The 71,700-nt window shown below is 51.9% G+C and overlaps 1 protein-coding gene across 1 annotated transcript; it reads right to left on the bottom strand.

The window, feature by feature from the left end:
* Positions 1-25,148: 25,148 nt before the first annotated feature.
* Positions 25,149-70,840, bottom strand: LOC142486218 (solute carrier family 52, riboflavin transporter, member 3-B-like). Its single transcript, XM_075584855.1, has 4 exons — positions 70,774-70,840; positions 42,364-44,099; positions 33,779-33,902; positions 25,149-25,885 (listed from the first exon to the last, which is right to left on the bottom strand). Exons 2-4 carry the CDS (start codon positions 43,347-43,349, stop codon positions 25,673-25,675), a joined length of 1,323 nt encoding a protein of 440 aa, XP_075440970.1. The 5' UTR covers positions 43,350-44,099; positions 70,774-70,840; the 3' UTR covers positions 25,149-25,672.
* Positions 70,841-71,700: the final 860 nt, after the last annotated feature.

Genomic DNA, 71,700 nt, shown 5'->3' with positions numbered 1-71,700 from the left:
GGGGCGGTGGGACAGCTCTATTCCTGAGGGAGGGGGCGGTGGGACAGCTCTATTCCTGAGGGAGGGTGCGGTGGGACAGCTCTATTCCTGAGGGAGGGGGCGGTGGGACAGCTCTATTCCTGAGGGAGGGTGCGGTGGGACAGCTCTATTCCTGAGGGAGGGGGTGATGGGACAGCTCTATTCCTGAGGGAGGGTGCGGTGGGACAGCTCTATTCCTGAGCGAGGGTGGGACAGCTCTATTCCTGAGGGAGGGGGCGGTGGGACGGCTCTATTCCTGAGGGAGGGTGCGGTGGGACAGCTCTATTCCTGAGGGAGGGGGCGGTGGGACAGCTCTATTCCTGAGGGAGGATGCGGTGGGACAGCTCTATTCCTGAGGGAGGGGGCGGTGGGACAGCCCTATTCCTGAGGGAGGGGGCGGTGGGACAGCGCTATTCCTGAGGGAGGGTGCGGTGGGACAGCTCTATTCCTGAGGGAGGGGGCGGTGGGACAGCTCTATTCCTGAGGGAGGGTGCGGTGGGACAGCACTATTCCTGAGGGAGGGTGCGGTGGGACAGCTCTATTCCTGAGTGAGGGTGCGGTGGGACAGCTCTATTCCTGAGGGAGGGGGTGGTTGGACAGCTCTATTCCTGAGGGAGGGTGCGGTGGGACAGCTCTATTCCTGAGGGAGGGGGCGGTGGGACAGCTCTATTCCTGAGGGAAGGTGCGGTGGGACAGCTCTTTTCCTGAGGGAGGGTGGGACAGCTCTATTCCTGGGGGAGGGGGCGGTGGGACGGCTCTATTCCTGAGGGAGGGTGCGGTGGGACAGCTCTATTCCTGAGGGAGGGGGCGGTGGGACAGCTCTATTCCTGAGGGAGGGTGCGGTGGGACAGCACTATTCCTGAGGGAGGGTGCGGTGGGACAGCTCTATTCCTGAGTGAGGGTGCGGTGGGACAGCTCTATTCCTGAGGGAGGGGGCGGTTGGACAGCTCTATTCCTGAGGGAAGGTGCGGTGGGACAGCTCTTTTCCTGAGGGAGGGTGGGACAGCTCTATTCCTGGGGGAGGGGGCGGTGGGACGGCTCTATTCCTGAGGGAGGGTGCGGTGGGACAGCTCTATTCCTGAGGGAGGGGGCGGTGGGACAGCTCTATTCATGAGGGAGGGTGCGGTGGGACAGCTCTATTCCTGAGGAAGGGGGCGGTGGGACAGCTCTATTCCTGAGGGAGGGTGCGGTGGGACAGCTCTAATCCTGAGGGAGGGGGTGGTGGGACAGCACTATTCCTGAGGGAGGGTGCGGTGGGACAGCTCTATTCCTGAGTGAGGGTGCGGTGGGACGGCTCTATTCCTGAGGGAGGATGCGGTGGGACAGCTCTATTCCTGAGGGAGGGGGCGGTGGGACAGCTCTATTCCTGAGGGAGGGGCGGTGGGACAGCTCTATTCCTGAGGGAGGGTGGGACAGCTCTATTCCTGAGGGAGGGGGCGGTGGGACAGCTCTATTCCTGAGGGAGGGGGCGGTGGGACAGCTCTATTCCTGAGGGAGGGTGCGGTGGGACAGCTCTATTCCTGAGGGAGGGTGGGACAGCCCTATTCCTGAGGGAGGGGGCGGTGGGACAGCTCTATTCCTGAGGGAGGGGGCGGTGGGACAGCTCTATTCCTGAGGAAGGGGGCGGTGGGACAGCTCTATTCCTGAGGGAGGGGGCGGTGGGACAGCTCTATTCCTGATGGAGGGGGCGGTGGGACAGCTCTATTCCTGAGGGAGGGTGCGGTGGGACAGCTCTATTCCTGAGGGAGGGTGCGGTGGGACGGCTCTATTCCTGAGGGAGGGGGCGGTGGGACAGCTCTATTCCTGAGGGAGGGGCGGTGGGACAGCTCTATTCCTGAGGGAGGGTGGGACAGCTCTATTCCTGAGGGAGGGGGCGGTGGGACAGCTCTATTCCTGAGGGAGGGGGCGGTGGGACAGCTCTATTCCTGAGGGAGGGTGCGGTGGGACAGCTCTATTCCTGAGGGAGGGTGGGACAGCCCTATTCCTGAGGGAGGGGGCGGTGGGACAGCTCTATTCCTGAGGGAGGGTGGGACAGCCCTATTCCTGAGGGAGGGGGCGGTGGGACAGCGCTATTCCTGAGGGAGGGTGCGTTGGGACAGCTCTATTCCTGAGGGAGGGGGCGGTGGGACAGCTCTATTCCTGAGGGAGGGTGCAGTGGGACAGCTCTATTCCTGATGGAGGGTGGGACAGCTCTATTCCTGAGGGAGGGGGAGGTGGGACAGCTTTATTCCTGAGGGAGGGTGGGACAGCCCTATTCCTGAGGGAGGGGGCGGTGGGACAGCGCTATTCCTGAGGGAGGGTGCGTTGGGACAGCTCTATTCCTGAGGGAGGGGGTGGTGGGACAGCTCTATTCCTGAGGGAGGGGGCGGTGGGACAGCTCTATTCCTGAGGGAGTGTGCGGTGGGACAGCACTATTCCTGAGGGAGGGTGCGGTGGGACAGCTCTATTCCTGAGGGAGGGGGCGGTGGGACAGCTCTATTCCTGAGAGAGGGGGCAGTGGGACAGCTCTATTCCTGAGGGAGGGGGCGGTGGGACAGCTCTATTCCTGAGGGAGGGGGCGGTGGGACAGCTCTATTCCTGAGGGAGGGGGCGGTGGGACAGCTCTATTCCTGAGGGAGGGGGCGGTGGGACAGCTCTATTCCTGAGGGAGGGGGTGGTGGGACAGCTCTATTCCTGAGGGAAGGGGCGGTGGGACAGCTCTATTCCTGAGGGAGGGTGCGGTGGGACAGCACTATTCCTGATGGAGGGTGCGGTGGGACAGCTCTATTCCTGAGGGAGGGGGCGGTGGGACAGCTCTATTCCTGAGAGAGGGGGCGGTGGGACAGCTCTATTCCTGAGGGAGGGGGCGGTGGGACAGCTCTATTCCTGAGGGAGGGGGCGGTGGGACAGCTCTATTCCTGAGGGAGGGTGCGGTGGGACAGCTCTATTCCTGAGGGAGGGTGCGGTGGGACAGCTCTATTCCTTAGAGAGGGTGCGGTGGGACAGCTCTATACCTGAGGGAGGGGGCGGTGGGACAGCTCTATTCCTGTGGGAGGGGGCAGTGGGACAGCTCTATTCTGAGAGAGGGTGCGGTGGGACAGCTCTATCCCTGAGGGAGGGTGCGGTGGGACAGCTCTATTCCTGAGGGAGGGTGGGACAGCTGTTTTCCTGAGGGAGGGTGCAGTGGGACAGCTCTATTCCTGAGGGAGGGGGCGGTGGGACAGCTCTATTCCTGAGGGAGGGGGCGGTGGGACAGCTCTATTCCTGAGGGAGGGTGCGTGGGACAGCGCTATTCCTGAGGGAGGGTGCGGTGGGACAGCTGTATTCCTGAGGGAGTGGGCGGTGGGACAGCTCTATTCCTGAGGGAGGGTGCGGTGGGACAGCTCTATTCCTGAGGGAGGGTGCGGTGGGACAGCTCTATTCCTGAGGGAGGGGGCAGTGGGACAGCTCTATTCTGAGAGAGGGTGCGGTGGGACAGCTCTATCCCTGAGGGAGGGTGCGGTGGGACAGCTCTATTCCTGAGGGAGGGTGGGACAGCTGTTTTCCTGAGGGAGGGTGCAGTGGGACAGCTCTATTCCTGAGGGAGGGGGCGGTGGGACAGCTCTATTCCTGAGGGAGGGGGCGGTGGGACAGCTCTATTCCTGAGGGAGGGTGCGTGGGACAGCGCTATTCCTGAGGGAGGGTGCGGTGGGACAGCTGTATTCCTGAGGGAGTGGGCGGTGGGACAGCTCTATTCCTGAGGGAGGGTGCGGTGGGACAGCTCTATTCCTGAGGGAGGGTGCGGTGGGACAGCTCTATTCCTGAGGGACGATGGGACAGCTCTATTCCTGAGGGAGGGTGCAGTGGGACAGCTCTATTCCTGAGGGAGGGTGCAGTGGGACAGCTCTATTCCTGAGGGAGGGGGCGGTGGGACAGCTCTATTCCTGAGGGAGGGTGCGTGGGACAGCGCTATTCCTGAGGGAGGGTGCGGTGGGACAGCTGTATTCCTGAGGGAGTGGGCGGTGGGACAGCTCTATTCCTGAGGGAGGGTGCGGTGGGACAGCTCTATTCCTGAGGGAGGGTGTGGTGGGACAGCTCTATTCCTGAGGGAGGGGGCAGTGGGACAGCTCTATTTCTGAGGGAGGGTGCGTGGGACAGCGCTATTCCTGAGGGAGGGTGAGGTGGGACAGCTGTATTCCTGAGGGAGTGGGCGGTGGGACAGCTCTATTCCTGAGGGAGGGTGGGACAGCTCTATTCCTGAGGGAGGGTGCGGTGGGACAGCTCTATTCCTGAGGGAGGGTGGGGTGGGACAGCGCTATTCCTGAGGGAGGGTGGGACTGCTCTATTCCTGAGGGAGGGTGCGGTGGGACAGCTCTATTCCTGAGGGAGGGTGGGGCAGCGCTATTCCTGAGGGAGGGGGCAGTGGGACAGCTCTATTCCTGAGGGAGGGTGGGGTGGGACAGCGCTATTCCTGAGGGAGGGTGGGACTGCTCTATTCCTGAGGGAGGGGGCGGTGGGACAGCTCTATTCCTGAGGGAGGGTTGGACAGCTCTATTCCTGAGGGAGGGGTTGGTGGGGCAGCTCTATTCCTGAGGGAGGGTGCGGTGTGACAGCTCTATTCCTGATGGAGGGTGGGGCAGCTCTATTCCTGAGGGAGGGTGGGGCAGCTCTATTCCTGAGGGAGGGTGGGACAGCTCTATTCCTGAGGGAGGGTGCGGTGGGACAGCTCTATTCCTGAGGGAGGGTGGGACAGCTCTATTCCTGAGGGAGGGTGCGGTGGGACAGCTCTATTCCTGAGAGAGGGTGAGACAGCTCTATTCCTGTGGGAGGGTGGGACAGCGCTATTTCTGAGGGAGGGTGCGGTGGGACAGCTCTATTCCTGAGGGAGGGTGGGACAGCTCTATTCCTGAGGGAGGGTGGGACAGCTCTATTCCTGAGGGAGGGTGCGGTGGGACAGCTCTATTCCTGAGAGAGGGTGAGACAGCTCTATTCCTGAGGGAGGGTGGGACAGCGCTATTTCTGAGGGAGGGTGCGGTGGGACAGCTCTATTCCTGAGGGAGGGTGGGACAGCTCTATTCCTGAGGGAGGGTGCGGTGGGACAGCTCTATTCCTGAGGGAGGGTGGGGTGGGACAGCGCTATTCCCGAGGGAGGGTGGGACTGCTCTATTCCTGAGGGAGGGTGCGGTGGGACAGCTCTATTCCTGAGCGAGGGTGGGACAGCTCTATTCCTGAGGGAGGGGGCGGTGGGACGGCTCTATTCCTGAGGGAGGGTGCGGTGGGACAGCTCTATTCCTGAGGGAGGGGGCGGTGGGACAGCTCTATTCCTGAGGGAGGGTGGGACAGCTCTATTCCTGAGGGAGGGGGCGGTGGGACAGCCCTATTCCTGAGGGAGGGGGCGGTGGGACAGCGCTATTCCTGAGGGAGGGTGCGGTGGGACAGCTCTATTCCTGAGGGAGGGGGCGGTGGGACAGCTCTATTCCTGAGGGAGGGTGCGGTGGGACAGCACTATTCCTGAGGGAGGGTGCGGTGGGACAGCTCTATTCCTGAGTGAGGGTGCGGTGGGACAGCTCTTTTCCTGAGGGAGGGGGCGGTTGGACAGCTCTATTCCTGAGGGAGGGTGCGGTGGGACAGCTCTATTCCTGAGGGAGGGGGCGGTGGGACAGCTGTATTCCTGAGGGAAGGTGCGGTGGGACAGCTCTTTTCCTGAGGGAGGGTGGGACAGCTCTATTCCTGGGGGAGGGGGCGGTGGGACGGCTCTATTCCTGAGGGAGGGTGCGGTGGGACAGCTCTATTCCTGAGGGAGGGGGCGGTGGGACAGCTCTATTCATGAGGGAGGGTGCGGTGGGACAGCTCTATTCCTGAGGAAGGGGGCGGTGGGACAGCTCTATTCCTGAGGGAGGGTGCGGTGGGACAGCTCTAATCCTGAGGGAGGGGGTGGTGGGACAGCACTATTCCTGAGGGAGGGTGCGGTGGGACAGCTCTATTCCTGAGGGAGGGTGCAGTGGGACAGCTCTATTCCTGAGGGAGGGGGCGGTGGGACAGCTCTATTCCTGAGGGAGGGTGCGTGGGACAGCGCTATTCCTGAGGGAGGGTGCGGTGGGACAGCTGTATTCCTGAGGGAGTGGGCGGTGGGACAGCTCTATTCCTGAGGGAGGGTGCGGTGGGACAGCTCTATTCCTGAGGGAGGGTGTGGTGGGACAGCTCTATTCCTGAGGGAGGGGGCAGTGGGACAGCTCTATTTCTGAGGGAGGGTGCGTGGGACAGCGCTATTCCTGAGGGAGGGTGAGGTGGGACAGCTGTATTCCTGAGGGAGTGGGCGGTGGGACAGCTCTATTCCTGAGGGAGGGGTTGGTGGGGCAGCTCTATTCCTGAGGGAGTGGGCGGTGGGACAGCTCTATTCCTGAGGGAGGGTGGGACAGCTCTATTCCTGAGGGAGGGTGCGGTGGGACAGCTCTATTCCTGAGAGAGGGTGAGACAGCTCTATTCCTGTGGGAGGGTGGGACAGCGCTATTTCTGAGGGAGGGTGCGGTGGGACAGCTCTATTCCTGAGGGAGGGTGGGACAGCTCTATTCCTGAGGGAGGGTGGGACAGCTCTATTCCTGAGGGAGGGTGCGGTGGGACAGCTCTATTCCTGAGAGAGGGTGAGACAGCTCTATTCCTGAGGGAGGGTGGGACAGCGCTATTTCTGAGGGAGGGTGCGGTGGGACAGCTCTATTCCTGAGGGAGGGTGGGACAGCTCTATTCCTGAGGGAGGGTGCGGTGGGACAGCTCTATTCCTGAGGGAGGGTGGGGTGGGACAGCGCTATTCCCGAGGGAGGGTGGGACTGCTCTATTCCTGAGGGAGGGTGCGGTGGGACAGCTCTATTCCTGAGCGAGGGTGGGACAGCTCTATTCCTGAGGGAGGGGGCGGTGGGACGGCTCTATTCCTGAGGGAGGGTGCGGTGGGACAGCTCTATTCCTGAGGGAGGGGGCGGTGGGACAGCTCTATTCCTGAGGGAGGGTGGGACAGCTCTATTCCTGAGGGAGGGGGCGGTGGGACAGCCCTATTCCTGAGGGAGGGGGCGGTGGGACAGCGCTATTCCTGAGGGAGGGTGCGGTGGGACAGCTCTATTCCTGAGGGAGGGGGCGGTGGGACAGCTCTATTCCTGAGGGAGGGTGCGGTGGGACAGCACTATTCCTGAGGGAGGGTGCGGTGGGACAGCTCTATTCCTGAGTGAGGGTGCGGTGGGACAGCTCTTTTCCTGAGGGAGGGGGCGGTTGGACAGCTCTATTCCTGAGGGAGGGTGCGGTGGGACAGCTCTATTCCTGAGGGAGGGGGCGGTGGGACAGCTCTATTCCTGAGGGAAGGTGCGGTGGGACAGCTCTTTTCCTGAGGGAGGGTGGGACAGCTCTATTCCTGGGGGAGGGGGCGGTGGGACGGCTCTATTCCTGAGGGAGGGTGCGGTGGGACAGCTCTATTCCTGAGGGAGGGGGCGGTGGGACAGCTCTATTCATGAGGGAGGGTGCGGTGGGACAGCTCTATTCCTGAGGAAGGGGGCGATGGGACAGCTCTATTCCTGAGGGAGGGTGCGGTGGGACAGCTCTAATCCTGAGGGAGGGGGTGGTGGGACAGCACTATTCCTGAGGGAGGGTGCGGTGGGACAGCTCTATTCCTGAGTGAGGGTGCGGTGGGACAGCTCTATTCCTGAGGGAGGGTGCGGTGGGACGGCTCTATTCCTGAGGGAGGGGCGGTGGGACAGGTCTATTCCTGAGGGAGGGTGGGACAGCTCTATTCCTGAGGGAGGGGGCGGTGGGACAGCTCTATTCCTGAGGGAGGGGGCGGTGGGACAGCTCTATTCCTGAGGGAGGGTGCGGTGGGACAGCTCTATTCCTGAGGGAGGGTGGGACAGCCCTATTCCTGAGGGAGGGGGCGGTGGGACAGCTCTATTCCTGAGGGAGGGGGCGGTGGGACAGCTCTATTCCTGAGGAAGGGGGCGGTGGGACAGCTCTATTCCTGAGGGAGGGGGCGGTGGGACAGCTCTATTCCTGATGGAGGGGGCGGTGGGACAGCTCTATTCCTGAGGGAGGGTGCGGTGGGACAGCTCTATTCCTGAGGGAGGGTGCGGTGGGACGGCTCTATTCCTGAGGGAGGGGGCGGTGGGACAGCTCTATTCCTGAGGGAGGGGCGGTGGGACAGCTCTATTCCTGAGGGAGGGTGGGACAGCTCTATTCCTGAGGGAGGGGGCGGTGGGACAGCTCTATTCCTGAGGGAGGGGGCGGTGGGACAGCTCTATTCCTGAGGGAGGGTGCGGTGGGACAGCTCTATTCCTGAGGGAGGGTGGGACAGCCCTATTCCTGAGGGAGGGGGCGGTGGGACAGCTCTATTCCTGAGGGAGGGTGGGACAGCCCTATTCCTGAGGGAGGGGGCGGTGGGACAGCGCTATTCCTGAGGGAGGGTGCGTTGGGACAGCTCTATTCCTGAGGGAGGGGGCGGTGGGACAGCTCTATTCCTGAGGGAGGGTGCAGTGGGACAGCTCTATTCCTGATGGAGGGTGGGACAGCTCTATTCCTGAGGGAGGGGGAGGTGGGACAGCTTTATTCCTGAGGGAGGGTGGGACAGCCCTATTCCTGAGGGAGGGGGCGGTGGGACAGCGCTATTCCTGAGGGAGGGTGCGTTGGGACAGCTCTATTCCTGAGGGAGGGGGTGGTGGGACAGCTCTATTCCTGAGGGAGGGGGCGGTGGGACAGCTCTATTCCTGAGGGAGTGTGCGGTGGGACAGCACTATTCCTGAGGGAGGGTGCGGTGGGACAGCTCTATTCCTGAGGGAGGGGGCGGTGGGACAGCTCTATTCCTGAGAGAGGGGGCGGTGGGACAGCTCTATTCCTGAGGGAGGGGGCGGTGGGACAGCTCTATTCCTGAGGGAGGGGGCGGTGGGACAGCTCTATTCCTGAGGGAGGGGGCGGTGGGACAGCTCTATTCCTGAGGGAGGGGGCGGTGGGACAGCTCTATTCCTGAGGGAGGGGGTGGTGGGACAGCTCTATTCCTGAGGGAAGGGGCGGTGGGACAGCTCTATTCCTGAGGGAGGGTGCGGTGGGACAGCACTATTCCTGATGGAGGGTGCGGTGGGACAGCTCTATTCCTGAGGGAGGGGGCGGTGGGACAGCTCTATTCCTGAGAGAGGGGGCGGTGGGACAGCTCTATTCCTGAGGGAGGGGGCGGTGGGACAGCTCTATTCCTGAGGGAGGGGGCGGTGGGACAGCTCTATTCCTGAGGGAGGGTGCGGTGGGACAGCTCTATTCCTGAGGGAGGGTGCGGTGGGACAGCTCTATTCCTTAGAGAGGGTGCGGTGGGACAGCTCTATTCCTGAGGGAGGGGGCGGTGGGACAGCTCTATTCCTGAGGGAGGGGGCAGTGGGACAGCTCTATTCTGAGAGAGGGTGCGGTGGGACAGCTCTATCCCTGAGGGAGGGTGCGGTGGGACAGCTCTATTCCTGAGGGAGGGTGGGACAGCTGTTTTCCTGAGGGAGGGTGCAGTGGGACAGCTCTATTCCTGAGGGAGGGGGCGGTGGGACAGCTCTATTCCTGAGGGAGGGGGCGGTGGGACAGCTCTATTCCTGAGGGAGGGTGCGTGGGACAGCGCTATTCCTGAGGGAGGGTGCGGTGGGACAGCTGTATTCCTGAGGGAGTGGGCGGTGGGACAGCTCTATTCCTGAGGGAGGGTGCGGTGGGACAGCTCTATTCCTGAGGGAGGGTGCGGTGGGACAGCTCTATTCCTGAGGGAGGGGGCAGTGGGACAGCTCTATTCTGAGAGAGGGTGCGGTGGGACAGCTCTATCCCTGAGGGAGGGTGCGGTGGGACAGCTCTATTCCTGAGGGAGGGTGGGACAGCTGTTTTCCTGAGGGAGGGTGCAGTGGGACAGCTCTATTCCTGAGGGAGGGGGCGGTGGGACAGCTCTATTCCTGAGGGAGGGGGCGGTGGGACAGCTCTATTCCTGAGGGAGGGTGCGTGGGACAGCGCTATTCCTGAGGGAGGGTGCGGTGGGACAGCTGTATTCCTGAGGGAGTGGGCGGTGGGACAGCTCTATTCCTGAGGGAGGGTGCGGTGGGACAGCTCTATTCCTGAGGGAGGGTGCGGTGGGACAGCTCTATTCCTGAGGGACGATGGGACAGCTCTATTCCTGAGGGAGGGTGCAGTGGGACAGCTCTATTCCTGAGGGAGGGTGCAGTGGGACAGCTCTATTCCTGAGGGAGGGGGCGGTGGGACAGCTCTATTCCTGAGGGAGGGTGCGTGGGACAGCGCTATTCCTGAGGGAGGGTGCGGTGGGACAGCTGTATTCCTGAGGGAGTGGGCGGTGGGACAGCTCTATTCCTGAGGGAGGGTGCGGTGGGACAGCTCTATTCCTGAGGGAGGGTGTGGTGGGACAGCTCTATTCCTGAGGGAGGGGGCAGTGGGACAGCTCTATTTCTGAGGGAGGGTGCGTGGGACAGCGCTATTCCTGAGGGAGGGTGAGGTGGGACAGCTGTATTCCTGAGGGAGTGGGCGGTGGGACAGCTCTATTCCTGAGGGAGGGTGGGACAGCTCTATTCCTGAGGGAGGGTGCGGTGGGACAGCTCTATTCCTGAGGGAGGGTGGGGTGGGACAGCGCTATTCCTGAGGGAGGGTGGGACTGCTCTATTCCTGAGGGAGGGTGCGGTGGGACAGCTCTATTCCTGAGGGAGGGTGGGGCAGCGCTATTCCTGAGGGAGGGGGCAGTGGGACAGCTCTATTCCTGAGGGAGGGTGCGGTGGGACAGCTCTATTCCTGAGGGAGGGGGCGGTGGGACAGCTCTATTCCTGAGGGAGGGTGGGACAGCTCTATTCCTGAGGGAGGGTGCGGTGGGACAGCTCTATTCCTGAGGGAGGGTGGGGTGGGACAGCGCTATTCCTGAGGGAGGGTGGGACTGCTCTATTCCTGAGGGAGGGGGCGGTGGGACAGCTCTATTCCTGAGGGAGGGTGGGACAGCTCTATTCCTGAGGGAGGGGTTGGTGGGGCAGCTCTATTCCTGAGGGAGGGTGCGGTGTGACAGCTCTATTCCTGATGGAGGGTGGGGCAGCTCTATTCCTGAGGGAGGGTGGGGCAGCTCTATTCCTGAGGGAGGGGTTGGTGGGGCAGCTCTATTCCTGAGGGAGTGGGCGGTGGGACAGCTCTATTCCTGAGGGAGGGTGGGACAGCTCTATTCCTGAGGGAGGGTGCGGTGGGACAGCTCTATTCCTGAGAGAGGGTGAGACAGCTCTATTCCTGTGGGAGGGTGGGACAGCGCTATTTCTGAGGGAGGGTGCGGTGGGACAGCTCTATTCCTGAGGGAGGGTGGGACAGCTCTATTCCTGAGGGAGGGTGGGACAGCTCTATTCCTGAGGGAGGGTGCGGTGGGACAGCTCTATTCCTGAGAGAGGGTGAGACAGCTCTATTCCTGAGGGAGGGTGGGACAGCGCTATTTCTGAGGGAGGGTGCGGTGGGACAGCTCTATTCCTGAGGGAGGGTGGGACAGCTCTATTCCTGAGGGAGGGTGCGGTGGGACAGCTCTATTCCTGAGGGAGGGTGGGGTGGGACAGCGCTATTCCCGAGGGAGGGTGGGACTGCTCTATTCCTGAGGGAGGGTGCGGTGGGACAGCTCTATTCCTGAGGGAGGGTGGGACAGCGCTATTCCTGAGGGAGGGGGCAGTGGGACAGCTCTATTCCTGAGGGAGGGTGCGGTGGGACAGCTCTATTCCTGAGGGAGGGGGCGGTGGGACAGCTTTATTCCTGAGGGAGGGTGAGGCAGCTCTATTCCTGAGGGAGGGGTTGGTGGGGCAGCTCTATTCCTGAGGGAGGGTGCGGTGTGACAGCTCTATTCCTGAGGGAGGGTGGGGCAGCTCTATTCCTGAGGGAGGGTGGGGCAGCTCTATTCCTGAGGGAGGGTGGGACAGCGCTATTCCTGAGGGAGGGGGCAGTGGGACAGCTCTATTCCTGAGGGAGGGTGCGGTGGGACAGCTCTATTCCTGAGGGAGGGGGCGGTGGGACAGCTTTATTCCTGAGGGAGGGTGAGGCAGCTCTATTCCTGAGGGAGGGGTTGGTGGGGCAGCTCTATTCCTGAGGGAGGGTGCGGTGTGACAGCTCTATTCCTGAGGGAGGGTGGGGCAGCTCTATTCCTGAGGGAGGGTGGGGCAGCTCTATTCCTGAGGTTGGGTGGGGCAGCTCTATTCCTGAGGGAGGGGTTGGTGGGGCAGCTCTATTCCTGAGGGAGTGGGCGGTGGGACAGCTCTATTCCTGAGGGAGGGTGGGACAGCTCTATTCCTGAGGGAGGGTGCGGTGGGACAGCTCTATTCCTGAGAGAGGGTGAGACAGCTCTATTCCTGAGGGAGGGTGGGACAGCGCTATTTCTGAGGGAGGGTGCGGTGGGACAGCTCTATTCCTGAGGGAGGGTGGGACAGCGCTATTTCTGAGGGAGGGTGCGGTGGGACAGCTCTATTCCTGAGGGAGGGTGAGACAGCTCTATTCCTGAGGGAGGGTGCGGTGGGACAGCTCTATTCCTGAGGGAGTGTGGGGTGGGACAGCGCTATTCCTGAGGGAGGGTGGGACAGCTCTATTCTTGAGGGAGGGTGCAGTGGGACAGCTCTATTCCTGAGGGAGGGTGGGACAGCGCTATTCCTGAGGGAGGGGGCAATGGGACAGCTCTATTCCTGAGGGAGGGTGCGGTGGGACAGCTCTATTCCTGAGGGAGGGGGCGGTTGGACAGCTCTATTCCTGAGGGAGGGTGAGGCAGCTCTATTCCTGAGGGAGGGGTTGGTGGGGCAGCTCTACTCCTTATGGAGGGTGCGGTGTGACAGCTCTATTCCTGAGGGAGGGTGGGGCAGCTCTATTCCTGAGGGAGGGGTTGGTGGGGCACATTGTTTAATTACTCCCATGGTTATTTGCATTTAACTCTGAGCATTGGTGTGTCACTCTCCAGGATTTTGCATCCAGCTACTTGTATCTTTTTGAGTCTGTAATGTGTGTTTCCACTTGGTTACTATTATGTAGCATTTTAGGAGTTCAATTCACTGCCAGCTGCTCCTCTCTCCACTCCCAGCTTATCTGTGGCTACATTAGGGTGTATATCAAGGTAGATCCCAAGAGAGGATCAAAAAGGTTCCCTCATAGTAGAGCGCTCATTGTATGGAGTGTAGTAAACAGACTAACATTGGTCTATCAAAATGATATGTGTAGATAGATCCAATTGTCCCATCTAAACCAAACTGGCCAGGAAGAAAAAATAATAAAGTTTTATTCAAATATATATATTAAAAACATACAAATCACATTCAAACATTGAAATAACCCTGTAGTTCAAGTGGCGGGATCAGCAAAATCTATGGAAATTGATTCAAATATCAATATATTTACTGTCACTCTAAGCGTCTGATTATATAGACAAAGTGTCTTACAGTAGGTAGGAAACAGGTAGAATATCATATAATATGTCTCTCTGACATTCCAATATGCAGAGATATCCTTCACACATACAGTACAGTATGAAAGTGCATAGAGGATTATGGGTGAATCCATAAGTATCCTCCGCTAGCTAAATCCTTGATCTATCACACTGAGATGTGGATGTGATAATGAAAAAACGGCTTAGATACATATATCCGTTAGTATAGCTGGACTAAAATTCTAGAGTATACTTTCTTAAAGCCAGGTGCAGCTATAATGTCCCACAGAGTGTATATACATCTATAGGAGATATTTGTTAATACAATCACTCCGTTGGGGATGCACAGTAACGGTATATCAAACTATCAGTTAGCAATGATCAGATAGATACTGGATGTAATATCCAAATGAGGCAGAGATAAACCGCAATAATATCAACAAACGCTGCTGATGATACAAGCCTGGCGGTGAAGTTTCCTGCTTCTCCTACGTCTCGACGCTGCCACTTGTGATCACGTCACCTATAGATGTATATACACTCTGTGGGACATTATAGCTGCACCTGGCTTTAAGAAAGTATACTCTAGAATTTTAGTCCAGCTATACTAACGGATATATGTATCTAAGCCGTTTTTTCATTATCACCTCCACATCTCAGTGTGATAGATCAAGGATTTAGCTAGCGGAGGATACTTATGGATTCACCCATAATTCTCTATGCACTTTCATACTGTATGTGTGAAGGATATCTCTGCATATTGGAATGTCAGAGAGACATATTATATGATATTCTACCTGTTTCCTACCTACTGTAAGACACTTTGTCTATATAATCAGACGCTTAGAGTGACAGTAAATATATTGATATTTGAATCAATTTCCATAGATTTTGCTGATCCTGCCACTTGAGCTACGGGGTTATTTTAATGTTTGAATGTGATTTGTATGTTTTTAATATATATATTTGAATAAAACTTTATTATTTTTTCTTCCTGGCCAGTTTGGTTTAGATGGGACAATTGGATCTATCTACACATATCATTTTGATAGACCAATGTTAGTCTGTTTACTACACTCCATACAATGAGCGCTCTACTATGAGGGAACCTTTTTGATCCTCTCTTGGGATCTACCTTGATATACAAGATATATATCCTTCTGAGCACCTTGGGTTCATTACAAATTTGTTTCCTATGTATTTGGATGAGCAGTTGTTTCTCCTTTATACATTAGGGTGTAACCTGACAGCACAGTTACTTGCTTGGGGTGCAGAGCTGAGATTCTGTGCAGGGCAGAGGTGTTATTATAGGTCTCCTGCATGTGTTTGGCTTCTCATTGTGTCACCATTATGTGGGCATGTGTTTGCTGGTATACAGCTCTACGCTCACGCCACCCTCCCCGTGTTTCAGCGTCCTGCTGCCCTTTACTCTCAGTACTCGCTGTGCTGCAGCGGGCGGCTCTGATATCTGTGTAACTGTGCGGCCTGTCCCTGCTGGCTCTCAGTCCAGCCATATTGTGGGCAGATATCACTCACACATTTACATGTCACTATTCTACATACCCACATTTATTTTGCTTGTACCCCTCAGGTCTGGATTGTGCCAGAGACGGTCCACGAAATGTTTTTTTTACTGTTTTTATACTTGTTTGTCAGTATTTTTCCTCGTCCGTTGTTTATCTAATAAATGAATGATTTTGCACCCCCTTACAGGGTGCCCAGATTGGGGTTTCCGTATCTCTTGTCTTCCGGGACCTTCCAGCTTTTCTCGTGTGTGTATAGTGTCTCCTCTTACTGCGGGGAGCAGCGCCCAGTATTTTGCGGGTGCATGTTTTTGTGGTTGCATTATAGAGAGGTAGCAGTGCTTTTTCAGACCCTTTATCTCTTGTGTTAGCGGCCGCTTGTCCACCTTCAATGAAACCAACTGGATCCGGGTGAATCCGCCTGGGCAGAATAGCACTCGATGTATTGGCCAGCAATTTGGAGTAAATTTTCACATCAGAGTTAATTAATGAGATCGGCCAGTAACGTGGGCAATTAGTGGGGTCTTTACCCTGCTTATGAATCACTGAGGTGGACGCCTGGAGCATCTGGTCCGAGAATGACCCCCCCCTTCCCTCCCCCCACCAATATAGCATTGTACATCCTTAGCGGGTTTAAGTTTTACAACTACTTCCTGTAGTTCTTCCGCTGTAAACTCTTTCTCTAGAGACTCCCGCTCCAACCCACTCAACCTCGACAAATCCGAGTCTGCTAGAACAGTCTCTGGTGCCTCACTCGTGCCTGCGTCATACCTTCTCCCCGTCATACAACTCCTCATAATATGCCCCCAACTCCTCAACTACGGGCTTGGGGATGGATGTGATCTCCCCTTTCTTAGTCCTAATCGAGTGTATGTTGTAATTTTGCTGTCTGTTGCGGATTTTGTTTGCTAGCATGATATCCGGGATAACAAAAGAGGGAACCCCCGCAACGGTCTAGATGTAAATGTGTCGGTGCTCCCTAGGTAAGTGCATATAACAACAGGCCGGAGAGAAAGAACCTAGTAAGGGCACTCTAAACACATAGGTGGTATGGTGAACGCTTTAAAACATACACTTTATTCAAATAATTTTAAAATAATGGGTGATAAAATAAGAATTAGACGTTTAGATCCTTCATATGAACACTGAATGTGGTGTTCTGGATCAATGAATGCTGACTGCAAATATCCCCTATTAATGTATGTTGCAGTTTGGACCAGTGAGTATGGTGAGTCACTGTCCAAATGAACCAAAGCACCCTACTTGCATGGTATCCGGCTTGTTCACTTTGTCAAAAAACGTTCCTCTTTGTCCAGCTCAGCTTCCCCCCCGCCTGGGAGGCGAGGAGCAGGTTAAGTTCTATTCTTACACCCTTTAACTCCTGTAACGTCTCCTCTCTACCTGTTCTGTTATGTAGAGTAGAGAGTTCCTGAAGCTTCTCTCTCAGCTGATTTAATTTCGCTTCCTTTGCTTTTTCCCTGCCCGCCGCGTTATACTTATCAGGGTCCCTCTAAGCGTAGCCTTGTGAGCCTCCCACAGCGTTATGTGGGACTCCACACTGCCTTTGTTGGTCTTAAAAAAACCTGTATTATCTCCTCCTTCATTTTCTGTGCTATCTCTGGTATCTTAATTAGTGATTCGTTTAGTTTCCAGTTTGCTCCCGGGCTGGCCAGTCTAATCTGGGAGCACCTCAGCTCTATGGGTGCATGATCCGACCATGAAATATCATGTCTCCCTGAGTAGGGGATCTGCGGGACCAGTGTATGTGACACAAAGAAGTAATCGATCCTGCTGTAGCTGTCATGTGGGTGCGAGTAAAATGTGAATCCTCTGTCCCCAGGGTGCTGCTCCCTCCATACACCCACCAGCTGCCTATCCCTAATAGAAGAAATCCTGGGTGCTACCCAGTTGATAGGTGAAGAAAGTGGGTGCTTGACCTAACAGATGAAAAAATGAATACATATATTCCAAGAAGATATTACCTTCTTAGGGGTACAGTATATGGAAAACCCCTAAAAGTTGAGCCTCGTCCTAATTTTAAGACCTGCTAAGGAACAAAGGTTGTTATTATGTCCTGATATGTAAAACCATGGAATTCAAAGAGGGTGTCCTTTCTTTTTCACATGACTGTGTATATATATATTACTCACACGGCCCTGTGTGAGCACTCGTGGTGTAAAGGTTTCTTGTCTTTGACTTCTCAGTAGCGAGTCTTGGGACTAGTCACGGGTTCTCCCTTGGTATCCACGTCTAAGGGTAATTCTCATCTCGGTATTTATAAGTGTAGAGAAAGACCCATTCAGTAAAAGGTCATACATTTATTACAAATAAATAGCAACTCCACACTTACATAACAGAAAACTCCCATCAGCGCTGACCGGGGTCGTTTACAGCGTCTCAGATACACGATCACTCCTCACTTCTGTCTCTCTGCACTTTTTCCACTCAATGGAGTTGCCAGTTCAGCTTCTTTGGATTGAGTTGCGATTCCACCTCCACTTCCAGAGAATGTCCCATCTTTTCAGCTTCATCAGCTAAGGATTCTTCTGGCTTTGATTCTGCACATATACCTTCTTTTGCTGCCTGTTCGGTGGCTGAAGGTTTAGCTAGTGCTTGCTTAGGTGGTTCAGACTTTGCAACCTTGTTTTTCAGATGAGCGGTGTTCCCAGCTCTCACTGTACCCTTGTCTTCATGGGTTTTAGTTGCTGTGGGATACTGACGCTTGGGCAGGGTCAATACCTTTTCTTGTAGTACTGTAATCTCATCTGCGAGAGTGTCACGATGGACGCACTTATTAACAAATTTATATTTTGTGGATCCCAATTGAACAAGTTGAGCAAAATATACTGAGATGTAGTCCCTTAATAGGCAAACACACGACAACTGCAGAATACACTTAATAATTACACTTACTGGTATAGGAACAGGGGATAATGTCCAGAAAGGTGCAAAGCACCAGAAGATTGTCTTTTAAAATGTAGTCCTTTTGCAAGGGCATAAATTGCCAGCCCAATCCTTCTGTGAATGTGCAAAGTCTTTTCTGCTCCGTTGGGGTTAATCAGATAACCCTCAGCAATCACAGTGTCCTAACGCAGAGTTTTGTCCTTGGTTCCGATGTAATAAGACTCTTTGCGTTCCAGGAATGTGCTGCTGCTCTTCTCCGCTATTAGAAGCGTGTTGGAAATCCGCTCACATGGTATAATGAAAAACAAAAGACAATGGGGATAGCCTGGGTGGGATGTATATAGGGTTTGAAAGCCTATCTCCAACATACCCACCCAATACCCTAGTGGGAATTTTCTCATTCCCCAATCCCCTACTTGCCCACAGTTTGGAGAGTGGGCACTCTTGGTATTTCCTGTTCACACAGAGTCTGTGCGACAATGCCACCTTGGCTACTTGGCATAGGTGCACTCCCCTCTTTACCTGGCCTCTCTCAGGCTGGAAGGGAAACTCAGGGGGTGAGCTAGCCCAGATGGGTCAATAGGATTTCCTATTTAGCATCCATCTGGCCAGTTCACACCCACCTGACTCTGGGGCTTTCATATGCAACACTTTTAGAGACTAACAGGCGTGGGCCCAGCATGTTACCTTTGAAGCTTGCATAGGAAAGTGACCCAGCTCATAGGTGTCAAAACATTTGGTTCTTGTGTGCATTTTAATGACAGGAGAAAAAACAACTTCATCCTGCAAAATGGGGACAAAAATGGACAGAGGGAAAAATAAGACATGTACAGTGTTTGAAAAATTAACCCCTTCATCCCCAGTATGAAATAGGGGTAACCAGCAGAGCACACTGCCTTTATTAATGCGCTGATTACGCCCATTTTCGCCACAGGGAGATCCCTGTTTCTTGAGTGCATCTTGCAATTCTCCTCTCAGGGTATTTATCGCCTCACTGTGCTTTCTCTGAGCTTGCTTCCACGTCTTCTTCATTATATTGTGAAGCACTGTGAATTTCTTTGCTCGGGCCGCAGCTACTTGTCTCAGTTTCTGGACCTTCTTGTGCTCCCTCTTGTACCGAGTCACCTGGCCTCTAAGCTTGGCCTCTAGCAATGCTTTGGTGATGGTCAGGGTAGCCTTCAGTTTCTCGTGCTGCTTTGCGGGGACACACTGGGTAATCAGACGTTCCTGCAGCACTTTTATTTCTTTAACAGCCTGCAGATTCTCTTCCTGCAGAGTTCGCTGCTTCTCCTCTGCATTCTCGAGGTGCGTACGCAGACCTTGCAGTTGGTTCTGCAGTCGGTGCTCTCCTTCAAACTTTTCATCTTCCAAAAGTTTATTTATTTTTTCAAGCTCGTGCAGCTTTTCATTCTTTTCATTGACCTGGTCTGTCAAATCAGAATTTTCTTTTTTTAGTCTTAAATTTTCTCTTTTTGCAGTCTCTGTAATATTCAGGGCTTCCTTGTAGTCCTCCTTCCATTTACACACTTCTGAGTTGAGACTCCCGGTCTCCTGGCGTGAGACTTCCGTCTCTAGGTTGAGGGTCTGAAGCTCCTTCTGAGAGACTTTGAGATCCATATTAAGACTGAGGATAGTTTTTTGAGAGATGTCCAGCTCCTCAGCGAGACTGTGAAGTTTCTTTCTAGAGACTTCCAGTTCTGTGCGGCAACAGCTGATCTCTTGGTGTGAGGCACCCAGTGCTATGCGGAGAGTATGAACCTCCTTCTGGGATATGTCCACCTCTGTCCGGACACTGTTGACCTCCTGGTGTGAGGCATTGAGTTCTATGCGGAGAGTGTGAACTTCATTCTGAGAGACTTCCACCTCTCTATGGCACTTGCGAACCTCTTGCTGAAAGACTGTAATCTCCTTCAGTGCCTCATCATACTTCTGCTTCAGATTAGCAATCATTCTATCAGATTTGCTCTGCTTTTCCACCATAGTGGCATTTGTAGTGTTTGCAGTAGCTAGCTCAGTTTTGAGATCCTCCAATTTGGTCTTGGCTGCAGAGTAAATTGTGAGCACAGTCTTCTGTAGCTCAGCATTATTTTCTCTCTCCATTTCCAATTCTTCACAGAGCAGATCACAGTCACGCCTGTCAGCTTTCAGGGCATCTTCAGGGCTGGTCAAGGGATCGACACTCACTTGTTCTGGCTCCGCTTCCCTGGGATGGTTGGTTGAGGGTTCCTCACTGTTGGCACCAGACAGACACTTCTTTGGGGTACACGACTTCTGCCTTGGGCCCTTTGGAGATTCTGTAATCCGTGTGACAAATCCTCCATTTTCTCTAGGCTGCAGGGCATCTCGGTCCCCCTTTTCCTCCACAGGATCTGCGGACGTGTCGGTTCCTTCCACGGCAAGTGAAGAACCGCTTTTCTTTTTCTGCCTTTTTGTTTTGGATGACTCCGTCCCGTCAGGGATTCTGGGGTCTCCGTCTCTATTTCAAACTTCCGCATCCTACTATGTTGGATAACCCCGTTACAGAACCCCATGCAATAATACACACACTCATAATAATAGCAGTTTACTGCATGCATAAGAATAACAATATACAGTCCCACCAACTAGGCCATGCATGGCCGAACCCTCACACTGTCCTCCAACACAAAGTCCACCCTGGATGGAATATTCCCCAAATTACTGAGGGGCCCTTGGGCACCCAACCACCCTGGTGCCCACAAGTAGCAACCCACCCAAGTGTGTGAGACAGCGCTGCCCACAACAAGCGTGTGTAAGTTGGTGCCCTTGGTGATACCTCCTGGCTACTCCAGCACCCGGTAGCGCCGACTGTAGACAAGGGGCCATCCGGTCCCACGCCGTCGTCAGCGACGAGTCCGCCTCCGCGTTGGGTGGTGTCCGGCAGGAGGGTCCCACCTTAATACAGGCATACCCCGGTTTAAGGACACTCACTTTAAGGACACTCACTTTAAGGACACTCACTTTAAGGACACTCACTTTAAGTACACTCGCGAGTAAGGACATATTTTCAATAGCCCCATACCCCTGTGTCCGTGCGCTCGCTTCGCGAGTACGGATACTTATTCTGCCCTACAGACCGCCGTAGTAGTGACGCGCTGATTCCCCTCGCCCAATAGGCAAACGGCTGCTCATACATGCGCCTGTCAGCACGTCCCGAACGGCAGTACCGGCTCCCTACCTGCACCGGAGCATCGATAAGTGGGAAAAAGTGAGTGCTTCACTTTAAGTACATTTTCACTTTACATACACGCTCTGGGCCCATGGCGTACGTTAATGTGGGGTATGCCTGTGTTACATAGTTACATACACGCTCTGGGCCCATGGCGTACGTTAATGCGGGGTATGCCTGTGTTACATAGTTACATACACGCTCCGGTCCCATGGCGTACGTTAATGCGGAGTGTGCCTGTGTTACATAGTTACATACACACTCTGGGCCCATGGCGTACGTTAATGCGGGGTATGCCTGTGTTACATAGTTACATACACGCTCTGGGCCCATGGCGTACGTTAATGCGGGGTATGCCTGTGTTACATAGTTACATACACGCTCCGGTCCCATGGCGTACGTTAATGCGGAGTGTGCCTGTGTTACATAGTTACATACACACTCTGGGCCCATGGCGTACGTTAATGCGGGGTATGCCTGTGTTACATAGTTACATACACGCTCTGGGCCCATGGCGTACGTTAATGTGGGCTATGCCTGTGTTACATAGTTACATACACGCTCTGGGCCCATGGCGTACGTTAATGCGGGGTATGCCTGTGTTACATAGTTACATACACGCTCCGGTCCCATGGCGTACGTTAATGCGGAGTGTGCCTGTGTTACATAGTTACATACACACTCTGGGCCCATGGCGTACGTTAATGCGGGGTATGCCTGTGTTACATAGTTACATACATGCTCCGGTCCCATTGCGTACGTTAATGCGGGGTATGCCTGTGTTACATAGTTACATACACACTCTGGGCCCATGGCGTACGTTAATGCGGGGTATGCCTGTGTTACATAGTTACATACATGCTCCGGTCCCATTGCGTACGTTAATGCGGGGTATGCCTGTGTTACATAGTTACATACACACTCTGGGCCCATGGCGTACGTTAATGCGGGGTATGCCTGTGTTACATAGTTACATACATGCTCCGGTCCCATTGCGTACGTTAATGCGGGGTATGCCTGTGTTACATAGTTACATACACACTCTGGGCCCATGGCGTACGTTAATGCGGGGTATGCCTGTGTTACATAGTTACATACATGCTCCGGTCCCATTGCGTACGTTAATGTGGGGTATCCCTGTAGTCTCTCTCGCTCTGTAGGGTGGTCTGGTCCCAGACCACTGGATAGCCAGTTCGCTGCCGCGTCCTGTCTGTGTCCCTCACACTGGTACTACAATGGCAGGATCCCTATCTATGGGCCTGTCCCTGCAGCAACCACAAGCTGAGTGAGGGGAGTCGGGCCTAGCTGGGACCTAAGGGGGGTCTCTGGTCTAGTGCAGGGTCACAGATGCCCTGCACCTACACACCCTACCCCTTCCTCGTCCCAGCTCCTCCTGGCATGGTCCTAGCGTGCGCAATGTATCTATTCTCTAGAGCAGGAGAATCCGGCTGCGCTATTGGCTGCTGAAGCCCATGTGATCCGTTGCCCCAGTGCATCTTGGGGGCTGTAGTGCCCTGTGAATCTATTCTCCAAATGGCCACATCGCGCGCCTACACTGCGCATGTGTGGCATCTCGAGCATGTGTGATCGCAGCCAAGATGGCGGCGCCCTGCAATGGGAGCCGCCGGTAACCTCCGGCGATCGGGTCGCCTGCCGCAACCTCCCCACACTTCCCCCCTAGCCCCCTCTGACAGACGCAGCTGCAGTCAGCGGTAGGGGGCAGACTGGGGACCAGAGGGAACACAGGCTGTTCGAGAAATTGCTTTTAGAAGAGAAAACTTTGAATAAATGCTGGGCTAATATTTGTATGATGCAAGTCCTTAAATATTGTGCAGTGTTTATTTTAATTTGTAAATTGATTTTATGTGAAATGTTATGCTGGAATTTTTCTCTCTCAATAAAATAGAGTTCCTCCTATTACCTCCTGTCACGAGCGACCCGGACTTTTAACACCATTTATATGTAAGTGATCAGTCACAGGGCAAAACACAGTAATGAAATAAAATGAGGTTTATTTTGGATAAATCCTCGGAAACACACAGAAATACAAAAATATACACACTTACAGGGGTCTGGGGGGTGAAATCTACCTTCCCTAGGTGCAAGGACCCACTTCAAATGGGTTTCCCTGTCCGCTTCTCTGCTCCAGGATACCAAAGTGCTGCACACAGCAGCCCCTCCGAAATATATCTCCACAATCCTTCCCAGAGGTGGACTTCTGATGGACTTTTGAGGGAATCTCCACACTCCCTCCCAGAGTGTCTCTCCCTCTGAGGGTAACCAACTCTCTGATCAGCAGTGTTCCTTATATATACCCCTTGGTGGCTGTTGAGCAAGGGCAGCCAGCCAAGAGAACCAGTGCCTGGGGCTCAGACCTGATAACTGATTCAATTAACGAGTGTCCTACCTTTGTTCGGATGATATAGAACAATTCAGTTAAAGGTATTACATAAACTCCTTCCATACAAAATAATAGGCACATAACATAATTTACATTTGTAGGGCTGATGTTAATTCCATCACCACACAATACCAACTACTGTATCTAATCTGGGAGGAACTGCTAACACATGTATAAAGGCAGACATAAGGTAATTATGTAAAAGACAGGACTTAGCATTACACACAGCTAGACCAAATCCCATCACAGAACAATGTTGATTGGGGAAAGGATTGTTACAGGGAAGCAGAATACATGCTTTGAAATGCATTCTTACAGACACGGTGCATTATACATTCCCCGTGCTCCCTCTGATATTAAATGACATTTGGCTGAAATAAGCCTTACATAGCTGGCCAAGTTATATGGATTTAGGGGTAAATAGCTGGGATTTCTCTTTATTAAGTCCCCCAGCTACCCCTACCGTCACACATATAACCACTCCCTATAACTCCTCCTATTACCCTATATGACCGCTCCCTATAACTTCTCCTATTACCCCATATACCCACTCCCTATAACTCCCCCTATTACCCCATTTACCCGCTCCCTATATCTCCTATTACCCCGTATAACCGCTCCCTATAACTCCCCCTATTACCCCATATAACCGCTCCCTATAACTCCTCCTATTACCACATATACCCCCTCCTTATAACTCCTCCTATTACCCCATATAACCACTCCCTATAACTCCTCCTATTACCCTATATAACCGCTCCCTATAACTCCTCCTATTACACCATATACCCACTCCCTATAACTCCTCCTATTACCCTATATAACCGCTCCCTATAACTCCCCCTATTACCCCATATAACCACTCCCTATAACTCCTCCTATTACCCTATATAACCGCTCCCTATAACTCCTCCTATTACACCATATACCCACTCCCTATAACTCCTCCTATTACCCTATATAACCGCTCCCTATAACTCCCCCTATTACCCCATATACCCGCTCCCTATAACTCCTCCTATTGCCCCATATAACCGCTCCCTATATCTCCTATTACCCCGTATACCCGCTCCCTATAACTCCTCCTATTACCCCATATACCCGCTCCCTATAACTCCTTCTATTTCCCTATATCAGGGGTGCGCAAACTGGGGGCGCAGGATTTTCTAGGGGGGCGCTGAGGTTGCTGAGCCCCCGCGCTCTTCCCCCGGCATGTAAATTAAATGCCGGGGGAGGCGCAAGGCCCCTGAAACGTCCCTTACCTGCCCTCAGCGGGCTCTAAAGTGAAGCGTCGCCATGACAACACGGCGTGAAATGACTCAGCGGGGTCAAATGGCAACACGTCACATGACGTCGTGGAGCTCGAGAGCAGGTAAGGAGGGGGATGCAGCAAGGGGGAGCACTGACAGGGGGGCGCGAATTGAAAAGTTTAAGCACCCTTGCCCTATATAACCGTTCCCTATAAGTCCTCCCATTACCCCATATACCCGCTCCCTATAACTCCTCCTATTACCCCATATAACCGCTTCCTATAACTCCTCCTATTACCCCATATAACCGCTTCCTATAACTCCTCCTATTACCCCATATAACCGCTCCCTATAACTCCTCCTATTACCTCATATAAACTTTCTATAACTCCTCCTATTACCCCATATACCCCCTCCCTATAATTCCTATTGCCCCATATACCCGCTCCCTATAAGTCCTCCCATTACCCCATATACCCGCTCCCTATAACTCCTCCTATTACCCCATATAACCGCTCCCTATAACTCCTCCTATTACCCCATATAACCGCTCCCTATAACTCCTCCTATTACCCCATATACCCGCTCCCTATAACTCCTATTGCCCCATATACCCGCTCCCTATAACTCCTCCTATTATCCCATATAACCGCTCCCTATAACTCCTCCTATTACCCCATATAAACTTTCTATAACTCCTCCTATTACCCCATATACCCCCTCCCTATAACTCCTCCTATTGCCCCATATACCCGCTCCCTATAACTCCTCCTATTATCCCATATAACCCCTCTCTATAACTCTTGCTATTACTCCATGTAAGCTGTGACTTACAGGGGGCAGTTCCTGTGTTACGGGAGGGACGGGGGGGGGACGGGAGGGGCAGTTCCAGTGAGTAAGTAGGATGGGCAGTTCATGTGAGTTATGGGGGGCAGCTGTTGTTACAGGGGGCAGTTCCTGTGTTATGGGGGGGACGGGGGGGGGCAGTTCCAGTGAGTAAGTAGGATGGGCAGTTCATGTGAGTTATGGGGGGCAGCTGTTGTTACAGGGGTCCCCGGAGTGGAAGAGAACGAGGACGTTTATCAGAGGGAACATTGTGAGAGCTCCCAGCATGGAGCCAAGCTGCACTACTGCCCCACACCACACAAGGGCGCTGTACCCCTCATCCCGCAGGATCAGTCCGATGATAACTTTCACATAGGAGAGGACACCCACAAAGAGAACCCAGCTCAGCACCTGCAAAGGGAACAATCAAAGCATCAGCACCTTCTATCAGGGGCTCCCCAAACCAGGATTCAGGGGCTCCCCCCTAACCAGGTTTAAGGGCTCCTCCTGCCCAGGATTCAAGGGCTCCCCCTGCCCAGGATTCAGGGGCTCCCCCCTGCCCAGCTTTCAGGTGCTCCCCCCCCCTGCCCAGCTTTCAGGTGCTCCCCCCCTGCCCAGGATTCAGGGGCTCCCCCTGCCCAGGATTCAGGGGCTCCCCCTGCCCAGGATTCAGGGGCTCCCCCTGCCCAGGATTCAGGGGCTCCCCCTGCCCAGGATTCAGGGGCTCCCCCTGCCCAGCTTTCAGGTGCTCCCCCCCCTGCCAAGGTTTCAAGGGCTCCTCCTGCCCAGGATTCAGGGGCTCCCCCTACCCAGGATTCAAGGGCTCCCCCTACCCAGGATTCAGGGGCTCCCCCTGCCCAGGATTCAGGGGCTCCCTCTGCCCAGGTGTCATTTTGTCTCCCGCTCTTATCCTTGTTCTATATCAGGGATGCTCTCAATGAAGTGAGTGTGTAAATGCAGGTACTTACAATGAGTGTGCCCCAGTATGCGTGTGTAAGAGGGGTACTTACAATGAGTGTGTCCCAGTGTGCGTGTGTAAGAGGGGTACTTACAATGAGTGTGCCCCAGTGTGCGTGTGTAAGAGGGGTACTTACAATGAGTGTGCCCCAGTGTGCGTGTGTAAGATGGGTACTTACAATGAGTGTGTCCCAGTGTGAGTGTGTAAGAGGAGCATATTTACAATGAGTGTGCCCCAGTGTGAGTGTGTAAGAGGAGCATACTTACAATGAGTGTGCCCCAGTGTGAGTAAGTGGAACACACTTACAATGAGTGTGCACCAGTGTGAGTGTGTAAGAGGAGGGTACTCACAATGAGTGTGCCCCAGAGTGAGTGTGTAAGATGAGGGTACTTACAATGAGTATCAGTGTGAGTGTGTAAGAGGAGCGTACTTACAATGATTGTGCCCCAGTGTGTGTCTAAGAAGAGCGTACTTACAATGAGTGTGCTCAAGTGTGAGTGTGTAAGAAGAGCGTACTTACAATGAGTGTGCCCCCAGTGTGAGTGTCTAAAAGGAGCGTACTTACAATGAGTGTTTCCCGGGTGTGAGTGTGTAAGAGGATTGTACTTACAATGAGTGTGCCCCAGTGTGCGTGTAAGAGGAGGGTTCTTACAATGAGTGTGTCCCCAGTGTGAGTGTGTAAAAGGAGCATACTTAATATGAGTGTGCCCCAGTGTGCGTGTGTAAGAGGGGTACTTACAATGAGTGTGCCCCAGTGTCAGTGTGTAAGAGGAGGGTACTGTGACGGTAGGGGTAGATGTGACTGCTTTTACATAAAGGTTATTCCTCCCATTACCCCTACCTGTCAGTGATATAATGTAGTTGTGTATGTACAGTTTATTGCAGCAGTCCTATATATGTTCCTCTTAAAGTATGTGAAACAGTGATGTACAGCTCCATCCAAGAGTGGGGACCTGTAGGGGTTACCTCCCTCTTGTAAACGGAGCTGTAATCACATCAGTTTGGTATTGTAGGCCTGGACACTGGGATGGGATTAGGACCATGTTGAGGAACCAGGGAGAGGTTGACCACTTGCTGAGTGGACTTGTTCTGCCAGGAAGCTGTAACCCCTGGGGATGTATCTGTATGGTTTGTCTGTGGAAGGGGATTGTAGCAGAATTGTCCTGGCCCACCTTCAACCCCAGAAATCTCGTGAACCGGGTCTAGGGCTGTGTGCAGAGACCAGGAATATTGTTCCTACCCAGACAAGCTGGCACCCCCCTGAGTGGGACAGGGGTAAAAATACTCCCCCCCAGCAGAGTCATTCTGGACTGGATAGTCTCTGGTGAAGGCTGTGTGCGGACAGGGGACATGAGGAGCCCCTGTAAAGGAAGAGCTGACAGGGAGTCAGCAGAAGGGGCCTGAGGTGACCCAGTGCAGGGGTCTGGACCATGCGGTGCAGCTGCGGTCTGCCTGGGCAGCGTTGGCCGGAGTGAAAGGCCATGCTGCCCATACTACAGAGGGCAGCGACGCAAGCTGGGAACGCATATCGGGGTAAGCGTCAGGACAGAGGTTGTTCCCCCAGTTGGGTAAGTTTGTGTGTTTGTGTTTTATGTACTGGAAGTTTGTAGAAACTTTTTCCAATACTGATCCCTGGGGTACTGATCCCTGGGGTACTGATCCCTGGGGTACTAATCCCCAGTGTACTGATCCCCGGGGTACTGATCCCTGGGGGTACTGATCCCTGGTGTACTGATCCCTGGTGTACTGATCCCTGGGGTATTGATCCCTGTGGGGTACTGATCCCTGGGGTACTGATCCCTGGGGTACTGATCCCTGGGGTACTGATCCCTGGGGTACTGATCCCTGGTGTACTGATTCTTGGGGTACTGATTCCTGGGGTACTGATCCCTTGGGTACTGATCCCTTGGGTACTGATCCCTGGGGTATTGATCCCTGGGGTACTGATCCCTGGGGTAGTGATCTCGGGTGTACTGATCCATGGGGTACTGATCCCTGGGGTACTGTTCCCTGGAGTACTGATCCCCGGGGTACTGATCCCTGGGGTACTGATCCCTGGGGTACTGATCCCTGGGGTACTGATCCCCGGGGTACTGATCCCCGGGGTACTGATCCCCATTGTACTGATCCCCGGTGTACTGATCCCCGGGGTACTGATCCCTGGGGTACTGATCCCCAGTGTACTGATCCCCAGTGTACTGATCCCCGGGGTACTGATCCACAGGGTACTGATCCCCGGGGTACTGATCCCCGGTGTACTGATCCCCGGTGTACTGATCCCCGGGGTACTGATCCCCCTCTGTACTGATCCCCAGTGTACTGATCTCCGGGGTACTGATCCCTGGGGTACTGATCCCTGGGGTACTGATCCCTGGGGTACTGATCCCTGGGGAACTGATCCCTGGGGTACTGATCCCTGGGGTACTGATCCCTGGGGTACTGTTTCCTGGGGTACTGATCCCCGGGGTACTGATCCCCGGGGTACTGTTCCCTGGGGTACTGATCCCTGGGGTACTGATCCCCAGTGTACTGATCCCCAGTGTACTGATCCCCGGGGTACTGATCCACAGGGTACTGATCCCCGGGGTACTGATCCCCGGTGTACTGATCCCCGGTGTACTGATCCCCGGGGTACTGATCCCCCAGTGTACTGATCCCCAGTGTACTGATCTCCGGGGTACTGATCCCTGGGGTACTGATCCCTGGGGTACTGATCCCTGGGGTACTGATCCCTGGGGAACTGATCCCTGGGGAACTGATCCCTGGGGTACTGATCCCTGGGGTACTGATCCCTGGGGTACTGTTTCCTGGGGTACTGATCCCCGGGGTACTGATCCCCGGGGTACTGTTCCCTGGGGTACTGATCCCTGGGGTACTGATCCTTGGGGTACTGATCACCGGGGTACTGATCCCTGGGGTATGTTGTCCTGTGACAGGTACTTATAATGATTGTGCCCCCCGATGTGGGTTGGTAAGAGGAGGGTACTTACAATGAGTGTGCCCCCAATGTGGGTTGGTAAGAGGAGGGTACTTACAATGAGTGTGCCCCCGGTGTGGGTTGGTAAGAGGAGGGTACTTACAATGAGTGTGCCCCCAATGTGGGTTGGTAAGAGGAGGGTACTTACAATGAGTGTGCCCCCGATGTGGGTTGGTAAGAGGAGGGTACTTACAATGAGTGTGCCCCCAATGTGGGTTGGTAAGAGGAGGGTACTTACAATGAGTATGCCCCCGGTGTGGGTTGGTAAGAGGAGGGTACTTACAATGAGTATGCCCCCAATGTGGGTTGGTAAGAGGAGGGTACTTACAATGATTGTGCCCCCGGTGTGGGTTGGTAAGAGGAGGGTTCTTACAATGAGTGTGCTCCCGATGTGGGTTGGTAAGAGGAGGGTACTTACAATGAGTATGCCCCCGGTGTGGGTTGGTAAGAGGAGGGTACTTACAATGAGTGTGCCCCCGATGTGGGTTGGTAAGAGGAGGGTACTTACAATGAGTATGCCCCCGGTGTGGGTTGGTAAGAGGAGGGTACTTACAATGAGTATGCCCCCAATGTGGGTTGGTAAGAGGAGGGTACTTACAATGAGTGTGCCCCCGATGTGGGTTGGTAAGAGGAGGGTACTTACAATGAGTATGCCCCCGGTGTGGGTTGGTAAGAGGAAGTTACTTACAATGAGTGTGCCCCCAATGTGGGTTGGTAAGAGGAGGGTACTTACAATGATTGTGCCCCCGATGTGGGTTGGTAAGAGGAGGGTACTTACAATGATTGTGCCCCCGGTGTGGGTTGGTAAGAGGAGGGTACTTACAATGAGTGTGCCCCCGGTGTGGGTTGGTAAGAGGAGGGTTCTTACAATGAGTATGCCCCCGGTGTGGGTTGGTAAGAGGAGGGTACTTACAATGAGTGTGCCCCCCGGTGTGGGTTGGTAAGAGGAGGGTACTTACAATGAGTATGCCCCCGGTGTGGGTTGGTAAGAGGAGGGTACTTACAATGAGTATGCCCCCAATGTGGGTTGGTAAGAGGAGGGTACTTACAATGAGTATGCCCCCGATGTGGGTTGGTAAGAGGAGGGTACTTACAATGAGTGTCCCCCCGGTGTGGGTTGGTAAGAGGAGGGTACTTACAATGAGTGTGCCCCCGGTGTGGGTTGGTAAGAGGAGGGTACTTACAATGAGTGTGACCCCGGTGTGGGTTGGTAAGAGGAGGGTACTTACAATGAGTGTGCCCCCGGTGTGGGTTGGTAAGAGGAGGGTACTTACAATGAGTGTGCCCCCGGTGTGGGTAGGTAAGAGGAGGGTTCTTACAATGAGTGTGCCCCCGGTGTGGGTTGGTAAGAGGAGGGTACTTATAATGATTGTGCCCCCGGTGTGGGTTGGTAAGAGGAGGGTACTTACAATGAGTGTGCCCCCGGTGTGGGTTGGTAAGAGGAGGGTACTTACAATGAGTGTGCCCCCAATGTGGGTTGGTAAGAGGAGGGTACTTACAATGAGTATGCCCCCGATGTGGGTTGGTAAGAGGAGGGTACTTACAATGAGTATGCCCCCGGTGTGGGTTGGTAAGAGGAAGTTACTTACAATGAGTATGCCCCCGGTGTGGGTTGGTAAGAGGAGGGTACTTACAATGAGTGTGCCCCCGGTGTGGGTTGGTAAGAGGAGGGTTCTTACAATGAGTGTGCCCCCGATGTGGGTTGGTAAGAGGAGGGTACTTACAATGAGTGTGCCCCCGGTGTGGGTTGGTAAGAGGAGGGTACTTACAATGAGTGTGCCCCCAGTGTGGGTTGGTAAGAGGAGGGTACTTACAATGAGTATGCCCCCGGTGTGGGTTGGTAAGAGGAGGGTACTTACAATGAGTATGCCCCCGGTGTGGGTTGGTAAGAGGAGGGTACTTACAATGAGTATGCCCCCGGTGTGGGTTGGTAAGAGGAGGGTACTTACAATGAGTGTGCCCCCGGTGTGGGTTGGTAAGAGGAGGGTACTTACAATGAGTGTGCCCCCAATGTGGGTTGGTAAGAGGAGGGTACTTACAATGAGTATGCCCCCGGTGTGGGTTGGTAAGAAGAGGGTACTTACAATGTGTGTGCCCCCAATGTGGGTTGGTAAGAGGAGGGTACTTACAATGAGTATGCCCCCGATGTGGGTTGGTAAGAGGAGGGTACTTACAATGAGTGTGCCCCTGGTGTGGGTTGGTAAGAAGAGGGTACTTACAATGAGTGTGCCCCCGATGTGGGTTGGTAAGAGGAGGGACTTACAATGAGTGTGCCCCTGGTGTGGGTTGGTAAGAAGAGGGTACTTACAATGAGTGTGCCCCCGATGTGGGTTGGTAAGAGGAGGGACTTACAATGAGTGTGCCCCCGATGTGGGTTGTTAAGAGGAGGGTACTTACAATGAGTGTGCCCCCGGTGTGGGTTGGTAAGAGGAGGGTACTTACAATGAGTGTCCCCCCAATGTGGGTTGGTAAGAGGAGGGTACTTACAATGTGTGTGCCCCCAATGTGGGTTGGTAAGAGGAGGGTACTTACAATGAGTGTGCCCCCAATGTGGGTTGGTAAGAGGAGGGTACTTACAATGAGTATGCCCCCGATGTGGGTTGGTAAGAGGAGGGTACTTACAATGATTGTGCCCCCGATGTGGGTTGGTAAGAGGAGGGTACTTACAATGTGTGTGCCCCCAATGTGGGTTGGTAAGAGGAGGGTACTTACAATGACTGTGCCCCCAATGTGGGTTGGTAAGAGGAGGGTACTTACAATGAGTATGCCCCCGATGTGGGTTTGTAAGAGGAGGGTACTTACAATGAGTGTGCCCCCGGTGTGGGTTGGTAAGAGGAGGGTACTTACAATGAGTATGCCCCCGATGTGGGTGTATGTAGCCCTGATTGGTTTTTGGGCTATAGGTCTGCTCTCCTCCTGGCAGTAAAGCCTAGTAAGGGTAGGTTTGCCAGAGTAATCATAGGTTTTCCCCACTCCTTGCAGTGCATTGAGTCAGGGAAGGTAGTGTCATCAGGCCTTGTGTCAAATCAGATGGGTGGTGCCTACTGAACTGGTACTTAATGCATTGCACTTCCTGTATTTAGCCAGTCTGCCTCTACCGAGAGAGACTGGTTTACCCAAACTAAGCTGTCAGGGCTCTGGCCGTTTGAGGCCCGCCCTTAGGGGAGCGGTGGGAAACCGTTACCTCTTATCCCACAAGGGGATAAGGGAAGAGCTGGGACCACTCTCGTGCCCTTTGGCTGGGAGTGAGTCCAGGGACATCCTGAGGGTGGAGACCCTCTGAGGCTGTTCATCTGCTGCTGCTGAATACAGAGAGACCAATAAAGCATCCTGAGCTTTATTATACCTCCTGCCTGAGAGTGAAGTCCATTGGGAGGAGGGGGGCGAGATTCTCCTGCAGAGACTTCTCCCCATACACCTGGGGGCTGCACGAGATGGAGGTGCTGCACCTGTGAGGATAAGACCCCAGAAGCCTGTCCTGTTATTCCCCTATACCACCATGCGGGACACCCAGGGCCCCCTGTTACCAGCAGGTTTGCACCACACTAGGGCATGTAACCCGAGCGAGTTTCCCAGAGAGAGGCCCGAAATGAGATTGGGGGGGGGGGGGGGGGGGAGGCCAGAGATGAGTATGCCCCCAATGTGGGTGTATAAGAGGGGTACTTACAATGAGTATGCCTCAGATGTGGGTGTATAAGAGGGGTACTTACAATGAGTATGCCCCCGATGTGGGTTGGTAAGAGGAGGGTACTTACTATGAGTGTGCCCCTGATGTGGGTGTATAAGAGGGGTACTTACAATGAGTGTGCCCCCGATGTGGGTGTATAAGAGGGGTACTTACAATGAGTGTGCCCCCGATGTGGTTTGGTAAGAGGAGGGTACTTACAATGAGTATGCCCCTGATGTGGGTGTGTAAGAGGAGGGTACTTACTATGAGTGTGCCCCCGATGTGGGTGTGTAAGAGGAGGGTACTTACAGTGAGTATGCCCCTGATGTGGGTGTGTAAGAGGAGGGTACTTACTATGAGTGTGCCCCCGATGTGGGTGTGTAAGAGGGGTACTTACAATGAGTGTGCTCCCGATGTGGGCGTGTAAGAGGGGTATTTACAGTGAGTATGCCCCTGATGTGGGTGTGTAAGAGGAGGGTACTTACTATGAGTGTGCTCCCGATGTGGGTGTATAAGAGGGGTACTTACAATGAATATGTCCCCAATTTGGGTGTGTAAGAGGGGTACTTACAATGAGTGTTCCCCCGATATGGGTGTGTAAGAGGGGTACTTACAATGAGTATGTCCCTGATGTGGGTGTGTAAGAGGAGGGTACTTACAATGAGTGTCCCCCCGATGTGGGTGTGTAAGAGGGGTACTTACAATGAGTGTGCCCCCGATGTGGGCGTGTAAGAGGGGGGGACATGGGCTCAGTACCGCCATACTCATGATGTAACATCCAATCCCAGACCCCGTCAGTGTCAGGATGCCCATCGTTAGCAGAGACCTACGAGAGTTATAATGTTGAGGTGATTAAGCAACACGGCTTAACGATCTAATCTAATCAACACCCAAAGTAAAAGGGCCAGTCCCTCCTAAAACAAGGGGTATCCGAACCAGGGACGTTTAATACGTTTAATATTTCTTTTATTTAATATAAAAACATAGATTGTAAGCTCCACGGGGCAGGGACCTGTGCCTGCAAAATGTCTCTGTAAAGCGCTACATATAACTAGCAGCGCTATACAAGAACACGCTATTATTAATATGAGAGCTTTGCGGAAATAGAAAGATTTGTACACAAAACGAAGGGGTTTTACCATTTTTATCTAATGTCTTTTGGCATCTGATATGAAATCTATGCAAGTACTCTGGGTTTGTAAGTATAAATATATTAGTACTCTGGGGTTGGAAGTATAAATATATTAGTACTCTGGGGTTGGAAGTATAAAAGTATTGTTGCTATGAGTTTGTAAGTATAAAATATCAGTACTCTGGGTTTGTAAGTATAAATTTATTGGTACTCTGGGTTGGTAAGTATAAAAGTATCGTTACTCTGAGTTTGGAAGGATAAAAGTATCGATACACTGGGGTTGGAAGCATAAAAGTATTGGTACTCTGGGTTTGTAAGTATACATTTATTGGTACTCTTTGGTTTGTAAGTATAAAAGTATCGATACTCTAGGTATGTAAGTATAAAAGTATCGATACTCTAGGTATGTAAGTATAAAAGTATCGATACTCTGTGTTTGCAAGTATAAAAGTATCAATACTCTGGGGTTGTATGTATAAAAGTATAAATACTCTGGGTTTGTAAGTATAAAAGTATCAACCAACAGAAGGAATGTCTCCAGCACTCAATGTGAATAAACTGGAAACAATAGTCAGCAAATTCGCCAAAAAATATATAAATTGTATTGAAATAAAGAATATAATACTAGAAGGATGCTACCAATATCCTGGGGAATGTCTGTGTATCTAAAAGGCAAGGCTGGCGCGAGGGGAGGGAAGGGAGAGAGGGGAGGGGAGGGAGGGGAGGGAGGGGAGGGAGGGGAGGGAGGGAAGGAAGGGGAGGGAGGGAGGGGAGGAAGGGGAGAGAGGGGAGGGAAGGGAGAGGAGGGAGAGAGGGGAGGGGAGGGAGGGAAAGGAGGGAGGGGAGGGGAGAGGAGGGAGAGAGGGGAGGGAGGGGAGGGGAGGGAAGGGAGGGAAGGGAGAGGAGGGAGAGGAGGGAGGGGAGTGGAGGGGAGCAGAGGGAGGGGAGCGGAGGGAGGGGAGGGGAGGGAGGGGAGGGAAGGGAGAGGAGGGAAGGGAGGGGAGGGGAGGGAAGGGAGGGGAGGAGAGGGAGGGGTGGGGAAGGGAGGGGAGGGAGGGAGGGGAGGGGGGGAGGGAGGGAGGGAGGGGAGGGAGGGAAGGGGAAGGGAGGGGAGGGAGGGAGGGAAGGGGAAGGGAGGGGAGGGAGGGAAGGGATGGGAGGGGAAGGGAGGGGAGGGAGGGGAAGGGAGGGGAGGGGGAGGGAGGGGAGAGGAGGGGAGGGAAAACACAAAGGGAATAAGATTGTGACAATAACCTGCCTAACGGCAAAAGGTGGAATAAATGTGATGAAGCGAAAGGGGGGGCAACGTTTCGGGGCAGGACGCCTCTTCCTCGGGCCCGTTCCCACAGATCCTTATAAAAGGAGCCTGTGGTACTTCCCTTCCTGCCATACCACAGAGTATCTCCCTCCCGTCTGTACTGTAATTATATACACAACTAAACAACATAAAATGATGCATACATAGGCAGGAACATCTAACCAGAGGAACACTGCTAGAAAGTGCGTCCTCAGATGCTTACTACCAATCAAGCAATCATCACCCAGCCTCCTTCTAGTATTATATTCTTATTTCCATACAATTTATATATTTTTTGGCCAATTTGCTGACTATTGTTTTCCTTGTATTCACATTTAGTGCTGGGGACATCCCTTCTGTTGTCTTATAGTATTGGGGGGGGGGGGGGGCGGGGGTTAAGGGTCCCTCCTGTCATTCCCGTGCACCAGATATTAGTGTGTTTTAACTTACCTCTGTAGTACCGTACGTTTTGTATAAAAGTATCAATACTCTGGAGTTGTAAGTATAAAAGTATCGGTACTCTGGAGTTGGAAGTATAAAAGTATCAATACTCTGGGTTTGGAAGTATAAAAGTATCGGTACTCTGGGTTTGGAAGTATAAAAGTATCGGTACTCTGGAGTTGTAAGTATAAAAGTATCGGTACTCTGGAGTTGTAAGTATAAAAGTATCGGTACTCTGGGTTTGGAAGTATAAAAGTATCGGTACACTGGAGTTGTAAGTATAAAAGTATCGGTACTCTGGGTTTGGAAGTATAAAAGTATCGGTACACTGGAGTTGTAAGTATAAAAGTATCGGGACACTGGAGTTGTAAGTATAAAAGTATCGGTACTCTGGGTTTGGAAGTATAAAAGTATCGGTACACTGGAGTTGTAAGTATCAAAGTATCGGTACTCTGGGTTTGGAAGTATAAAAGTATCGGTACACTGGAGTTGTAAGTATCAAAGTATCGGTACTCTGGGTTTGTCATGGAACAAGAATCACATTTCTGCCCGACCCCCCTTCTGCTTGTCAGCTCCTTAAGTTCAGCTGCAGGCATTTGTTCCACATACACACACACACTGTGCCTGTGTGATGTATCAATATGTTGCCCTTTCTGCCTGTGAGCAGGCAGCTAGTGAGTTGCTACAGCAACCTCTGAGATTCTTCTCAGAATGGGCTATTCTGCCCCCCCCCTGTCTTTGCTGACAGTAGTTTGTCCCATCTCACTTCTATTGTGACCCTTGCTCCTCACTTCCTTTTCCACCCTGGAGACAGTGAGTACAGCACCCATCTCTGTTACTCTCCCATGGCAAGGCCATCTCTTTCTACCTGTTCCTAACTACAAATCACAACTACACACCATCCACAAGAGCCTGTATTTACTGCTGCTTTTCCAATAAAGTGAAGGAAATATTATAGGACATACAAGCATACTGCTCCACATTGCTACGCAGAGCACCAGCCTCTATACAGCAAACAACTACTAATTTATGCAAAGACAAGCGAGCAGCTTTACATTGCTAATAAGAGCACACACCTTCTACAGCAAAGCCTTACAAACAGCCTGCAGCTCACACTCAAGGCTACAGCACTGCAGTCAGACAAGTGCATTAAACACAGAACTTTGATTGCCTTTCTCTGTCTGAGTCCATCCTCTGCACAGCCTGACAGTGAGGAATTACCATCTCACCTAACCCTGCGCACCTTCCCACGGCTAGCGCCACCAAGGCCCACACCACCGGACACCCGCCAGGACACGGGTCAGAGCCACCGGACACCTGTAAGTACAGCTACCCCTACGCTTACCGCTGCAGGACACCTACCGGCACTATCTGAGACAGTCGGCCATAGCTGACGCAGGTAACAGACCGCACGCCACACGCACTGGCTAAAGGCCTACATACACCTACAGCATGGCAGAACTCAGATCCCCACCAGACACAACGCAGGAGAGTGATCACTCAGACACAGAGACCGCTGCGCATCTGCAACAGGCGCAGGCAGGCGCAAGGCCCAAATGGGCAGTCACACTGACACAAAAGGCCCACGAAAAATATGAGACAGACATTGAAGCGCACCGCGCCAAGTTAGAAAAGGCCTGGGAAACAACCACACTTGGAATACGCAATGTCGCCGGTGCTGGCAATTCTGTACAACAGCTCAAGCAGGCAATAACTCAATTAAAGATAGATCACGCACGCTACCAAGCACTGTCAGAGGCATACGCCACTTACCTGGCCAGGGCTAACACCGGCGAAAGCCTGCAAGAAAGGGACCTACAGCATAACATTGACTTGACACGTGACAGCCGCGTGCGAACCGCCATCACGGACGCCCAAAGCGATGGAAAAGAGCTCCTCCTGGAGACCGCATCGCAGCGCTCCAGCACATCCAGGCACTCATCAAGGTCAGCAAGATCAGCGCAATCTAACGTGTCTAGCGCAAGCGCTACAAAGGCGCGAGCCACCGCAGAGGCCGGGGGTGCCAGGGCCGAATATGGTCGGAGAGAGGCAGCCGTAAGGGCAGAAAGAGCACGCATAGAAGAGGAGGACTAGAACGCCACCAATGCCCCCGCTGCTGCCACCGCCGCTGCCACCGCCGCCATTGCCAATGCCGCCACCGCCGCTGCACGTAAAAAGGCCGAATTGGACGCTGATCTAGAAGCTCTAAGCAAAGAAGAGGACGTCGCCGCAGCCGCAATAGCCCAAGCCGAAGTCTTGAAGCAGCTGCGAGACAGGATAGCGGGGAGCAACCGTACAGACGGATAGCCTCAGAGGATCCAGTCCAATGCACTGAGGACTATGTAAGGAGCCTCTTCAGTGTAAACACCAGCGCACCATTTCAACACGGAGGGAGCGACTCCACAGACACCGAAGACTTGCTAGGTCCACGAGGAGAAGACGCTGTTCCTTCAATGGTACATGTTGCCTGGGATAGCCACAGCCGCAACAGTGATCCACACGCCAGCGCGCACACGGATGCACCACAACAGGCTCGCAATCCAGGTACACCCACATGGGAAAACACAGCCTCTCACACTGACCAGCAGTCATCACGTGTCCACGCCAAGAAAGAGGTGACCGCACGGAACCTCCCAGCAACTACCTCAGAACGTGACCAACACGCCGCTGCCTCAGGCCTGACAGACGTGGGCAAGTACATGATCCGGCGTGACCTGGTGCAAACAGGACTCACCAACTTTGACAACCGTCCTGAGAACTATCGAATGTGGAAGTTTACGTTCAAGGACGCAATCAAGAGCCTGGGCGTCTCAGCAAGGGAAGAGCTCAACCTGCTATTCAAATGGCTGGGAAAAGAATCCAAGGAACACGCGAAGAGACTCGGGACGGCAAACGCGAACCACCCCCAAGTAGGTCTCGACCTAGTATGGGAAAGGCTAGAGGAGTGCTACGGTAGCCCAGAAGCAGTCGAAGATTCACTCTTCAAGAGAGTCGACAACTTTCCCAGGATCACAGCCAAAGACTACTCGAAGTTACGAGAGCTTGGGGACCTGCTGCAAGAGCTGGAGTTTGCAAGAAAAGACCATTCCTTAACAGGTCTCAACGTCCTAGACTCATCTCGCGGAGTGAGAACCATCCTGGAGAAGCTACCCTTCAACCTCCAAGTAAGGTGGATTTCACAAGGCTCCAAATACAAAAGGGAGAAGCAAGTCGCCTTCCCTCCCTTCTCATTCTTCTTGAGCTTCATCCGCGAAGCAGCAAGGACAAGGAACGATCCCAGTTTCATCTTAGGTGCGCAAACCACACACAGTGCAAGCAGCCTGAGGAATGAGAGACCAGTGGCGAGATACGGTAACACTCAAACACCCATCTTGGTCCACAGGACGGACTTGTCTCCCACGACCCAAACTACTCCCGATCAGTTGGTCGCCGGAGACGAGGAACCAAGGGACCCAAACAGGGAATGTCCCATACACAAGAAGCCACACCCACTTAACAGGTGCTTTGGGTTCAGGATGAAGTCCCTAAGGGAACGCAAGAAGTTACTCGGAGAATTCGGAGTTTGCTTCAGGTGCTGCAATTCCACGACTCACCTAGCCAGAGACTGTAAAGAAGACATCAAATGTACAGTGTGCAAAAGTGACAAGCACGTGACATCTCTACATCCAGAGGCACTGACACTCCACCAACTCAACAACCCATCCTCCGTAGTGGAGCATGGTGGGGAGGAAGGAGAAGGAGAGCCAACATCTGTCACGTCTCAGTGCACCGAGGTTTGTGGAAAAGGGAGTGACAAAATATCCTGCTCCAAAATATGCCTTGTCGCAGTGCACCCCCAGGGACAACCTGAGAGGGCTATTCGGATGTATGCAATCCTCGACGATCAAAGTAACAGATCATTGGCGAAGACGGAGTTCTTCAACCTATTCAACACACAAGACAATGCCTCACCCTACACCCTCAGAACCTGTGCAGGGTCAACTGAGACAGCAGGGAGAAGAGCAAGCTGCTACGTCATACGTTCAGTGGATAACAGAGTGAAGATAACTCTCCCCACACTCATCGAGTGCAACCACATGGCTGCAAACAGGGATGAGATTCTCACACCAGATGTGGCACGCCATCACCCACACCTCAGAGGAATAGCCAACTACATCCCGCCGGTAGAACAAGGAGCCAAGATCTTGCTGCTGCTCGGTAGGGACATCCTGAGGGTGCACAAAGTCCATAAACAGCGCAACGGACCCCACAACGCACCATATGCCCAAAGACTTGACCTAGGATGGGTGACAGTGGGCAACGCGTGCACTGACAAAGGGCACGGACCAGACTATGTTGACACCTGCAGAACGGTGATAACAGAATGCGGACACACATCCCTCTCCGAACAATGTCTTGGCCATCTCCAAGTGACAGGAGGGCCAAGTGAGGAGAAGAGACAAGGTCATACCCCTGAGATCAACAAAAACATCTTCACATCAGGGGGATGTGACAATGGCCTAGGATGCTTAGTAGTCCAGACAACTAAGGATGACAAGGCGACTCCACCGAAGGAAGAAAGTAATCTCCTGAAGGTGCCTGACAAAGGGATCGTTCAAAAGACAATAAACAATCGGACGGTCCTCCTATGAGCAATGGCACAGCCATTCCTCTCCACAGAATACCAAGTGGCAAAGCAGCAAGCCGCCACAGCTGGTACAGCTGCAAAAGATTGCACCCTGCAGGTGACGCCACAGGGGTGAAAAGACTGTCCTCTCACACGTCTAAAAAGAGACAGTCGCAGAGACATTTCATAAAGGGATTTACAAGGGCAAAAGAGACTGTTCTTCATCATGTCCAGGGAGAAAATAACCTCCTGACGGCAGTTAAAGAGACACAAAAGCATTTCACCAAAATACGTGGAGACGTTCTCGTGCAAGAGAAACGTTCCGATGACCTAGTGTGCACAGCGTTCCAGACAACAAGGGACGGTAACAAACAAGCACCATCGATGGAAGATAGAGAATTCCAGAAGTTAATGGATAAGGAGCTCTTCAAGGACAGATCGGGCAGTTGGGTGACCCCGCTACCATTTTGTTCACCAAAAAGACGCCTCCCAAACTCACTTTGCTCCACTGCGACCTACAAAGGAAACCGGAGACCAAACATAACTTTGTAGCCTTCATCCAGAAGACATTCCTAAGCGGCCACGCAAAGCCAGCAATCTGGGCAACGTTCAGTTCCAATGCTCAGCACCAGGAAGCCTCTCCAAATGACGCCCTATGGGCCAGACTTGTCAGACAGTCTTCCAGGAGTGCTGATTCGCAAGGAGTCAGAAGCCATTACCTTCCGTCAAACACCAGGTGATGAAGTGACAGACTATCACGACTAGCACATCCACAAGGTGATGCCCTCTATAGAGAAAACTACAGAGATAAAAGGACTGTTCTCTCACAAATCTAAGAAGAAACAGGATCAGAGACTTTTGCAAAATACATTGTGGTGCACCCAGCTAACCTGGACCAGTGCATCCGCTTGGCATTCTTTGCCAAAGAACCTTTGCCAAGGGACTTTGAAGCCAGTGATACCGGCTGGTATCACATCCTTGTGTGGACACGGACTTTCGCATTGTTTTGTGAATACGATGTTATCTTTGTCATGCATTGCACATATGTTCCACATATTCCAGTTATATAGTGGTATCTCCAGATACCAGATGGGAAGTGTCATGGAACAAGAATCATATTTCTGTTTGACCCCCCTTCTGCTTGTCAGCTCCTTAAGTTCAGCTGCAGGCATTTGTTCTACACACATACACCGTGCCTGTGTGATGTATCAATATGTTGCCCTTTCTGCCTCTGAGCATGTAACCAGTGAGTTGCTACAGCAACCTCTGAGATTCTTCTCAGAATGGGCTATTCTGCCCTCCCCCCTGTCTTTGCTGACAGTAGTTTGTTCCCTCTCACGTCTAGTGTGACCCTTGCTCCTCACTTCCTTTTCCACCCTGGAGACAGTGAGAACAGCACCCATCTCTGTTACTCTCCCATGGCAAGGCCATCTCTTTCTACCTGTTTCATACTACAAATCACTACTACACACCATCCACAAGAGCCTGTATTTACTGCTGCTTTTCCAATAAAGTGAAGGAAATATTATAGGACTTGGCGTGATTTGGAAAGGGGGCTGAGTTAATGCTATCTGGGGCAATTCACACATCACACGTGACCCTGGCTTCAGAATAGGGTTTGTAAGTATAAAAGTATCGGTACACTGGAGTTGGAAGTATAAAAGTATCGGTACTCTGGCTTTGTACAGATAAAAGTATCGATACAATGGAGTTGGGGGTATAATAGACTAGAGGGTACAGAGAACCCTGTGCACACTATCTGCTCTGAGTAATACTGATTACTATCCGACGTCTGCCCCCCGTCTCCTCACCTGTTGGGCAGGTACATAGCGATGCCGCATGCCAGCGGGTTGGCCATGGCGGCGAGAGCAGCTGCCAGATGATAGACCCAGCCCCCATAGGGCATGCAGGAGTAGGTCTGCACCGCGGGCAGAACCGCGTTGGTCAGAGCATTGACCCAGGCCAAGACTAAGAAGACGAACACCCCCTCTGCGCACGAGTATCTCCCTGTGACCTTCCATATTCGCACGCTCTCCGTTCCACAGTCCTCACCTTCCATCATTGGCTTCTGTTCCACACCCTTACCCCCCACCTCTCTCCTCCTCATTGTCTCCTCATGCTGTCCCTGGCACATCTCCCTAGGCATTCTGTTGAGGATGGTGAAGGAGATCAGGCAGGTGCCCATCATGCCTGCCAGGAACAAGAAGAACCCCCACACGGGGTAGCGAACCGGCTGGTACAGCGCTGTGAAGGTTCCATTCACATCTGTCCCATTTGACCCTGTGGTGTTTCCCGGCACACAGCTCACTACCCCAACTCCTTGCCCCAGCGCCAGCAATGCGGGCATAAGTCCACTCAGCCCCTCTCCGATGAAGTAGGAGGTGAGGTAGTCGGGTCTGAGCCGGGTCATATAGGGCAGGAAGGTGACGGAGGATGTGCAGTCCACCAGCGCTAGAAAGAAGATGAGCGCTAGCAGAGCCGTGCTTCTCCGCGATGGCCCCACCCAGCTGGTCTCCTGCCAGAGGAATGCCAGCAGCAGACAAGCCAGGACTCCTACCCCTAGCAGCCCGGAAATCACCGGTCCCTCGCGGAGACACCCAGGATGGAACTTGTGGGCAAGGGTGACCACCAAGGGCCCAATGTTAGCAAATTGGATGAGTAGGGTGAGGTACGAGGGCAGCTCCCATCCCTCTGGGGTGTGGGGCACTAAGAGGGGCAGTTCCACCCAAACCCCGTTGATGGCGACCCAGGAACCAAGGCCCAGCAAGCAGGAGAGAAGGTGCAAGACCAGCGCCATAATCCACAGGGATCTAGTGAGTGGAATCCAGAGCCTGGGGAGCAGTGACTGGATCTAGTGAGTGGAATCCAGAGCCTGGGGAGCAGTGACTGGATCTAGTGAGTGGAATCCAGAGCCTGGGGAGCAGTGACTGGATCTAGTGAGTGGAATCCAGAGCCTGGGGAGCAGTGACTGGATCTAGTGAGTGGAATCCAGAGCCTGGGGAGCAGTGACTGGATCTAGTGAGTGGAATACAGAGCCTGGGGAGCAGTGACTGGATCTAGTGAGTGGAATACAGAGCCTGGGGAGCAGTGACTGGATCTAGTGAGTGGAATCCAGAGCCTGGGGAGCAGTGACTGGATCTAGTGAGTGGAATACAGAGCCTGGGGAGCAGTGACTGGATCTAGTGAGTGGAATACAGAGCCTGGGGAGCAGTGGGAGATTCTGCTGCTGATCTGTGGGACCTGACAAGTGGAAACTAGTGCAAGTGACTTATTGTTCAGGATCAGGGAGAGGCTTGGAAGTTGCTCTGTGATCCATGTGATCTGATAATTAGGATCTAGTGGGTGGGATACTCTGAGCTATGGGATCAAGTGTGACTGGTGGAAAGTTTGGATTCCGGGGATCGAGTTGATTTGTTCCACATTTCCGTGTAGGATGGTTGGTTCCAATACTTCTGCTCCCTTGATATTTTCTAGATCTGATTTTGACCTCCTGGCGATGGGAATCTCGGGGAGAACTTGATCTCTGGGATATTCTGACACAAGGACTCTGTAATAAAGAGTAAAAGAAGGATTTGTCACTGATCCGATCTGTCCTCTCACCACGGGGTGACTCAGACAGGAGGCATCGTCCGATGCTTGTTTTCTATATACTGCTCCCCTCTATGTAAGGGTTAGGGCCTCCTGATTGGGTTATCTAATTGCTCTACATACTGTATTCCTATGCTGCTTACTGTCGCCATCTTGTGGACAATCGCTAGTACTGAATGATCACCCCGCAAATGTTCAAATCTCTTCAGATGTCTTCAAAAACGTGAACACCAACTCCCCAACCCTGGTCAATGTGTCCTACTGTATTAGGGAGTTACTCCCCTCATACCTCAAACATCTCACCCCCTCAATGTGAGACTGCACCCCTCATACATCTCACCCCCTCACTGTGAGACTGCACCCCTCATACATCTCACCCCCTCACTGTGAGACTGCCCCCTCATACCTCATACATGTCACCCCCTCACTGTGCGACTGCACCCCTCATACCTCATACATCTCACCCCCTCACTGTGAGACTGCACCCCTCATACCTCATACATCTCACCCCCTCACTGTGAGACTGCACCCCTCATACCTCATACATCTAACCCTCTCACTGTGAGACTGCCCCCTCATACCTCATACATCTAACCCCCTCACTGTGAGACTGCACCCCTCATACCTCATACATCTCACCCCCTCACTGTGAGACTGCACCCCTCATACTTCATACATCTCACCCTCTCACTGTGAGACTGCACCCCTCATACCTCATACATCTCACCCCCTCACTGTGAGACTGCCCCCTCATACCTCATACATCTCACCCTCTCACTGTGAGACTGCCCCCCTCATACCTCATACATCTCAGCCCCTCACTGGGAGACTGCCCCCTCATACCCCCCCTCACTGTGAGACTGCACCCCTCATACCCCCCTCACTGTGAGACTGCACCCCTCATAACCCCCTCACTGTGAGACTGCACCCCTCATACCTCATACATCTCACCCCCTCACTGTGAGACTGCCCCCTCATACCTCATACATCTCACCCCCTCACTGTGAGACTGCACCCCTCATACCTCATACATCTCACCCCCTCACTGTGAGACTGCACCCCTCATACCTCATACATCTCACCCCCTCACTGTGAGACTGCCCCCTCATACCTCATACATCTAACCCTCTCACTGTGAGACTGCACCCCTCATACCTCATACATCTCACCCCCTCACTGTGAGACTGCACCCCTCATACCTCATACATCTCACCCCCTCACTGTGAGACTGCACCCTCATACCTCATACATCTCACCCCCTCACTGTGAGACTGCCCCCCTCATACCTCATACATCTCACCCCCTCACTGTGAGACTGCCCCCCTCATACCTCATACATCTCACCCCTTCACTGTGAGACTGCCCCCCTCATATCTCATACATCTCACCCCTCACTTTGAGACTGCACCCCTCATACCTCATACATCTCACCCCCTCACTGTGAGACTGCACCCCTCATACCTCATACATCTAACCCTCTCACTGTGAGACTGCACCCCTCATACCTCATACATCTCACCCCCAACTGTGAGACTGCACCCCTCATACCTCATACATCTCACCCCCTCACTGTGAGACTGCACCCCTCATACCTCATACATCTCATCCCCTCACTGTGAGACTGCACCCCTCATACCTCATACATCTAACCCCCTCACTGTGAGACTGCACCTCTCATACCTCATACATCTAACCCCCTTACTGTGAGACTGTCCCCCTCATACCTCATACATCTAACCCCCTCACTGTGAGACTGCACCCCTCATACCTCATACATCTCACCCTCTCACTGTGAGACTGCACCCCTCATACCTCATACATCTCACCCCCTCACTGTGAGACTGCACCCCTCATACCTCATACATCTCACCCCCTCACTGTGAGACTGCCCCCTCATAGTGAGACTGCACCCCTCATACCCCCCCTCACTGTGAGACTGCACCCCTCATACCCCCCCTCACTGTGAGACTGCCCCCTAATACCATTCACCTCCCCCCTCACTGTGAGACTGCACCCCTCATATCCCCCCTCACTGTGAGACTGCCCCCTCATACCACTCACCTCCCCCTCACTGTGAGATTGCCCCCCTCATACCTCTCATATCCCCCCTCACTGTGAGACTGCCCCCTCATACCACTCACCTCCCCCTTTACTGTGAGACTGCCCCCTCATACCACTCACCTCCCCCTTTACTGTGAGATTGCCCCTTCGTACCTCTCACCTCCCCCTTAAACCTCTCACCTCCCCCCTCACTGTGAGACTGCCCCCCTCATACCTCACCTCCCTCCTCATACCTCTCACCTCTCCCCTCACTGTGAGACTGCCCCTCATACCTTTCACCTCCCCCCTCATACCTCTCACCTCCCCCCTCACTGTGAGACTGCCCCTCATACCTCTCACCTCCCCCCTCATACCTCTAACCTCCCCCCTCACTCTGAGACTGCCCTTCATACCTCTCACCTCCCCCTCATACCTCTCACCTCCCCCTTACACCTCTCCCCTCACTGTGAAACTGCCCCCCTCATACCTCCCTCCTCCCCCCCTGACTGTGAGACTGCCCCTCATACCTCTCATCTCCCCCCCATACCTCTCACCTCCCCCCTCATACCTCTCACCTCTCACCTCCCCCTTACACCTCTCCCCTCACTGTGAGACTGCCCCCCTCATACCTCACCTCCCACCTCATACCTCTCACCTCCCCCTCATACCTCTCACCTCCCCCCTCACTGTGAGACTGCCCCTCATACCTCTCACCTCCCCCCTCATACCTCTCACCTCTCCCCTCACTGTGAGACTGCACCCCTCATACCTCACCTCCACCTCATACATCTCACCTCCCCCCTCATACCTCTCACCTCCCCCTTACACCTCTCCCCTCACTGTGAGACTGCATCCCTCATACCTCACCTCCACCTCATACCTCTCACCTTCCCCCTCATACCTCTCACCTCCCCCTTACACCTCTCCCCTCACTGGGAGACTGCCCCTCATACCTCTCACCTCCCCCCCATACCTCTCACCTCCCCCCTCATACCTCTCCCCTCCCCCTTTACTGTGAGATTGCCCCTTCGTACCTCTCACCTCCCCCTTAAACCTCTCACTTCCCCCCTCACTGTGAGACTGCCCCCCTCATACCTCACCTCCCCCCTCACTGTGAGACTGCCCCTCATACCTCTCACCTCCCCCACCATACCTCTCACCTCCCCCCTCATACCTCTCACCTCCCGCTTACACCTCTCCCCTCACTGGGAGACTGCCCCCCATACCTCTCACCTCCCTCCCCCCCATACCTCTCACCTCCCCCCCATACCTCTCATCTCCACCCCCCCATACCTCTCACCTCCCCCCCCATACCTCTCACCTCCCCCCCCATACCTCTCACCTCCCCCTCCATACCTCTCACCTCCCCCCTCATACCTCTCACCTCCCCCTTACACCTCTCCCCTCACTGGGAGACTGCCCCCCATACCTCTCACCTCCCCCACCATACCTCTCACCTCCCCCCCCATACCTCTCACCTCCCCCCCCATACCTCTCACCTCCCCCCCCATACCTCTCACCTCCCCCCCCATACCTCTCACCTCCCCCACCATACCTCTCACCTCCCCCACCATACCTCTCACCTCCCCCCCCCATACCTCTCACCTCCCCCCCCCATACCTCTCACCTCCCCCCCCCATACCTCTCACCTCCCCGCCCCCATACCTCTCACCTCCCCCCCCCATACCTCTCACCTCCCCAGAGGAGGGAACGTAGGGATCGCCGCTGTGCTCAGTCTCTAGACACCTTACAATGGGAATGCCAGGAGCTCACACAGAAGTGTAAGGTGTAGGTGCGACTCGCACGCACAGTCTGATAGCAAATAGGTGTAACCGGTACCTCCTCCGATTAGGAACCGGGCGTGTGATAAGAACGTAGCCGTATTTAGCACCCTGCTAAATACTCCCCGTGCCCTGCACGTCAGCCCTGGTAGCTGCCGGCGGCAGTGCCGGGGTTAAACCGCCCTCCCCAGGCTAGGCATGTGAGGAAGACAGGGAGAGGGAAAAAAACGGAGCACTATCTCCAATGCTGTAAAAAACAGCCAATAAACCACAGGGTATGCGTTCCCAAAATAAAGCTATTTAATGGGTCAAGAATCAGTTACAAAACACACCAACGCGTTTCAGACCTTAGTGGTCCTTTATCAAGGTGAATCCCTCTCCCTGTCTGTGAAGATTTCCACAACGGAGGCACATTCAACCTGGAGGTGCTGGACATCTGCAAGGACTTTCTTTTCATCGTGAATCTGCTTTCCCAAGTGAGTCCGTTCCAGCTTTGCCTCAATCAAATTTCCAGGGATCATCAACCGGTAACTATCCTTACCTCATTGCCTTGTGGGATAGCTGTTTACCTGATCCAATAGGACATATATATATCAACAGGTTGTCTTCCATTTCATTATAACAATTTTCAAACTACATAATTGTCTTGAGAGCATCACACATTTTTTTCTTCTATTAGGCATGTGAGGAAGGCGGGGTCACGGCTACTATATGTGCCTATTATGCCTCCCCTTTCAGGCACACGCGGGGCCCTGTGACGCACGGAAGCTGCCAGGGAAGGGTCACACGCCCAGACACTGCAGGGAATTAAGGAGACAGATAGCGCGTTCTTTATACGCGTTTCCCCTCTCCCTTTATTCACTTTCGTGGTGTTATAGTCACTTTTTGTCTCCAGCCCCACATTTGGACTTAACCATGTGTGCCAGCAGCGCCGAGCAGCGCCGAGCAGCGCCGAGCAGCGCCGAGCAGCTGGCCATACTACATCTAAGAAGGGATTACATTGTGGCCGGGTTGCTTAGCAACCATGGACGCTTCAAAACGGAGAGCCTATAAGCCGGGGGCTAGCGTGCATGGGCACGCCGGGTTTCCAAGATGGCGGCCGCATCAGCTTACCATCGGGACCCTACAGCAACGCTGGACGCTAAGATAGGGGTTGCTTGTCAGGAAAGGGAACAGCCCCGCAGGCGCAGTGATATGGCAGCGTAATAATACTCCGTTTCCAAACGGCGGCTGCAGCCCACCCGCGGGATGGCCGGGGGCTCAGGCCTGGCTTGTGCCTGTTTTGGTTACTTTGGAGTTAGTTGAATAGTTATTTGATTGTCACGCTGGGCGTTCGGGGTACACACGTGCGTGCGTTGTCTCTCTCACACTGCATCACCCTGAGGGAGGTCCCGTTTCTGGGGACGGGGACCTTGGATATTTGTGCCTTGTTACTAATATATTCTTTACCTGCTTCAAGATTGAGCGCTGTCTCCCGGGGGCCTGAGGGCTTTGTGAATAAAAATCTATTTTTTCAAACTTGTGAGTGCGACAGACAGACAGATATTTAGTGTTTGACAAACCTATACATTTGCTCGCCCCGGGCGAGTGGATTTAACATCGTGGCGAGCTCCTATTGGCCCAAGCAGCACACGTGTGGTACTAGGTGGCGAGTAGATTTTTTTGTTCGGCGAGTAGATTTTTTGGTGATTTGTCGACCACTGTATATATATATACAGTATAGCAAATGGAAATATTCCTGTATGCGCATTTACATGTCTTAGGCGAAGGCCCCGCTCCCAGAGTCAGCGCTCCCGCACTGCTGACAGGCGGTGCGCTGAGATACACAGACCGCGATATGCGGTCTGTAGGGAGCGGGAGGTGGGCGGGAGTGGGAGGTTTGACAGGGAGGGGGGGCGTGGCTTGAGCGGAGGGACCCGCTACTCTCCCCCCCCCCCCTCCCTCCACGGACTCGGGCTGGAGCTGCTGAGGGCAAGTAAAACAAACACACACACACACTCATACACACACACACACACAGACAGGCAGGCAGGCACTCACGCACTCATACACACACACACACACATACACACACACATACATACACACACACATACATACACACACACACAGACAGAGGCACGCACTCAGACACACACATACACACACACAGACACACACAGACAGACAGGCACTCACGCACACACATACACACACACAGACAGGCACTCACGCACTCAGACACATACACACACAGGCAGGCACTCACGCACTCAGACACATACACACACACACACAGACAGGCACTCACCTGCTTTCACTCCACACTCCTCCCCGCTCCCCGAAGCCTCTCCTCCTCCCGCAGCCTCCCCTCCCCATTGGCTCACAGCCACACCACGTGACGCGTCAACGCTAGGAAACACCATTCTGTGGTGTCTCCTAGCGGCTGACGCGCCACAGCGTGTAGTGCGCTGTGCCGCCAGGGGGGACCGGTACCGGCTCGCGAGGATTCCCCTGCTGGTGGGGAACTCACGACATGGCCGCCCGCGCCAACGAGCGCAGCGGGACTGAGGCCTAAGACAGGTCTGCAACCCCGCCTTTCACCATTATCACCCAGCACACAGCACTTCCACTGCAGTAAGGGATTCTGGGAAATGACATGCAAATGAGCACACAGTGCCACCTTTTGTCTCAAGCTCATATTACACGAGCATATTATATGAGCTCGAGACAAAAGGTGGCACTGTGTGCTCATTTGCATGTCATTTCCCAGAATCCCTTGCTGCAGTGGAAGTGCTGTGTGCTGGGTGATAATGGGGAAAGACAGGGTTGCAGACCTGTCTAAGACATGTAAATGAATATACAGTAATATTTACAGTTGCTTTATGCTTTACTGTGGAGGGGTTTTGTCACTTTTTTTTACCCACCATAACCTTAATAAGTGTGATATATATATCTATATATCTATATATATAGCAAATGGAAATATTCTGTATGCTCATTTGCATGTCATGTTATATTTCTCTCAGGGAAATGTTCCCGTTTTCAGGGCTTGCCCACGCGCCCGCCCGCCCGTCCGTCCTCACAAGGTTTATCCTACAGAACTCAATAGAAACTGAGATCACGTCCAGTCAATATAAGGATTTGACCGTTTGGTCGCTACGACAACCGCAATGCATAAATACGCTGAGACCAGCGGGGACCCGCCCACCCCGAAGAACTTCTGCTTGAATGAAACGTGCGTCCGGCGATGACATCATGACTCCTATGTCACTGGCGTGACTCAGACGCAGGTCTGAGTCCAGGTATTATTCAGGGAGCGTTTGTGACCTTGTCTAAGGCAGGGGTCCACAAAGTTCTGAACCTGCGCCCCCCTGTCTGCTCACCCCCCGGCTCGCGCCCCCCATCCTGCTCAGATCCGGCGTCAAATGATGTCGCGGGTCATGTGACGTCACGTTGCTATGGCACTAGGTTTCTGTCTCGGATTTGTGATTGCAAACCCATAAATATCTACCATTTGCCGGCTTAATTAAGCTCTGTACCCATCTCTGTACCCAGCTCTGTACCCATATCCGTACCCATATCTGTACTCCGCTCTGTACCCATCTCTGTACCCAGCTCTGTACCCATATCCGTACCCAGCTCTGTACCCATCTCTGTACCCAGCTCTGTACCCATATCCGTACCCAGCTCTGTACCCATCTCTGTACCCAGCTCTGTACCCATCTCTGTACCCAGCTCTGTACCCATATCCGTACCTAGCTCTGTACCCATCTCTGTACTCAGCTCTGTACCCAGCTCTGTACCCATCTCTGTACCCAGCTCTGTACCCATATCCGTACCCAGCTCTGTACCCATCTCTGTACCCAGCTCTGTACCCATATCTGTACTCAGCTCTGTACCCATATCCGTACCCATATCTGTACCCAGCTCTGTACCCATATCTGTACCCAGCTCTGTACCCATCTCTGTACCCATATCTGTACTCAGCTCTGTACCCAGCTCTGTACCCAGCTCTGTACCCATATCTGTACCCAGCTCTGTACCCATATCTGTACCCATATCTGTACCCATATCTGTACCCAGCTCTGTACCCATATCTGTACCCATCTCTGTACCCATCTCTGTACCCATATTTGTACTCAGCTCTGTACCCAGCTCTGTACCCAGCTCTGTACCCATATCTGTACCCAGCTCTGTACCCATATCTGTACCCAGCTCTGTACCCAGCTCTGTACCCATATCTGTACCCAGCTCTGTACCCATATCTGTACCCAGCTCTGTACCCAGCTCTGTACCCAGCTCTGTACCCAGCTCTGTACCCATATCTACACCCATATCTGTATCCAACTCTGTACCCAGCTCTGTACCAAGCTCTGTACCCAGCTCTGTACCCATATCTACACTCATATCTGTGCCCAGCTCTGTACCCAGCTCTGTACCCATATCTGTGCCCAGCTCTGTACCCAGCTCTGTACCCAGCTCTGTACCCAGCTCTGTACCCAGCTCTGTACCCATATCTGTACCCAGCGCTGTACCCAGCTTTGTACCCAGCTCTGTACCCAGCTCTGTACCCATATCTGTGCCCATCTCTGTGCCCAGCTCTGTACCCAGCTCTGTGCCCAGCTCTGTACCCAGCTCTGTACCCAGCTCTGTACCCAGCTCTGTACCCAGCTCTGTACCCAGCTCTGTACCCAGCTCTGTACCCATATCTACACCCAGCTCTGTACCCAGCTCTGTACCCAGCTCTGTACCCATATCTACACCCAGCTCTGTACCCAGCTCTGTACCCATATCTGTACCCATATCTACACCCATATCTGTACCCAGCTCTGTACCCATATCCCGGGGACACATGGCAAGGTGATGTCTTTCCTTTACCTATACACGGTTCTGTGCTGCACACCAGCGCTATTTAGGTTTTAACCATACAGTACAGTATGTTTTCTTGATTTATATAATAACATGTATTTATTTTACTTATATTGCTAGTGTAGGCTGAGTGCATTCAAAAGGGATTCTCTTTCTCTTTCCTGTTTCCTTTGCTGTGACGCTAATCTCATTGCCCCAGTCTATGTCTGGATAATTAAAATCCCCCATTATGCAAACATGACCCAGTTTTGATGCCTTCTCCATTTGCAAAAGTATTTTAGCTTCCTCAATCTCACAGATATTTGGTGGTTTATAGCATATTCCCACAAACATTTTCTTTATACTTTTACCTCCACTGCTAATTTCTATCCACAAGGTCTCTACATTTTCATCATTCCCTTCATAGACATCATCCCTTATAATAGGTTTTAGATCTGGTTTAACATATAAACATACTCCACCTCCCCTTCTATTTGTTCGATCCTTCCGAAAAAGGGAATAACCCTCTAAATTAACTGTCCAGTCATGAGTTTCATCCCACCATGTTTCAGTAATGCCTATGATATCATACTGCTCCCTTGCATAGGGTGACCATTCGTCCCGGTTTTGCCGGGACAGTCCCGGTTTTTGCTGGGCTGTCCCGGTTGCCCGTCCATCCCGGGAATGTCCCATTTTTGGCCCTGGTGCGCGGGGGAGTCGGTGACGATGCGCGCGGGGGGGGGGGGGGTGCACGGCGATGCGCGCGGGGGGGGGGGGGTGGCGAGCGGCAGCGCCGAGGGGGAGGATGCGGCGGCCGGGTACTTTTAGAATGCCGGGGGCGGGGCTTTAGAGACTAGAAGCAGGGGATTGGTTGGAGGTCAGAGGATCTCGGGGGCAGGGCTTTCTACCGGGGCCGGATGGAGTGAGCTGCTTCTGTGTGTGTGTGTGTGTGTGTCCTGTCTGTCTGTCTGTGTCCTGTCTGTGTGTGTGTCCTGTCTGTCTGTCTGTCTGTCTGTGTGTGTGTGTGTGTGTGTGTGTGTGTCCTGTCTGTGTGTGTGTGTGTGTGCTGTCTGTCTGTGTGTGTGTGTGTGTGTGTGTCCTGTCTGTCTGTCTGTGTCCTGTCTGTGTGTGTGTGTGTGTGTGTCCTGTCTGTCTGTCTGTGTGTGTGTGTGTGTGTGTGTGTCCTGTCTGTCTGTCTGTGTCCTGTCTGTGTGTGTGTGTGTGTGTCCTGTCTGTCTGTCTGTCTCTGTCTGTCTGTCTGTGTGTGTGTGTGTGTGTCCTGTCTGTCTGTCTGTGTGTGTGTGTGTGTGTGTGTGCTGTCTGTCTGTCTGTGTCCTGTCTCTGTGTGTGTGTGCTGTCTGTCTGTCTGTCTGTGTCCTGTCTGTCTGTCTGTGTCTTGTCTGTGTGTGTATGTCCTGTCTGTCTGTGTCCTGTCTGTCTGTCTGTCTGTGTGTGTGTGCTGTCTGTCTGTCTGTCTGTCTGTCTGTCTGTGTGTGTGTGTGTGTGTGTGTGTGCTGTCTGTCTGTGTGTGTCCTGTCTGTCTGTGTGTCCGGTCTGTGTGTGTCCTGTCTGTCTGTGTGTCCGGTCTGTGTGTGTGTGTGTGTGTGTGTGTGTGTGTGTGTGTGCTGTCTGTCTGTCTGTGTCCTGTCTGTGTGTGTCTGTCCTGTCTGTCTGTCTGTGTGTCCTGTCTGTCTCTGTGTGTCCTGTCTGTCTGTGTGTGTGTGTGTGTCCTGTCTGTGTGTGTGTGTCCTGTCTGTCTGTCTGTGTGTGTGTCCTGTCTGTGTGTGTGTGTGTGTGTGCAGTCTGTCTGTGTGTGTGTGTGTGTGTGTGTGTGTGCTGTCTCTCTGTCTGTGTGTGTCCTGTCTGTCTGTGTGTCTGGTCTGTGTGTGTGTGTGTGCTGTCTGTCTGTCTGTCTGTCTGTGTGTGTGTGTGTGTGTGTGTGTGTGCTGTCTGTCTCTTTGTGTGTGTGTGTGTCTCCTGTCTGTGTGTCCTGTCTGTCTGTGTGTCCTGTCTGTGTGTCCTGTCTGTGTGTCCTGTCTGTCTGTGTGTCCTGTGTGTCCTGTCTGTGTGTCCTGTGTGTCCTGTCTGTCTGTCTGTGTGTCCTGTTTGTCTGTCTGTGTGTGCTGTCTGTCCTGTTTGTCTGTGTGTCCTGTCTGTCTGTCCTGTTTGTCCTGTCTGTCTGCTGTCTGTCTGTATGTGTGTGTGTGTGCGCTGTCTGTCTGTGTGTGCTGTCTGTTTGTCTGTCTGTTTGTCTGTCTGTGTGTCCTGTCTGTCTGTCTGTGTGTCCTGTCTGTCTCTGTGTGTCCTGTCTGTCTCTGTGTGTCCTGTCTGTCTGTCTGTGTGTGTGTGTGTGTGTGTGTGTGTCCTGTCTGTCTGTCTGTGTCCTGTCTGTGTGTGCTGTCTGTCTGTGTGTCCTGTCTGTCTCTCTGTGTGTGTGTGTGTGTGTGTGTGTGTGCTGTCTGTCTCTTTGTGTGTGTGTGTGTCTCCTGTCTGTGTGTCCTGTCTGTCTGTGTGTCCTGTCTGTCTGTGTGTTCTGTCTGTGTGTCCTGTCTGTCTGTGTGTCCTGTCTGTCTGTCTGTGTGTCCTGTCTGTCTGTCTGTGTGTCCTGTTTGTCTGTCTGTGTGTCCTGTCTGTCTGTCTGTCTGTGTGTCCTGTTTGTCTGTCTGTGTGTGTGCTGTCTGTCTGTCCTGTTTGTCTGTGTGTCCTGTCTGTGTGTCCTGTGTGTCTGTGTGTCCTGTGTGTGCTGTCTGTCTGTCTGTTTGTGCTGTCTGTCTGTGTGTGTGTGTGTGCTGTCTGTCTGTCTGTGAGTGTGTGTTCTGTCTGTGTGTGTGTGCTGTCTGTCTGTCTGTGTGTCCTGTCTGTCTGTCTGTGTGTCCTGTCTGTCTGTCTGTGTGTCCTGTTTGTCTGTCTGTGTGTGTGCTGTCTGTCTGTCCTGTTTGTCTGTGTGTCCTGTCTGTCTGTCCTGTTTGTCCTGTCTGTCTGCTGTCTGTCTGTATGTGTGTGTGTGTGCTGTCTGTTTGTCTGTCTGTGTGTGCTGTCTGTCTGTCTGTTTGTGCTGTCTGTCTGTGTGTGTGTGTGTGTGTGTGTGCTGTCTGTCTGTCTGTGTGTGTGTGCTGTCTGTCTGTCTGTGTGTCCTGTCTGTCTGTCTGTGTGTCCTGTCTGTCTGTCTGTGTGTCCTGTTTGTCTGTCTGTGTGTGTGCTGTCTGTCTGTCCTGTTTGTCTGTGTGTCCTGTCTGTCTGTCCTGTTTGTCCTGTCTGTCTGCTGTCTGTCTGTATGTGTGTGTGTGTGTGTGCTGTCTGTCTGTGTCTGTGTGTCCTGTGTGTCCTGTCTGTCTGTCTGTGTGTCCTGTCTGTGTGTGTCCTGTCTGTCTGTCTGTCCTGTCTGTCTGTCTGTGTGTCCTGTCTGTGTGTCCTGTGTGTCTGTCTGTTTGTGCTGTCTGTCTGTGTGTGTGTGCTGTCTGTCTGTCTGTGTGTGTGTTCTGTCTGTGTGTGTGTGTGTCCTGTCTGTCTGTGTGTCCTGTCTGTCTGTCTGTTTGTGCTGTCTGTCTGTCTGTGTGTCCTGTTTGTCTGTCTGTGTGTGTGCTGTCTGTGTGTCCTGTTTGTCTGTGTGTCCTGTCTGTCTGTCCTGTTTGTCCTGTCTGTCTGTATGTGTGTGTGTGTGCTGTCTGTCTGTGTCTGTATGTCCTGTCTGTCTGTCTGTGTGTCCTGTCTGTCTGTCTGTGTGTCCTGTCTGTGTGTGTCCTGTCTGTCTGTCTGTGTGTCCTGTCTGTCTGTCTGTCCTGTCTGTCTGTCTGTGTGTGTGCTGTCTGTCTGTCCTGTTTGTCTGTGTGTCCTGTCTCTGTCCTGTTTGTCCTGTCTGTCTGCTGTCTGTCTGTATGTGTGTGTGTGTGTGTGCTGTCTGTCTGTGTCTGTATGTCCTGTCTGTCTGTCTGTGTGTCCTGTGTGTCCTGTCTGTCTGTCTGTGTGTCCTGTCTGTCTGTCTGTCTGTGTGTCCTGTCTGTGTGTCCTGTGTGTCCTGTCTGTCTGTCTGTGTGTCCTGTCTGTCTGTGATTCCTGTCTGTCTGTCTGTGTGTCCTGTCTGTCTGTGTGTCCTGTCTGTCTGTGTGTCCTGTCTGTCTGTGTGTCCTGTCTGTCTGTGTGTCTCCTGTCTCTGTGTGTGTATCTCCTGTCTCTGTGTGTGTGTCTCCTGTCTCTGTGTGTGTGTCTCCTCTCTCTGTGTGTGTGTCTCCTGTCTCTGTGTGTGTGTCTCCTGTCTCTGTGTGTGTGTCTCCTCTCTCTGTGTGTGTGTCTCCTGTCTCTGTGTGTGTGTCTCCTGTTTGTGTGTGTCTCCTTTTTGTGTCTGTGTCTCCTGTCTGTGTCTCCTGTCTGTCTGTGTGTGTGTCATAGGAGGAGAGGAGGGAGAGGTATGAGGAGGGGGGAGATATGAGGAGCTAAGGGGCAGGTATGAGGAGGGATGGGGCAGGGATGGGGCAGGTATGGGGAGGGATGGGGCAGGTATGGGGAGGGATGGGGCAGGTATGGTCAGGGATGGGGCAGGTATGGGGAGGGATGGGGCAGGTATGGGGAGGGATGGGGCAAGTATGAGGAGGGATGGGTAAGGTATGAGGAGGGATGGGGAAAGTATGAGGAGGGGGGGGAAGGTATGAGGGGGGGAGAGGGTAGGTATGAGGAAAGGATGGGGAGGGAGAGGTATGAGGAGCGGAAGGTATGAGGAGAGGAGGGGAGGTATATGGAGAGTTGGGGGAGTTATACGGGGAGGAGAAGAGGGGGAAGTATAAGATGAGAGGGAAAAAAAATAAAGAAATATAGTGCGCAACTAATAAACCATTTAACCACAACCCATTTAGAGTGATATAGTGTTAATAGTGAAAGGATAATTACAACCCTTAATTCTTAGGGTGTAAATACATACAAACTCTGTTAATACAGTGGCAGCTGCAGCTGTTAAATGGTCAGGGTGGCTCAGCACTCCGACAGCACTACAGACAGAAAACACAAAAAAACAGCGAACCCTGATGAAGTAGCGGGAGCTACGAAACGCGTAGGATTAGTTGATTTTATTACACTATTTTAATTTTTGCTATTGGTGCTATACTGCTATACTGCTATACTGCTATACTGCTATACTGCTATACTGCTATACTGCTATACTGCTATACTGCTATACTGCTATACTGCCTGGTGGCTTATCGAACTATTGGTGCTGTGACCTCCTATCCCCATTGATTGGGTGTATTGGGACTCTGGTACATACTGGACTCATTGCATGATCAACGTGTACCACGAGGACACTAACGTGTGTCGCCGTGATGTCATCTTGACGCGACCCGGAAGTCCGACGGGAACACATTTACCGACACCGCTGGGAGGAATACACCTCCAAAAGAGACAGCCCCACCGGATGGAATCGATCTCTGCAGGATCGTGTACCGAGGACATTGCGCACTACGATCGTTATTACTGTCTATTAAGTCACCTGCGCATTATGTACCCATAAAAGTGGACACACTGTTTAGCTAATATACCTTCTATCCCTCAGGGTATTTCCCATTAGCTACGTGTAATAAAACTTTATTATTTTTGGTTTTAACTACTGCTTGTAGTCTCCTGGCTTAGGGTTTATATACCCTTATTTGTGGTCCTAGTAATTATACTTATATCCAGTTCTTACCATATACTTACCTGTGTATGGCGACTCTGAGTGCTGTTATTAGGGCTTTTAGTGACCCCCGGAGGTCCCTTGTCCAAGTGTTTATTTGTATCATTATTCCCTAAGCACCTAGTCTTTTATTCTATTATACTACTAGGTGAGCGACTAGTCACTCTGTTTATGCCTTTTTTATGGATCAATAATATTTGATATACTTCACTATGCAGTTTGCGCTGTTTTTTTGTGGTTTTTATAAGATGAGAGGGCAGGTATGAGGAGAGGAGGGGGAAGTATGAGGAGGGGGGATGTGTGTGTGTGTGTGTGTGTCACTGTGTGTGCACGTATATTGGGGAGAGAGGTTGAGTGTGGGGAGGGGAGAAAAATACATGGGGTAGGGGTGTAAGAGAGAGCGGGGGGAGGAATGGGTGAGAGCGGGGGGAGGAATGGGTGACTGGGGAGTGTGAGGTGGGGTGAGAGTGAGGAGGTGTGTGAGAAGGGGGGGTTCTCGCAAGGCCGCCGAAACGTGGGTAGGGGGCCCCGGTGAAAACATTCTTCCAGGGCCCCGGGAAAGTTGTCTGTGGCCCTGCATGGCAGTGATGTCACTGACTGCCACGAGGAGAGCAAGAGACCCTATTTTGCAAAGTGTAATATACACACAAGGTCAGGAATGTCACATTTTTAAAAGTCTTCATTTTAATTAATGCCTACATTTTTTTATTTAATTTTCATTTATGTCAATTAATTATTTATTTTTAATTTAATTATTTTAATTTTAATTAATGTCTTCATTATTTATATACACACAAACACACACTGCAGGGCCCACCTCCTATACACACAAACACACACTGCAGGGCCCACCTCCTATACACACAGACACACACTGCAGGGCCCACCTCCTATACACACAGACACACACTGCAGGGCCCACCTCCTATACACACAAACACACACTGCAGGGCCCACCTCCTATACACACAGACACACACTGCAGGGCCCACCTCCTATACACACAGACACACACTGCAGGGCCCACCTCCTATACACACAAACACACACTGCAGGGCCCACCTCCTATACACACAGACACACACTGCAGCCCCCACCAACGGGACACATTATGGTGCCGAGGCATCACGTGATGCCACATTGTCATGGCAACATGTCACCGCCTGACGTCAGTGTCTCGTTGTCATGGCAACGGGGTGCGTCACGTGATGTAATTTGTTTTATAAATATATTTTAACTGTGTCCCAGTATTTCATTTTGAAAATCTGGTCACCCTACCCTTGCAGCTATTAATTCAAAGCTCCCCCATTTTATCTGTCCGGCTTCTTGCGTTAGCAAGCATGCATTTAAGTTTGTTTTCAGCCTGTACTATTATCGTATCTGCTCCTTCCTTTCTGCGCCCACTTGGTTTAGTTTTAGAAGTTTAGAATCTGTATTTAATATGGGTTGCTGGACTTTGGACTGTAAGATCCTAAGTAATATGACGAAACTGTGCTAGCATGAACCAGGAAGGAATGGGTTAAAAATGGGAATGCAGAATAGGGTTAGTTTGAAGAAGGTCAGCAATATATCTTATCAAGATACAGATAAATACAGCTGCAGGGAACTTTAAAGAATGGAGCAAGGTCTATGGACAAGTGACCTTCCCTGAAGAGACTTTTGCAAACACATAACCTCGACTAACCCAAATCTGCTAAACACATCACTTCCCCCCCCCCCCCCCCCCTAGGCTGAGCCACAGAGGAGATATCAGGAGATCCCGCAGGGCAGCAGTGAGTATGCCAGGGGTAATAATGAAGTAGAGATACTCTTTTCTTCAGGTATATATATCAGTGTTTAAAGCTGCAATTCAAGCAATATCCTACATGGCTGTTTTTGCTTTTTTTTTATTTTAATAAATGTGCTATGAAAATATATTGTAGCATTTTTTTGAAATCTCTTTTTTTTTTTAAAGACATTTTTAATGTATTCTAATTTCTAATATTCTGTAACAATCATTTTTGTTTCTATTGAAACCATTAACAAAGTCACATCCCCTTTCTCTTCTGAAACAGGCTCTGGCACACCCCTTTTGCCCTCTTTCCAGCAGTACACCAATTGTATCTAGTGCCTGCCTGGTCACATGATCTTCCCCACAGAACTTTGCATCTTGGGTACTCTTCTGGGGCACTAACAGTGATTTAGTGAGCCCCCCGAGCCCAGTCTTCAGCGATCGATCACAGGAGAACGGATCGATCGGCAGCCTAGCTAATCACTGATCAGTGTGCAGATTGTATTGATGCACATATTGATCGGCAGCCTAGCTAATCACTGGTCAGTGTGCAGATAGTATTGATGCACATATTGATCGGCAGCCTAGCTAATCACTGATCAGTGTGCAGATTGTATTGATGCACATATTGATCGGCAGCCTAGCTAATCACTGGTCAGTGTGCAGATTGTATTGATGCACATATTGATCGGCAGCCTAGCTAATCACTGGTCAGTGTGCAGATTGTATTGATGCACATATTGATCGGCAGCCTAGCTAATCACTGGTCAGTGTGCAGATTGTATTGATGCACATATTGATCGGCAGCCTAGCTAATCACTGGTCAGTGTGCAGATTGTATTGATGCACATATTGATCGGCAGCTTAGCTAATCACTGGTCAGTGTGCAGATAGTATTGATGCACATATTGATCGGCAGCTTAGCTAATCACTGGTCAGTGTGCAGATTGTATTGATGCACATATTGATGGGCAGCTTAGCTAATCACTGGTCAGTGTGCAGATTGTATTGATGCACATATTGATCGGCAGCCTAGCTAATCACTGGTCAGTGTGCAGATTGTATTGATGCACATATTGATCGGCAGCCTAGCTAATCACTGGTCAGTGTGCAGATAGTATTGATGCACATATTGATCGGCAGCTTACAGTAGCTAATCACTGGTCAGTGTGCAGATTGTATTGATGCATATATTGATCGGCAGCCTAGCTAATCACTGGTCAGTGCGCAGATTGTATTGATGCATATATTGATCGGCAGCCTAGCTAATCACTGGTCAGTGCGCAGATAGTATTGATGCATATATTGATCGGCAGCCTAGCTAATCACTGGTCAGTGTGCAGATTGTATTGATGCATATATTGATCGGCAGCCTAGCTAATCACTGGTCAGTGCGCAGATAGTATTGATGCACATATTGATCGGCAGCTTAGCTAATCACTGGTCAGTGTGCAGATTGTATTGATGCACATATTGATGGGCAGCTTAGCTAATCACTGGTCAGTGTGCAGATTGTATTGATGCACATATTGATCGGCAGCCTAGCTAATCACTGGTCAGTGTGCAGATTGTATTGATGCACATATTGATCGGCAGCCTAGCTAATCACTGGTCAGTGTGCAGATAGTATTGATGCACATATTGATGTGCAGCCTAGCTAATCACTGGTCAGTGTGCAGATTGTATTGATGCACATATTGATCGGCAGCCTAGCTAATCACTGGTCAGTGTGCAGATAGTATTGATGCACATATTGATCGGCAGCCTAGCTAATCACTGGTCAGTGTGCAGATTGTATTGATGCACATATTGATCGGCAGCCTAGCTAATCACTGGTCAGTGTGCAGATAGTATTGATGCACATATTGATCGGCAGCTTAGCTAATCACTGGTCAGTGTGTAGATTGTATTGATGCACATATTGACCGGCAGCTTAGCTAATCACTGGTCAGTGTGCAGATAGTATTGATGCACATATTGATCGGCAGCCTAGCTAATCACTGGTCAGTGTGCAGATTGTATTGATGCACATATTGATCGGCAGCTTAGCTAATCACTGGTCAGTGTGCAGATAGTATTGATGCACATATTGATCGGCAGCCTAGCTAATCACTGGTCAGTGTGCAGATTGTATTGATGCACATATTGATCGGCAGCTTAGCTAATCACTGGTCAGTGTGCAGATAGTATTGATGCACATATTGATCGGCAGCTTAGCTAATCACTGGTCAGTGTGCAGATTGTATTGATGCACATATTGATGGGCAGCTTAGCTAATCACTGGTCAGTGTGCAGATTGTATTGATGCACATATTGATCGGCAGCCTAGCTAATCACTGGTCAGTGTGCAGATTGTATTGATGCACATATTGATCGGCAGCCTAGCTAATCACTGGTCAGTGTGCAGATAGTATTGATGCACATATTGATCGGCAGCTTAGCTAATCACTGGTCAGTGTGCAGATTGTATTGATGCACATATTGATCGGCAGCTTAGCTAATCACTGGTCAGTGTGCAGATAGTATTGATGCACATATTGATCGGCAGCCTAGCTAATCACTGGTCAGTGTGCAGATTGTATTGATGCACATATTGAATGGAATCTTTTTTGAGCTGCAGCTTTAATTAGAGATAACTTCTCTTGAGCGTGTGTTTTCTCTCCTCACACTGAGCAACACGGTACTATAAGGCCTGGGACATAGTGCCCAAAACCGTGCTGAGGCGCGCTGAGGCTCAGGGAAAGCGGTGCTTTCCCTGGCCTTACACAGCGCGCCGTCAGTGGGCGTGTCGGGGGCGGGCCAGTGACGTCACGGAGCTGGTTCGCCCTCATTGGGCGACACGCTCACGTGACCGGCCCTGCGCTCCGGCGAGCGCCAAATGTCAAAACTCCATCAGACACGCGCTTCCCCAAGTGTGCGGACGCGTGCGCGAGCCCCTGCTAAAGCCGCTCTCATTGCGGCTGCAGGGGCTCAGTGTCGAGCAGCAGCGCGCCTCAGCATTATGCGCTGACCATGCCCGAGGCCTTAGCCTAGCACATTCTCTTAGACAAACATCCCGGTGTCGGACTCCGCTTAATTCATTGGTGACTCCGACGGGATTGGGGAAAGAAGCCATATTCCTGGAACACTCCCGAGCGATGAGTCATGTGAGGAACAGAGATTTCGGAAGGGGCTGAACCCCAAAATCACGGGACAGGGACAGCAGACGGAGCTGGACGCCAGCAGAAACCCTCGGAGGCCTGTCACCCCCAGAGAGGACGCGTTACGGGAGTTCCGGGCTGTGAGCAGCAATAGGGGACGTGGGATTTACGTGTGATAAGTGTCACGGGGTATTTGTATTTGTAACGGGAGGGGGTAACCAGGCTATCTAATAAAGGTTAAGTCCGCTGGTTACCCCTGAACCCGTGGGGTCCCTGGTACCTCCATAAGCCAGGGACCAGGGATAATACATGCTGGAAAATAAAAGGACCCTGTTTTTTCCCATTTCATGTTCCCTTAGCCCTAGAACTGTAAGTTTCTTGTGTGTCAGTTTTAGGGGGATATTTGGGTGGAAATACAATTATTTTGGTTGCAGGAGTTGGGGGGCCAAAGTTACCGGTAGTCATTTAATTCTCCCCAGCGAGCAGGCATGATTTGCCGGTACGCAGGGTGAATTACACCGGGGCTTCCCTGTGTCCCCCGGACGCCTGGATGTCGAGCCCAAATATCCCTAATACATTTCCCTTAGGAATATGAGGTACCCCAAAATGTAAGCTGTAATAAAGTATGGCTTGTGGTCTTCTTACATTTACTATACGGCGCTCTGCAGGCAGCCCGGGCGTATGTTTAAGGTGCCAGCTAGTCTGCATGAGAACCCGTAGACGAAAGAGGGGACGGGATGTTAAGAGGTGTCAGGGTGCTAAGTGGACGGGGCAGGGCGGAGTACTGGGTCCGTAGAGTAGAGACCCCCTGTGGGGGGGACCCTCTGGTCTTCCAGACTCAGTGGCGCCTGCCCAGTGGGAGGCAATGGACTGGCTAATGAAAAGATGACGATCGTAGACACTTTTCCTAGATATGTGTCTTTATTTCTATGTGAGGCAGATAATTCATGTGTCATTAACGGTGTATTTCTATGTATGTATATTGTTGTTCTAACACTGATTGAATAGGTATGGTAGCCTATACGTTACAATGCTGCTAGGAGAATGAATGAATCCGATTTGTGGGTTTGTTCAGATCTCTTGTATTTTAACTGGACGTTCATGCTGTCAATCATACCTCCTGACAAAGCGTCGTATGACGTGAAACGCGTCGAGGTGACGTCACACGCAGCACAGAGACAGCGTTATAACGTTCCTCCGGGCAGCTGTGTTTGTAAACGTCCTGGGGTGTGTTTTGAGCGAGGTGCAGGGGTGGATTTTGGATATTGGATCCTATAGAACTCTGTTACCGGAACATCAAGTGGTTTTTGCGATCTGGCATTTGTGGTAATACAGCGCTCTCATCTACCCCTCCCCCCAGCGCCCGCCAGCGCAGTTCGGATTCACTGCGATCCGTTTCTATGTAAGTGTCATTTCATGCTTTTTATCAATATTAATTACTTTTAAAATTGATACCAATAGTGTGTTTTCTCTTCTCTTTTTGCGCCCTGCTATATGTATGCATTTCCTATAGGCCAGAACATATGTCCCGCCCACAGGGCGTCCCGAGCCGGCTCCACACGCCCCCTGCCTCTGACGTCGGCCAAAGAAACGAGCCCCTGTTTTTATTGGCCTGTAGGAAAGTTTCCCACGCTCTGATTGGCCGCTCCTCCTACCTATATGCTGAGGATAGCTTGGCGGAGGGAATGTAAGGAGACGGTCGAGTCGGAGATCCAGACCTTCCGGTGACTCGAGTCGGTGACGCGCGGGCGGCTTTTCAAAGTTCCTCTGTTCGAAACAGCAAAGTAACCGGCTTTGTTTTGAAGCTAGAAAAGCTCGCGGCCTCGCAGAGAGAACGCCCCGACGTCTGCAGCCACGTTCTGCAAATCGCCTTAGCGGTCATGGACAGGGTTTCGTGAAGAAATCAGTTCCAGGACGTCCGGAAGAAGGCCCCGGTCAGGGTAAGCCCTGGCAAGCGGGCGCCCTGCACCTCTGAAATGCTGGATGGCAGCCCCCAGACCCCAAGCGGGCGCCCTGCACCCCGGAAAGGCTGGATTGCAGCCCCCAGACCCCAAGCGGGCGCCCTGCACCCCGGAAAGGCTGGATTGCAACCCCCAGACCCCAAGCGGGCACCCTGCACCCCGGAAAGGCTGGATTGCAGCCCCCAAACCCCAAGTGGGCGCCCTGCACCCCGGAAAGGCTGGATTGCAGCCCCCAAACACCAAGCGGACGCCCTGCACCCCGGAAAGGCTGGATTGCAACCCCCAAACCTCAAGCGGGCGCCCTGCACCTCGGAAATGCTGGATGGCAGCCCCCAGACCCCAAGCGGGCGCCCTGCACCCCGGAAAGGCTGGATTGCAGCCCCCAGACCCCAAGCGGGCGCCCTGCACCCCGGAAAGGCTGGATTGCAACCCCCAGACCCCAAGCGGGCACCCTGCACCCCGGAAAGGCTGGATTGCAGCCCCCAAACCCCAAGTGGGCGCCCTGCACCCCGGAAAGGCTGGATTGCAGCCCCCAAACACCAAGCGGACGCCCTGCACCCCGGAAAGGCTGGATTGCAACCCCCAGACCCCAAGTGGGCGCCCTGCACCCCGGAAAGGCTGGATTGCAGCCCCCAGACCCCAAGCGGGCGCCCTGCACCCCGGAAAGGCTGGATTGCAGCCCCTAAACCCCAACAGGGCGCCCTGCACCCCGGAAAGGCTGGATTGCAGCCCCCAAACCCCAAGTGGGTGCCCTGCACCCCAGAAAGGCTACATTTCAACCCCCAACCCCCAAGTGGGCGCCCTGCACCCCGGAAAGGCTGGATTGCAGCCCCCAAACCCCAAGTGGGCGCCCTGCACCCCGGAAAGGCTACATTTCAACCCCCAAACCCCAAGCGGGCGCCCTGCACCTCGGAAAGGTTGGATTGCAACCCCCAGACCCCAAGCGGGCGCCCTGCACCCCGGAAAGGCTAGATTGCAGCCCCCAGACCCCAAGTGGGCGCCCTGCACCCCGGAAAGGCTGGATTGCAACCCCCAAACCCCAAGCAGACGCCCTGCACCCCGGAAAGGCTGGATTGCAACCCCCAGACCCCAAGCGGGCGCCCTGCACCCCGGAAAGGCTGGATTGCAGCCCCCAGACCCCAAGTGGGCGCCCTGCACCCTGGAAAGGCTGGATTGCAACCCCCAAACCCCAAGCAGACGCCCTGCACCCCGGAAAGGCTGGATTGCAACCACCAGACCCCAAGCGGGCGCCCTGCACCCCGGAAAGGCTGGATTGCAGCCCCCAGACCCCAAGCGGACGCCCTGCACCCCGGAAAGGCTGGATTGCAACCCCAAGACCCCAAGTGGGCGCCCTGCACCCCGGAAAGGCTGGATTGCAGCCCCCAAACCCCAAGCGGGCGCCCTGCACCCCGGAAAGGCTGGATTGCAGACCCCAAGCGGGCGCCCTGCACCCCGGAAAGGCTGGATTGCAACCCCCAGACCCCAAGCGGGCGCCCTGCACCCCGAAAAGGCTGGATTGCAGACCCCAGACCCCAAGCAGACGCCCTGCACCCCGGAAAGGCTGGATTGCAACCCCCAGACCCCAAGTGGGCGCCCTGCACCCCGGAAAGGCTGGATTGCAACCCCCAGACCCCAAGTGGGCGCCCTGCACCCCGGAAAGGCTGGATTGCAACCCCCAGACCCCAAGCGGGCGCCCTGCACCCCGGAAAGGCTGGATTGCAACCCCCAAGCGGGCGCCCTGCACCCCGGAAAGGCTGGATTGCAACCCCCAGACCCCAAGTAGGCGCCCTGCACCCCGGAAAGGCTGGATTGCAACCCCCAGACCCCAAGCGGGCGCCCTGCACCCCGGAAAGGCTGGATTGCAGACCCCAGACCCCAAGCAGACGCCCTGCACCCCGGAAAGGCTGGATTGCAACCCCAAGACCCCAAGTGGGCGCCCTGCACCCCGGAAAGGCTGGATTGCAACCCCCAGACCCCAAGCGGGTGCCCTGCACCCCGGAAAGGCTGGATTGCAGCCCCCAGAACCCAAGCGGGCGCCCTGCACCCTGGAAAGGCTGGATTGCAGCCCCCAGACCCCAAGCGGGCGCCCTGCACCCCGGAAAGGCTGGATTGCAACCCCCAGACACCAAGCGGGCGCCCTGCACCTCGGAAAGGCTGGATTGCAACCCCCAGACCCCAAGCAGGCGCCCTGCACCCCGGAAAGGCTGGATTGCAACCCCCAGACCCCAAGCGGGCGCCCTGCACCCCGGAAAGGCTGGATTGCAGCCCCCAAACCCCAAGCGGGCGCCCTGCACCCCGGAAAGGCTGGATTGCAACCCCCAAACTCCAAGCGGGCGTCCTGCACCCCGGAAAGGCTGGATTGCAACCCCCAGACCCCAAGCGGGCGCCCTGCACCCCGGAAAGGCTGGATTGCAGCCCCCCAGACCCCGGTCAGTGGGTATCTTTCTGTATTCTGTATTTCTGAGCGTTTCCGAGGTTTTATCCAAATAAACCTCATTTTATCTCACTGCCTTGTTTTGCCTATTTACCGATCCCTTAAATATAAATGTGTTAAGAGACCTGGGCTAACGTGACAAACCCGATTCTATGTTCCCAGCCTATCTGGGCCAGTCTGTGCTGTACGACCCGATTCTATGGATAGTATGGTATAATATAGTATAGCACAATATGGAATAGTATGGTATAATATAGTATAGCACAGTATAGAATAGTATGGTATAATATAGTATAATATAGTATAGCACAGTATAGAATAGTATGGTATAATATAGTATAGCACAGTATAGAATAGTATGGTATAATATAGTATAGCACAGTATAGAATAGTATGGTATAATATAGTATAATATAGTATAGCACAGTATAGAATAATATGGTATAATATAGTATAATATAGTATAGCACAGTATAGAATAATATGGTATAATATAGTATAATATAGTATAGCACAGTATAGAATAGTATGGTATAATATAGTATAATATAGTATAGCACAGTATAGAATAGTATGGTATAATATAGTATAATATAGTATAGCACAGTATAGAATAATATGGTATAATATAGTATAGCACAGTATAGAACAGTATGGTATAATATAGTATAGCACAGTATGGAATAGTATGGTATAATATAGTATAGCACAGTACAGTAGTTACATAGTTACATACATGCTCCGGTCCCATTGCGTACGTTAATGTGGGGTATGCCTGTATAGAATAGTATGGTATAATATAGTATAGCACAGTATAGAATAGTATGGTATAATATATTATAGCACAGTATAGAATAGTACGGTATAATATAGTATAGCACAGTATAGAATAGTATGGTATAATATAGTATAGCACAGTATAGAATAGTATGGTATAATATAGTATAGCACAGTATAGAATAGTATGGTATAATATAGTATAGCACAGTATAGAATAGTATGGTATAATATAGTATAGCACAGTATAGAATAGTATGGTATAATATAGTATAGTATAGCACAGTATGGAATAGTATAGCACAGTATAGAATAGTATGGTATAATATAGTATAGCACAGTATGGAATAGTATAGCACAGTATAGAATAGTGTGGTATAATATAGTATAGCACAGTATAGAATAGTATGGTATAATATAGTATAGCACAGTATAGAATAGTATAGTATAGTATGGTATAATATAGTATAGCACAGTATGGAATAGTATAGCAGAGTATAGAATAGTGTGGTATAATATAGTATAGCACAGTATAGAATAGTATGATATAATATAGTATAGCACAGTATAGAATAGTATGAAATAGTATAGTATAGCACAGTATAGAATAGTATGTTATAATATAGTGTAGCACAGTATAGAATAGTATAGCACAGTGTAGAATAGTGTGGTACAATATAGTATAGCACAGTATAGAATAGTATGGTATAATATAGTATAGCACAGTATAGAATAGTATGGTATAATATAGTATAGCACAGTATGGAATAGTATGGTATAATATAGTATAGCACAGTATAGAATAGTATGGTATAATATAGTATAGCACAGTATAGAATAGTATGGTATAATATAGTATAGCACAGTATAGAATAGTATGGTATAATATAGTATAGCACAGTATAGAATAGTATGGTATAATATAGTATAGCACAGTATGGAATAGTATGGTATAATATAGTATAGCACAGTATAGAATAGTATGGTATAATATAGTATAGCACAGTATGGAATAGTATAGCACAGTATAGAATAGTGTGGTATAATATAGTATAGTACAGTATAGAATAGTATGGTATAATATAGTATAGCACAGTATGGAATAGTATGGTATAATATAGTATAGCACAGTGTAGAATAGTATGGTATAATATAGTATAGCACAGTATAGAATAGTATGGTATAGTATGGTATAATATAGTATAGCACAGTATGGAATAGTATAGAATAGTGTGGTATAATATAGTATAGCACAGTATAGAATAGTATGAAATAATATAGTATAGCACAGTATAGAATAGTATGATATAATATAGTGTAGCACAGTATAGAATAGTGTGGTATAATATAGTATAGCACAGTATAGAATAGTATGATATAATATAGTGTAGCACAGTATAGAATAGTATAGCACAGTATAGAATAGTGCGGTATAATATAGTATAGCACAGTATACAGTAGAACAGTGTGGTATAATATAGTGTAGCACAGTATAGAATAGTATGATATAATATAGTATAGCACAGTATAGAATAGTGTGGTATAATATAGTATAGCACAGTATGGAATAGTATGGTATAATATAGTATAGCACAGTATGGAATAGTGTGGTATAATATAGTATAGCACAGTATGGAATAGTATGATATAATATAGTATAGCACAGTATAGAATAGTATGATATAATATAGTATAGCACAGTATGGAATAGTGTGGTATAATATAGTATAGCACAGTATGGAATAGTATGGTATAATATAGTATAGCACAGTATGGAATAGTATGATATAGTATGGTATAATATAGTATACTGTAGCACAGTATGGAATAGTATGATATAATATAGTATAGCACATTATAGAATAGTATGGTATAATATAGTATAGCACAGTATAGAATAGTATGGTATAATATAGTGTAGCACAGTATAGAATTGTATGATATAATATAGTATAGCACAGTTTAGAATAGTATGGTATAATATAGTATAGCACAGTATAGAATAGTATGGTATAATATAGTGTAGCACAGTATAGAATAGTATGATATAATATAGTATAGCACAGTATAGAATAGTATGGTATAATATAGTATAGCACAGTATAGAATAGTATGGTATAATATAGTATAGCACAGTATAGAATAGTATGGTATAATATAGTATAGCACAGTATAGAATAGTATGGTATAATATAGTATAGCACAGTATGGAATAGTATAATATAGTTCAGTGCACTAACCTTGTGTTGGGTTGTTCTGTGTTACTGCAGCTTGCTGCTCAGCCTGGGACTGAATCATCTCTCCAGGAATCACAGGCTGAGAGATCTCAGCTGAGAGATAAGGGACCTCCCAGGGAACAGTCAGACAGCAAGTTAGGTTGGTGTGTAGGAGGGTGCAGGTAAGTTAGGTTGGTGTGTAGGAGGGTGCAGGTAAGTTAGGTTGGTGTGTAGGAGGGGTGCAGGTAAGTTAGGTTGGTGTGTAGGAGGGTGCAGGTAAGTAAGGTTGGTGTGTAGGAGGGGTGCAGGTAAGTTAGGTTGGTGTGTAGGAGGGGTGCAGGTAAGTTAGGTTGGTGTGTAGGAGGGTGCAGGTAAGTTAGGTTGGTGTGTAGGAGGGTGCAGGAAAGTTAGGTTGGTGTGTAGGAGGGGTGCAGGTAAGTTAGGTTGGTGTGTAGGAGGGGTACAGGTATGTTAGGTTGGTGTGTAGGAGGGTGCAGGTAAGTTAGGTTGGTGTGTAGGAGGGGTGCAGGTAAGTAAGGTTGGTGTGTAGGAGGGTGCAGGTAAGTTAGGTTGGTGTGTAGGAGGGGTACAGGTATGTTAGGTTGGTGTGTAGGAGGGTGCAGGTAAGTTAGGTTGGTGTGTAGGAGGGGTGCAGGTAAGTAAGGTTGGTGTGTAGGAGGGTGCAGGTAAGTTAGGTTGGTGTGTAGGAGGGGTACAGGTAAGTTAGGTTGGTGTGTAGGAGGGGTACAGGTATGTTAGGTTGGTGTGTAGGAGGGTGCAGGTAAATTAGGTTGGTGTGTAGGAGGGGTGCAGGTAAGTAAGGTTGGTGTGTAGGAGGGGTGCAGGTAAGTTAGGTTGGTGTGTAGGAGGGTGCAGGTAAGTTAGGTTGGTGTGTAGAAGGGTGCAGGTAAGTTAGGTTGGTGTGTAGAAGGGTGCAGGTAAGTTAGGTTG

The sequence above is a fragment of the Ascaphus truei genome, unplaced genomic scaffold, assembly GCF_040206685.1.
Source record: "Ascaphus truei isolate aAscTru1 unplaced genomic scaffold, aAscTru1.hap1 HAP1_SCAFFOLD_788, whole genome shotgun sequence".
In the NCBI taxonomy this organism is placed as follows: domain Eukaryota; kingdom Metazoa; phylum Chordata; class Amphibia; order Anura; family Ascaphidae; genus Ascaphus; species Ascaphus truei.
The sequence above is the reverse complement of the archived record's forward strand: the minus strand, read 5'-3'. Positions and strand labels throughout refer to the sequence as shown.

What these genes read in the sequence shown, in the direction of transcription:
- LOC142486218 (XM_075584855.1), bottom strand. Translation starts at nt 43,349, where the DNA reads ATGGCGCTGGTCTTGCACCTTCTCTCCTGCTTGCTGGGCCTTGGTTCC. An exon ending in GCTATGTACCTGCCCAACAG is followed by an intron (nt 33,903 to 42,363) that starts GTGAGGAGACGG and finishes TAACTCTCGTAG; the next exon opens with GTCTCTGCTAACGATGGGCA. An exon ending in ACATCGGGGGCACACTCATT is followed by an intron (nt 25,886 to 33,778) that starts GTAAGTACCCCT and finishes TTCCCTTTGCAG; the next exon opens with GTGCTGAGCTGGGTTCTCTT.